Consider the following 72089-nt stretch of genomic DNA (forward strand, 5'->3'; position numbering starts at 1 on the left):
GTTGCATTATATCGAGTCTAATTTTAGGTTCACCTTTTGTCTGTGACTAAGCCGTCTGCTTTTTTACATTTCTAGAAGAACGATAAATGATCTTCGCCATACCTTTCGTGCCAAGATGCTGCAAACGCGAAAACAATAGTAAGAAATCAACCGAATCAGGACCGGGCCTGGCCGATGCGGCCACCTGATGCCACAAATGACGCTTTGAAGATTCCACGGCCTGCGAGTGCGTGGCCACCATTCCCAAATCATCGACCCGCGTCGTAAACACTCCGCCGCCGTTGTGTTCACTGCCTTAAAGGAGGAATGGACGAGATCCACTCTGCGTCTGAACAGACACATTGAGTGGATAGAAATTTTAAAACGACATATTGAATCTGCTGCTATTAATCCATACGAAAGAAGGAACAAATGACTGAGCGTAAAACGTGATTTATAATTAAGACTGTCAACTTGTTTACCCTAAACAAAATAAAACAGCAACGTAATTAATTCACGATAGGATGAATTAGAGCGGTGGACAAGAATAGGATGAACTTTTCATAAACACCACCCTCGCCGCAATGGCGAGATGTTAACTACCTCGCCTGGTATACAGAAGGTCGTGGGTTCAATCTCAATCCTGACACCTGTATATTTGGAGTTGCATGTTCTCCCCGTGGTTGTGTGGATTTTTCTCCGAGTCCTCTGGGTTTTCCCTCCACATTTATAAACATGCGTTTAGCGTATTTGCCTTATCTACATTTCTACATGATAAGTCACTTCTGAAAAGGATCCATATAACACAGTAAGGCCTTACCTGGTAAAATAAAAAATATATAACGATGTGCCTTAGAAGAGAGTTTTCAATCAGTGAGTATTGCCCACTCTGACAATACGGATCGGAAACATGGATATTAACAAAGTAGTCAAACAAATAAAAAGCTAATAAGGAGATTTGCATCATTAGGTTTGAGAGATAAGAAAGAGGAGATGTCATCTTGACTATTGAGAACAGAAATCGAATCTGTAAATGACGATTTAAAAAAACATATCATAACAGAAAAATGGTGCACACTGAAAAACTACAAGTTTTAAACAACCCACAGAAACGTGTACAAGTTTTAAACAACCCACAGAAACGTGTACAAAAGGCACTCGGCCTTTGGGCACTATGCAAAAAAAATTCGTCAGTTCCTATCAATGTGCTTGCACCTCTTCGGGAACTGCTAAATGGTGCTTTCATCCTGCATGAAATGCACGCGCGTGTGGGTTGTTTGAAGCACTCGGAGGTATACCTTGGTCTTTGGCAGGAACACATTTCCATGGGAGATGGAGGCCCCAAGGATGAGGCTGGTGATGAAATTCTAGATTTGAAGCTTTCGTGACTGCAAGGATTCATATTCTTAGGTTTTTTCGGTAAAGTCACGTAGGTAAAAAAATTTAATAAAAAAATTACAAAATGTATTTTATTTTCATTTTACTGTTATTATTTTTAAATTAATAAAAGTAAAAGTATTTTATTTTTATTTTACTTTTATACATTTTTATTTTTTACCTACGTGACTTTACCGAAAAAACCTAAGAATATGGTGATGAAATTGCAGCAGAATGAATGAACGACCCCGAGTGGATTTATGCGCCGTGGAGATGCGGCAATGACTTAAATTCAGTTTCTATGCAGCATGAGATGAATGGCAGCAGTCGCAGGCTCATTAGAAAAAGGCGACTTCATTCATGAGAGAGAGAGTATCAGCGAGCAGTGGATAGAACGCCTACAACAGTTTAATTCAGCCCTGGGAGTGACCGTGCCCACTATAAGGACTTCCCCTGACCATCATTCATTTTTATTGATGGGGTTTTAAGCAGGCACGAGGGTGGTTCGGTGGGAATGGGGTTCTTGACGAATTACTTATCACAAAGGGAGTAAGATGGATCGTAGTATTGCAGAACCGTGATAAATGTGTATTGCATACAACAACCTTCATCCAACAGGGGATAGACAATGGCTGAAAATCTCTCCGATGCATTATTGGGTTGTGCCGCAGATTTGCCGGTGTGACGTCCAACGTTTCACCCTGTGTGCTGGGAGCTTGTTCAATACATGAACACGAACGGACAATCATCATCATCATGATGAGTTCGATCCAGACCCTCGCGCCCACTGCTGTATATTTGGAGTTTGCATGTTCTCCCCGTGGTTGTGTGGATTTTCTCCGGGTCCTTCGAGTTTTCCCTCCACATTTATAAGCATGCTTTAGAGTATTTGGCTGCTATAAACTTTCACGTGATAAGCCACTTCGTTGAGCTATCTTTTGTGGTCAGGTCGCTTCTGAAAAAAAGAGATATACAATTCAGTCGGCCTTACCTGGTAACATTTACAAAAACTAGTTTAGTTTATTTTTTTTAGATTGTCCGTTAGAATTGCGATCTTCTTTATCTCAGCAGGAGAGTGTTCCTGTTACACGGTTCCGTAGCCGCGTAACAGGAATGTTTGTATATATATATACGCATGTCACTGATACACTGCAACAACAAATAGCACACAAACGTCACACCTGGATGGCTTTGGACAAGAAATGACAACCTTGCGCTGTGACGGATGAAGGGTGGGTGGGGGATATGTTGTAAGACAAGGCAAACGTTGCCCATCCCCATCCGAGAGCGTCACAAAGTTCAGACCCATTTTTTGTGATGATAAACTTCGCAATCTCTTACCCATCTAAAAGAAGAAAAACGCGTTTCTTCACAGTGACGGGTAGTCGGTAGGCAGATCGGTCGGTAAAGAATGCGTGCGCAAAAGCCCCCCGGGGATGAGTTGAAAAACACGTCGTCCATGCGTACGGGGCTTCGCGTTTACGAACCACACCCAGGAATACCACCACCCCTCTCCCCAGCACCGCCGCCCCTACCCCAGCCAAACCCATCTCCACCCCACCACTACCGGTGGCGAACCTTTTGTGTCTTCTCCTGTGTACTCCATTTCACTGGCAGAGGCCACGCGGTGATGCACTCCAACAGCCCCCCCTCCCCTTCCAATAAAGTCTAGCTTTTATTTGTTTTGTTGGTGGTTACCATGGGTGGGGGGAGGGGGTTTAACAATTCAAGAACCTGTCCAGATTTATTTTCGTGTCTATTATTCTTTTGTCTGGTAGCACATCTCAAGAGACGCAGCTGGTTAAATAAAAAAAGGACAGATTATAATCTATTTATAAATGCTGTGGCAGATATGGTGTTCTTCGTGCGTGCGACCCAGAGCAACTTGGTACGAATCCAAGGTTCGCCTCGCTTTATGCGGGTTCGGTCTGTGCGATTTGTCGTAAATGCGGCAAATATATTTCTCTTCTTGGTTCTTTCGGTAAAGTCACGTAGAAGGGAAGTAATAAAATAATAAAAATAAAACATAATAAAATAATTCTCACTAGAGAATTATTTTATTATGTTTTATTTTATTTTTATTATTTTATTACTTCCCTTCTACGTGACTTTACCGAAAGAACCAAGAAGATGAATCCCTGCAGTCACGAAAGCTTTAAATCGAAATATATTTCGACCCAAAATTATCTGTTATATGCGGTTCCAATTCACTCGGCTATGCGATGGGATGCCGGACAACATTGTTAGTGTATCGTATGCTCTCCTCTGCAGGCAGCCGTATCCCCCTGCGATTTCGCTTCGTGAGCCCTTGTTTTTCGTAACGCATCTGCCGCATAAAACGAGTGAAACGTCTATGAATTGGTAAAGCGGCGGGTGACACCTTCCACAAAACAGTATTTGCCGATAATGTATACAGCATTTAAATCAATTGCCACGCGGCCCCTTTGTCAAGCTACTGCTGGGTGAAGGGCACCTTGAACCGTGTCGGTCAAAGGGGTTGTTTAACATACTCTTAATTTTTTCGGTAAAGTCACGTAGGTAAAAAATGAAATTAAAATCAATAAAAATAAAATAATACATTAATTTTATTAATTTTAATTTCATATTTTACCTACGTGACTTTACCGAAAAAACTAAGAGTATGAATCCTTGCAGTCACGAAAGCTTCAAATCTAGGGTTGTTTAACCATATTTCACCACTGATCAGTGCTGGTTGGTGAATATAAGACTCGTCACCGATGATAGTTTAGGTCGCTAGTTTTATAGCAGTGCGCTAACCACTGTGCCACTGCTCCAGGCTTGAATTAGTCCACGCTTAAGTCCATCTTCTACAGTCACTGTTAAGATTGACATGATGAATCACTGTCACGTGTACCTTATTACAGTGCCGTATATAAATACACACACAAAACACAACCTTTATGTGTCAACATTCTTTTTTTAATACTCTGTAAATATGTACATTACATACTTGTGGACCATGCATTTCTGTATTTGTATACCTGCTTTACGATTATTTATTCCGTGATGAACCGGCATGTGTTTGCCACCACATCGAGAGAAAATTCCGAGGCATCACTTTGCTCCAAATCGAGCATCCAAACCAAACAGAGCACTCCCACCTCGGGGCGTTTCGCGGTTGTAAACGCGCGCGTCCATGCTCGGGGTATTTGACCATCTCTTCTTTCTCAGGAATTTCTTTTGTGTGGGGTAGATCACCGGGATTTCCCAGGGAAGGTTTCAAACGGGAACGACCAAAAAAAACGCTCACAAGACGAGACGAAACGGCTCACCCACAACCCGATTACGTTCAGTGCATTCGCATCCGGACGCCACCTTTTTTTCCCCAGTGAGTGTCTGACATGAAGTGAGTTTTTATGTATTACATAGATGCAAACAAAATAGCGGCACATGCTACTACTAGGACCATTGCCCGAGACATTTATCATATACATTTTTATGTTACTGTGTTTTTTTACGAGTGTGTTTAGGGTTGCTATTTGTGCTTGTGCATCAACGCAGCAACAGCGGCAGCAGCACAACATAACTCGTCTAAATAAATCAAACAACAGTATCCAATAAACACATGCAACGTTGGCTCAACATTGGTCCATAGGTTTCAACCACATAGAACGGTGCATGATTGCTGGGCAGTTTGAAAGTAGACAAATTATTTGGCCATAAATTAATTGCCACTTTAGAATTCACAGACCTGCGCTCAATCCGCCGCTGGACGAAGACTTCACCACCAGACGCCGTGTCAGTCGTGCTGGGTTGTCTGACCATACTTCACCACGCTGGTAGGTTGGGGATGTGGCGTTGATGCGGAGGGAATGGATGGGTAGGCCCAGAACCGGTTCAGGTATCACTCGCCACTGATGTTTGTTATACTTGGACGGCAATCTAACTATACAGGACTGACACAGTCAACCATCACAACGGCGTCAATGCAAAGGGGCTTCTCCACATGTTTGACGCTGTGAGCACGTGCACGAACTCATGTTGACTCAGCCTCAAATGAGTACCAGGCGGGATGTGTAAACATCGCCACGAGAGACAAAAGCGGCCGGGCGTTGATGCTGGTCACCCACCCACCTCGTGTGCAGTCCCGGTCTTCATCAGTGTTCTCTTACACCAACTTGCCCCCACAGGTATGTTAAGGCTATACGGGAGCACCTTTGTCCTTTGACGAACTCATGTCTTACAACACGCTGTCCAAACATATCGCCACAAACTACGTATGGCGTTCCATCCTCTTTGCCATGGGCGCTCCGAATGAAATTAGGGTTTATATTTGTGGAATGCAGGCAAACAGGTTGGTCTTACAATTAGCCACCGATGGCGCATGTGATAGTTGTTGGCGATGCACATTGTCTAACACCCCCCCCCCCCCCATCTGACGTACAAGGCAGGGTGCGGTGACTTGTTCTGGGTGAGGGTGGGGGTGAGATGGCTACAAAAGCAACAGCGGGCACAGGCTTGCTGTTGATATCTCACTGACTAGCTACCCGCAAAAAGGATCTCCAGCATCCGTTTTGATTTCGTGGGGAAGAGGCGTTGTTCGATTTAATATTTCTCTGCCCATCATCGCTCACGTCTCAAGCGCCCGGTGTTTCAAGTCGAGAAACTGCAGCAACGTCTGTTGCCCTGTAAGTTGAAGTTCCTACTTGATTAGGACGATCAGAGTTTCTGAGAAATGCATATATATTTGGTAATGATTGTATAAGCTTAGAGATCGAGAGTTTTTATTTGAATTTGTTATTTTATTTGCAGGTTCATTGCTGGTTGGGTGTTCCTAGAACTTTTACAATATTTAGTTTGCTTTTAAATGGTTTAAATGCCTCTTGTAAAAGCCGTCCGTCGTTTAAAATATATATGAATTGTTTCGCCTGTCTAGCCACTTTTTTATATACAGGCAATATTTTGTAAGTTGAATGCGTTTTTGAAGCTTGTAATTCATTGCGTTAGATTTTCTATTTGCTAGCCGAGCTTGTTATAAGGCCTGGGTTTGCTCAAGTAATTTTTTCATTACAAACTGTAAAGTTGCTTATCAGATTTGACAAGTTTAATGTTGAATTTGGGGGGTCCGCATACAACAGTTGTAGAAAGTGAAAAGTTACACTATAAAATGTATATAAACGTAAAAACTACTGCTATTTTTTTTATCTCGAGTGATTGTTATTTGATTTTGTTACACGGGTAAGATTCGGCCTTGGGCTGATTTTTACAAGCATGACTTGAGGAAGACCGAGGTTGAATAAATTTAAAGTTGCAGGAGCTTATAAATCATAACATTGCAGACGCCGAGTAGCAAATACAGTTTTAGGAAAATAGCATTCAAGTCGCGCAACATTTAAGTAATACTGGCAGGCAACGCAGAAATATAATCTACTAAACTCGCGTGGTGGGGTTCATTAACTATGCGCAAGGAAAGGGACATTCTAAATCAAGGAAGGAATTTTAAAAGGTATTTTAATGACTAAAACAAATTGACTTTATGTCAAGTGAAAGATTACTCCTTATGGATTACAATTTTTTTTGTGTTTAAACAGCGCGGCGGAATTTGCGTGGTTCACTCTTTGTGTTTTATCAATCACGCTCATGCGTGTTGGGAAAATTAAATAAAAGGTGTTACTGCAAATGCGCATGTGTGGGTAATTGAGCGATAATGTGGCGGTTAGCGCGCTGTGCGACGAACCCGGCGGTCCGAGTTCGATTCCCGCTCGGGGACGATTATCTGAACCGGTCCTTGGCCTCTCCCCTAGGTCTACTCGGCCGCAAATGAGTACCTGGTGCGGTGTGTAAACATCGCCATTGGGGAGACAAGGAGAGCCGGGCGTGGTGCAGGCCACCCACCCACCCTCTCGTGTGCCGTGCTCTCTGTTTGAGGCTATATGGGGAGGATTTTTGTCTTTGTAATTTACATTAAACAGTTACTTGTACACTACTGTGTAAACATTTATCTGGACAACTTGGTGTTTATATATTTTTCGAAAACATGAGACCACATTCCCATTGTGGGAATGATGCCCATGGTGTTTCTTGTTTAAATATATAAAGCATGCTTTGTAATCTGTACACGGTGTTTAAACGCTTATTATAAAATCGCGAACGTAAATGTGTGCAAACGATGGACATGCATCGCAGTTTGGAATTATTTTGTGGAAAAGAAAATCTGCATCGGGGATCTACATACAACCTGCGGCTCCGAAGCCGCATGCAGCTCTTTAAGGACCGTTTTGTAAGGTTGTTTATCTATTAAGGACCGTTTTGTAAGGTTGTTTATCTATCAAGGACCGTCCGAGATTCGCGTACATTATAAGCAACTCTTCCTGGGGTCTTTCGGTAAAGTCACGTAGATGGGGTCTTTGAACCTATCTACGTGAAAGACCCAAAGAATATGAATCCCTGCAGTCACTATATTGAAGGGGGGTTATTTTACACGCTTTTATTTAACTCTCTGTCTGATGTTGTTGTATCCTCAAATCTTGTAAATCAATTATTACCCACTTTCCAATGTGGTATCGACTCAAACTTGGTATACTTATGTCATACTGATGACAATACTATATTCTATCATAAAAAATGAAAAACATATTTTAAAACATTTTTTTTCCCGAATAAAAAAAAATTGGTTGCCGACCCATGATCCGGTCCGATCGTGACGACTAATGGCAGTTGTACGTAGAGTCAGTGTAAGCGAGATGAATTAAACATGTGCAATGCAGTTGGTGTAGTATATTGGCGTCTCCCCTTGGTTTTAAACGATTTAAATGCGTCACCCTAGCCAATTCTGTTGTAGCCCAGCGCCTTCGGCTTGTAGGTCGCGGTGCATTTGTTACCACCTGCACACGCTATGGTTATACACCAATGGTACAATGATTTAAGAAAATGAATCGTCGACAGAAAGTCTGTTACGGAGAGCAGATGTAGATTCCTCTTGAACAAACATGCACATCGGGCTTTAAGATCTTTTAATAGTTCTGTGGTGCCTATGCAAGCTTGTATGCAAATCCTTAATTGTGGGGCGTCTCTTAACACTGACTATTTGCATTGCACATAATAAAGGTGTGGCGTTTTCCTCTCTCAATGGCCTTTGGTTGAGGGTAAATGTTACTTTACGTTGTGTGCATCTATTCAGACCTACTGATCCCGCCTGAGATTAAACCCTTTGTTTAAGAGGGGGTAATGCTCGGAGAATAACAGGTCCGGGCAGTTTAGATCACTTTTGTGGGAATACTTATTGTGCGTTCCCAGGTGTGATATTTAAAACTATGTGCACGTGTTTAATTGTTGCTCGCTTATAAGAGCACTTGCCCCCCTAACGGTTTGTATAGTTTTAGGGGGAATAGCTGTCCCTGATTACGAGGCAGTTTGGTTTTTTTTATGAGCCTGGGATATTGTGCTTGTTTCTCCTGCGAAAGGATTGACTTAAACAATCTAATCCGTTACATATCCGGTCTACAAGAACATGAGACTGATAACACGGATTAACATTGATCCTGAAATATAAAAGTAACTACTGCTTTTAATCGACCATTAAAATGGACAAGTCAAGATATATATATATATTTTACAAGCATCGGGGAAGACTAAACTAATGGAACAATTCCAAGTCGCAAAGGGACAAATGTGAAAACTGGTGGGAGAAATAAAAAAACAAATGTTATAATTTCCCAAAATGTTTCATTGAAATATGAAGCTTATTTAGATAAATATGAACAATGGTTTTATTCCTTAACCTGGAAGAGCCAAATGATACCAGACACCTAAAAAAAGACCTGGTTTTAAATAAGTTGAGCAAACATTTACAAGGTCATCTAGATTGGTTTTTGCCAGATTACAAGGTTGTAACAAGGTTACTCGGCATTGCTATTAAACATTGAGCGTTGAAAGTACGTAGTGTTGTTAAATGTGTATCGTATTAATAATATTCAACCCTTGTGCCGTGTTATCGATGCTGTTTGACCATAGGGGACATCCATTTAGTAGGTACGCAAACATCTGTCAACTTGACCCCTCTCTGTACGCACGCGTACTTTTTACACCCCCCCCCCCAACCCCGAATGCTATAGAACGGCCGATATTTAATCCACGCAGAAACGATCACGGATTAATAATATTCACCTGTTTTAAGCAAACAGTCCACCGCCGACTGCATTAAAGAATTAAGTTGCGTACCCTGGCCACTTATTTTGCCGAGCTGCGTGATAGCTGCAGTCAGGTGCACGGTGGCACACGAAGTGACGCCTCTCCAACAGTCCCACTTCTCCCGGCAGGACTTGTTGTCTCACAGCTGAAGGAACTGAACTGTGGCTCATTTGAAGGCCAATGTAGATGAATTATTATCGAGGCTTCACCCCCCCCCCCCCCCCCATCTATTTTGCGTACGTACATTGTCCCCACACTGTTATGTGTGAGTTGGTGAATATGTGGTTGAGGTTGGTGTTGAGTGGCGGCACGGTGGCACAAGACCAGGTTGAATAACAGCCACTGATGTTTGCCATGGCCAGGAATCCGTCATGTTTGCTACGTAATTGTGAAGTGTGCTAACCACCGCTCCGCTCCATCACGGCTGTGTCCTGAAGCGGTTTATTTTTGTTCATGTCAGGGAGACGACTAACAATGTCCGTTTCACAAATACAAAGGAGGCATCCAATAATTTCCACACACGGTGCGTTCGTACACTTGGCTACTTCTGACGCAGTCATCTGGCTCCTTAACCACCTCAATTTAACATTCAGTTGCTCTACTTTCTACAACAGCCATACAAAGTAGACCGATGGAATGTCCTATGTAGTAGGCCTGCTTGAGATTGATTCGGCAGCCAGAAAGCTTGCGAAACCAAAGGTCCCTTTTTGGTCTATGAGCCCACTAATTTTCAGCTGTCTTTACCACCTTGCAGGTGGCATATAAACTTTAGTGGTTACAATATATTTACGTGGACCAATATTATGTTAACCACGTGAGATGATGAGTAACTTTTAAAGTATCTCGCACGTTTTCGCCGTATAAATTGATAACTACGAGAGAGTGAGAAAGACGCGTTATCTCAGTGGGTTACAAATTGTCTTCTCTGGCTCACCGGTAACTATTGTGCAGTGCAACAAACATGACAACAGAGGGCGCATGCCTCCCATTGTTTAGAGACCATTTGCCACCGGTGTTCATGTAGTCGTGAGAGATTTTAGTCAAGTCTTGAACGAATCGGCGACGACCAACCCAGAGAATGTTTGGTCAAGTGTCAGCCTGTGGACTTAATGGTACCCATTCCCCTTAGTTTATCCGTAATACAAAAAAACCTGTTTTGGATATTGGTCGCGAAAGAGGCCTACGTGTTAAACCTGTTTAAATTTCGATTTAAAGCTTTCGTGACTGCAGGGATTCATCTTCTTGGTTCTTTCGGTAAAGTCACGTAGAACCAAGAAGATGAACCTCTGTTTAGTTGACTAAAGTGGTAAAACCATCGAGTTCACGCTCGGTTATAAAATTATTGGGGCGAATAGCGTACCATTATCCCCCCCGCCCCCACCACTACCAATATCACGACGGCCATAAATTGAACACAATCTTTTGGCCACATTGTACGATTGTTGTACGATTGTACATTTGAAAAACAAAGATTCTTCGTGGCCGCAACTTTTAACAATTCCTTGGATTCCTGTCTGCCTGGCCGGCGCGCGAACGCGCATGCGCAGGAAGTGACGCCCCCGCGCACGTTTGCGTGATGACGTCACCACCATCTCACGTTGTGCTGCGTCCGTGCGTGGTGACGTCATGCCCCCCCCCCCCCATATAATTCCACCCTCAACTGCTGCATTGAATTTAGGCGCGTAAATTGGCGGGAAAGATTCTCCTCATACATTATACTATGATTGCACTGCGTAAAATTTTGACTTGCAACTTTCGTGACTGCAGGGAATTCGTATTCTATGGTTATTTCGGTAAAGTCGCGTAGATAGAAGAGAAAATAATAACAAAATAATACCAATAAAGTGAATACAAATATCACGTTTCTATCGCTTGTGTTGCGATCGAAACGTCGTGATATTTGTATCCACTTTATAATTGTATTGTCATTTTTTATATCGACGTGACTTTACCGAAATAACCATAGAATGTGCACTACGTTAGACACAAGTTTTTCTCGCTGGAGAGAGGCGGAGGGGAGTGGCAGTCTCGTCTAATGGACTGTGACGAGACGTTGACTACTTCGCGTTGTCTACAGGAGAGGGCCTCGGTTAGAACCCGACCCTGACGCCTGCTGCTGCTGTATATTTGAAGTTTGTGATGTATATTTCTCCCCGTGGTCGTGTGGGATGCATCTCCAGGTCATCTGTGGTTTTTTTGTTTTCCTCTACATTTAGAATGAACGCGCGTTTAGATGATTTGGCTGCTATACATTTCCACACGATAAGCCACTTCGTTGAGATGTCATTTGTGGCCAGGTCGCTTCTGAAAAAAAATCGATTTGTTTTATAGCTCGGTGGGCCTTGCCTGTTAAAAGAAAAGGAAACATTTGTTTTAGTTTAAAAAGGGAAATAATAAAATAAAACTCTAAAATTCTCACGACGTTTCGATTGCAACACAAGCAATCGTCATCAGGTGTGAAAAACGTCGTGAGAATTTTATTGTTTTATTTTATTACTTCCCTTCTACGTGACTTTACCGAAAGAACCAAGAATACGAATCCCTGCAGTCACGAAAGCTTTAAATCGAAATTTGGTTTTAAAAGTTTTAGTTTTTTATCATTATAATCGTTGACTTGCCTCAGAGTTCTGTCTGCTGTGTAAAGGCCGACACTGCCAAAGAACTAGCGTGCTTTTGGCCTACTCGTCCACGTTGACGAGATGTGTGATGTGCTCCTTGTACACATCTAGTTAATGTGCAGCGTTGTCGGATGCTGTCGGCGTGAATATAAAATGAATGTGTTACGTATTTTTGGAAGAGGTGGTCTTTACCCACACTTAACCCCACCACACGACCTGCCGATCGATATCGATTGTAAGAGGCGTTGGCTGTAGACTTCGCTGCTGAGTGGGGATTGGCATTTTAACTTTTCCACAATTTGTTTTCACTGCCGTGCCGGGAGATGGAATGGAACCTGGGCTCGATCTCTGGTTTTTCAAGGCAAATATGTCGGTGGTTAGGGTCATCAAGTGATCTTTGCTGATTATTGCCTTTGCCACTGATGTTAGCCGTGACCAGGAATCCCAATTCTGGTCACAACAGTTACACGAGTACTATGCATTTTTTTTTTACACGGTGTCCTTGTTTAAAAAAGCAAAGCATTCGACTTATATTTCATGAGGCAAATGTGTGGGGTTTTTATATGGTAAACACAGGGCACTCATTGCATATGCTTTTGTGAGCTACAATTTAGTCCCACAGTCCAGATTTTGATGGCCAGAGCTTAGCCATTTGCGAAGCTAAGTGGATGGGATCTTCAAACATTTTATTGCGCCTCCTTTCCCTAATTTAATTTGCACTTTTTGTAAAATTTGCGAGCGTTTTGTTTTACAACTGTTAAATACGCGGCGCAATATTCCTTAAGGGCACCCTGTTACGCCTTCTCGGCAATGTTGATGTTTGTTATGCTGCGCGCCACGGATCTCCCTTGTATAATAGCCACGCAACTGCCAAAATACATTTAACATTTTGTTGCCATAAAAAAGGGGAAAACCTATTCTCATATTTGGGTACTGGCAAACGAGGTCCCATGATGTAGCTGCTCTGCCCGAGCTCTCATTGTCTTTGTGCTGTCCGACTTTTGGCGTCCTCTGGTCTAACACCGTTTGAGACTACACTCTAAAGAAAGCTGTCTGGTGTGGACCAATCAGTTTCAAAGACGATGCATATATTATCAGTGTTTTTTGTTTGCATTCTGACCAACAAGCATTGTGGTTAATGCAGACATGATTCCTTGTAAAAGGTTTCAGTTTGGTGTTTTAACATCTTAACACAGCTGTTTTGTTTCCAGAAAAAAGGGGAAAACCTATTCTGATCCTTTAAAGTTGGTCACGAATTGGAATGTTCTGTTTACGTGACAAACCTGGCGGTGGCGGGTTTAACGACGCATGTATATTTACACGCTCAAACCCAACAAAAAAATTTAAGCTTCACTGCCTCGACTGGAATATCCCCGGTTTGCAGAGGTAGCCCTGCAGCGGGTCCGGTCAGCATCTTCGGCCCATGTGCTCACCCCACCCGGGATTTTTGATAACCTCAAAAATAGCAACGGTGACATTAAATGAAGCCTTATTCTCTCCCCAGTGTGTGGCATTGCAGATTCATCTGGTGTTGCTGCACAACGCGAATAAAGAAATATGAAGGCGATCGAAGTATTCGGGCTCTACATCGCGTTCATTATTTTGCCTCTTGGACACTGTAAGTACCTTGTACATGAAGGAGGGTGGGTCTTTCGATTGACCATTTTTGTTCAATTTGACAAGATTTTCTCTTCCTTCAAATTAGCTTTCACTGCACCAACCCCATAATGACCAGTAAAAGTCCTGTTAACCCCTATGACAATGTTGGCTTTGGGAGGGAAGGGCGCATATGCATTTGCCACTAGAGGCTACGACCGTACGTTCACTAAACAAAATAATAATCTGTTTTTCCATTGAAACCGTGACAATTCTTCACTGTGGGGGAGGGGTGATGTTTATTGCCCCAGGTAGTAAAATGTATTTAACCTTTTTTTTAAGCAAAGTGCTTGCGTTGTAAATTGCTCTTGTGACCATTTTCATTTGATTGAACCATCTTTATTATTTTTTTTTGTCATGCTTTTGAGGGTTTTCTTCACCTCGGTTCGTAGGTAAACTTATTTTACGCGTAAAAATGTTTTCCCATGTTTTAAACTATTCGGTTTTATTGCAATCCTAAGCTTTGATAAAAATATACTTTAAACTAAATTTTCAACATTGTGCCAATTGCATTAACATTCTCCCCTGATACACAATGGTCTCTAACCACGTTGAAATGAAGTAAATAATATACAATTCTTCCACATTGAACGACAGACTGCAGAAAAAGAAACAAGTATTAGAGAACAAACACAGAGCTGATATGATAAACTAAACTATAAACTAATTTTATTTTGCCAGGTAAGGCCCACAGCTATATAGCTCGTTTGTCAGGAGCAAGCTGGCCACAAAATGATAGCTCAATCAAGTAGCTAATGTGGAAATGTATAGCAGCCAATTACTCTAAAAGCATGTTTCTGAATGTAGAGGGAGAAACAGGCGCACCCAGCGAAAATGTATACGACTACAGGGAGAACGTGCAAACTCCAAATATACAACATCCATCAGGGTTGGATTCAAGTGGCTAGGCAATGAATAATGATGTACAATTCGAGCATGTCCGCATGTGTTTTACTCGTAGTTTTTAGCAAATGCTTCAGAAAAGGGCATGTAACAATTGCTTCAGAATTTTAATAGGTAACAAAAATGTGAATATTTCCAATTCAATGTTTATTCTAAGGCTCACAATTTGTGGTGTGAGCGATTGTCACAACAACAAAGTCTAAAACAAAAATTTGTACTGTTCCTGATTTTGTGACGGATCGTCTCGTCACTTGGGCAAGTTATCACACCCCAAGTATTTAGCATATAGCATTTAGCACAGTATTTTGTTGAGTAATGCCTTTTTTGATCAATGTTTTCTAAATTCAATTGCCATTTTTTGTTCCAGTGCAAAACACAACAATTTCTCCATCTGCAAATGTAACTAATAGCAACTCCACCGAAGCATCAACACAGTTCAATACATCCTTATCATTTCTTCCAAACAATGAAACTTTGAATGCTACATCTGCCGCACCTGTAAATGGTTCAGCAGTAGCCATCACAACGTCGCCAGCGACATCTTTACAACCCAACGGAACGGTGACATCAAATATTTCAGCTGTGAACAGTTCTATAGAAACATCCACATCATTAAATGCAACTTCTGCACCATCAAGCCCGTCTCCCAATGGAATTGTGAACGAGACCTCCCCTACTCCTCCATCAGCACCGGCTCCCAACGGAACGGTGAACGAGACCTCCCCTACTCCTACATTAGCACTGGCTCCCAATGGAACAGTGAACGAGACCTCCCCTGCTCCTCCATCAGCACCAGCTCCCAATGGAACAGTGAACGAGACCTCCCCTGCCCCTCCATCAGCACCAGCTCCCAATGGAACAGTGAATGAGACCTCCCCTGCCCCTCCATCAGCACCAGCTCCCAATGGAACAGTGAATGAGACCTCCCCTGCTCCTCCATCAGCACTGGCTCCCAATGGAACAATGAACGAGACCTCCCCTGCCCCTCCATCAGCACCAGCTCCCAATGGAACAGTGAATGAGACCTCCCCTGCCCCTCCATCAGCACCAGCTCCCAATGGAACAATGAACGAGACCTCCCCTGCCCCTCCATCAGCACTGGCTCCCAATGGAACAGTGAACGAGACCTCCCCTACTCCTCCATCAGCACCAGCTCCCAATGGAACAGTGAATGAGACCTCCCCTGCCCCTCCATCAGCACCAGCTCCCAATGGAACAGTGAATGAGACCTCCCCTGCCCCTCCATCAGCACCAGCTCCCAATGGAACAGTGAATGAGACCTCCCCTGCCCCTCCATCAGCACCAGCTCCCAATGGAACAGTGAATGAGACCTCCCCTGCCCCTCCATCAGCACCAGCTCCCAATGGAACAATGAACGAGACCTCCCCTGCCCCTCCATCAGCACCAGCTCCCAATGGAACAGTGAATGAGACCTCCCCTGCCCCTCCATCAGCACCAGCTCCCAATGGAACAGTGAATGAGACCTCCCCTGCCCCTCCATCAGCACCAGCTCCCAATGGAACAGTGAACGAGACCTCCCCTGCCCCTCCATCAGCACCAGCTCCCAATGGAACAGTCAACGAGACCTCCCCTGCCCCTCCATCAGCACCAGCTCCCAATGGAACAGTCAACGAGACCTCCCCTGCCCCTCCATCAGCACCAGCTCCCAATGGAACAGTGAACGAGACCTCCCCTACTCCTCCATCAGCACCAGCTCCCAATGGAACAATGAACGAGACCTCCCCTGCTCCTCCATCGGCACCAGCTCCGAATGGAACAGTGAATGAGACCTCCCCTGCCCCTCCATCAGCACCGGCTCCCAACGGAACAGTGAACGAGACCTCCCCTGCTCCTCCATCAGCACCGGCTCCCAATGGAACGGTGAACGCGACATCTGCCCCTCCATCAGCACCAGCTCCCAATGGAACAGTGAATGGTACATCCCCTGCCCCTCCATCAGCACCAGCTCCCAATGGAACAATGAACGAGACCTCCCCTGCTCCTCCATCGGCACCAGCTCCGAATGGAACAGTGAATGAGACCTCCCCTGCCCCTCCATCAGCACCGGCTCCCAACGGAACAGTGAACGAGACCTCCCCTGCTCCTCCATCAGCACCGGCTCCCAATGGAACGGTGAACGGGACATCTGCCCCTCCATCAGCACCAGCTCCCAATGGAACAGTGAATGGTACATCGTCTGCCCCTCCATCAGCACCAGCTCCCAATGGAACAGTGAATGAGACCTCCCCTGCCCCTCCATCAGCACCAGCTCCCAATGGAACAGTGAACGAGACCTCCCCTGCTCCTCCATCAGCACCGGCTCCCAATGGAACGGTGAACGGGACCTCCCCTACTCCTCCATCAGCACCGTCTCCCAATGGAACAGTGAACGAGACCTCCCCTGCTCCTCCATCAGCACCGGCTCCAAATGGAACGGTGAACGGGACATCTGCCCCTCCATCAGCACCAGCTCCCAATGGAACAGTGAACGAGACCTCCCCTGCCCCTCCATCAGCACCAGCTCCCAATGGAACAGTGAACGGTACATCCCCTGCCCCTCCATCAGCACCAGCTCCCAATGGAACAGTGAACGAGACCTCCCCTACTCCATCAGCACCGGCTCCCAATGGAACGGTGAATGGTACCTCCCCTGCCCCTCCATCAGCACCAGCTCCCAATGGAACATTGAATGGTACATCCCCTGCCCCTCCATCAACACTGGCTCCCAATGGAACAGTGAACGAGACCTCCCCTACTCCATCAGCACCAGCTCCCAATGGAACGGTGAATGGTACATCCCCTGCCCCTCCATCAGCACCACCAAGCCTGGCTCCCAATGCAATCGTGAACGGTACCTCGGCACCTGCAATATCTGCATCAACGGTGCCAGTCTCAAACAGCACATCTACACCAACGGTGTCCAGCACGACCACCACGACCACCACAGCTACCCCTGTTGTACCAATCAAAGAGTACCCTATTTTCTTTAAAATTGTCAATCAAAAATTTGACACTGCTCTGAATGACAAAACAAGTCCTGCTTACAACGATCTTGTGAACATTATCGTACCACAGGTAAGCGGCACAACTTCACACGGGATTGCGACCATGTTTGCATCACCTTATTTGCTGGGGGCTTAATATCTATATATTAATTGACCCCTGACATTCATGTAGTAGAACACCTCTAGTCTATGGCCTTAGACTCCGCCATTCATTATCCATTAACTCCTATCCCATGTTGTGGAAGGGGTTGCTGCTTGTCCACAAATTATTCACGGAGAAGAAAACATTTTTGGAAATTCATGCGATTTAAAATTAATTTGGAGATGAGTAGATTAACTTCGTAGGTAACATTGTGGATAATAGAATCTACAAAATTCGTCGCGGATATCACTGCAGATAAGGTGAATTCTACAGTATTTAGCAATTTACTTGCCTCCGCCACCCAACAGAAACCCACGTGGGTGTATTATTCGTATATGTAATCACTTTCTGCTCGTGTATCATATCCACTGATAGATTGCTTTGATAGGACCGCTATGAAAGTAAATGAAACACTTTCAACACCTGGGGATTGTGGGGTCATTTGCCTCATTTTGCTATCTTTAATTCGTTAATTAGTGTTTTTGTTATTTAAAATATCTATTAAGATTACACTTGTATCTCCCACATTTTGCATCATTGATCACTTTGAAGGCCCACGGCCTGTTTTATACATAGCCAAATGTAAACTCGTGGATTTGACAAATTACAATTATTTTGTTTTCTATATACTGCATGAAGTAACCATTAACTGCATTGACATGTTAATCCTTTCCTGCGTTTGCCTTTCCCTTAGCTTGATGTGGTGTTCAGGAACGCCTATGGAAAAAAATTCTCCAGAACCCGAGTTAATCATTTCAGGTATGAATTGCTTATTTTACGCTATATAATTAATGTTAATCTGGTATTGTTACAAAAGGTACCATCACTTTGTCAAGTAAAAGGTTCAATCCACTGCATGTTCGATGTTTTTTTAATTAATGCTGACATTTAATTGGTCTCTTCTCCTATGTAAAATGGGTTTCTACACTGGTTTTGAAGCAAATACATTAACGATACTGTCATTTAAATTTGAGAATTATTTTTCTTTACCTAACTTAATTCCTGGTTGCACTTTTGATATCCATGAGACAAAAAATACGAAATCTCAAGAGCAACGTGATGCCATGTGTCCATAAACCACTGCAAGAAGTGTCACCATTCCCAAAATATCCTTGGTGGCCTTTCACACTTTCCCATATGCTGATATGTGATTGTCACCATGGGAGTTAAACTGATATTTTTATTTTTAGAGCCGCAATTTAAAGTAGATTAAAAATTTTGGATTTTTTTTACTGAATTTATTGGTGACTTGGCTGAGATCAGCAAGCTCTACACTTGAACCTACCTTGATTATGGATAGTTGAAACCTAAATTTGGACCCAGGTTCTCTCTGCAGTGCTAACGTGGTACTTTAGCCTCTAAGCCACCTGGCCACCTCCATGAAACACAATTCCGAATGGTTAATCTGCGTGTGCGTACTGTATTGTGTTTGTGATTTTTAAAATGTTTTTAAACTGGGCGGTTTGCGTACGTGATCAAAATTAACCTCAAACTGTATTTTGTTCCTGCAGTAATGGTTCGGTTAACGTGGATGCTGTAGCAGAGTTTACCAATCAAAGCGCACCAAACCAGGACAATATACTGAGGACACTTGTGACTTCCTTGGAAAACTCTTCAATTCCAAATTCAACACTGCAGCTGGAACCCACATCTATAAATGTGTCAGGTAACAAATCAACACTGATAATGATACATGTGTAAAAATGTATATTATGCAGCAAAACATAACAGGATAACTGCTTTCATCCTTGTTAAGACGTCCTTGTCTTATCCTGACATTTGTGCATTTTTCTGACAATTTTATTATTGGCAAAAGAAAGTGCTATAATGTGCAGTGTTGCTCCATTGCCCAAAGTATTTTTTATAAATCTGGTTGTGGGCAATATGTAATAATACAATATTTAACGCTAACAATGATATATCAAATACACGTGTAAAAAAAATTCTAAATTAACCTAGGCACTTGCCAAAGTGAGCACACATAAGTGAAACATGAAATGAAAAAATATGGTAAAAATGTTATTCTAAGATTTGAAACCAAATTGCAACATCCGGCGCATGAAGTCATGGACAAGGGTGTCAGACATCAAAATGTGAAATGATTATAGTATGGGCCCAAAAGACTAATTGGGCCTTTTTGTACAAATGTTCTCCAAATATTTGAGGTAGCAAAGTCAACTTCAACCTTGTCAGTCGTGGTAAATTTGTTTAATCAAATCACAGGGATAAATTGTGCAAATGAAGTGAGCGTGGCTAAATATAAAATGGCTGAAACATTCTGAATGCATTTTCAGACGTAGTAATGTAGATCCTTGAAATAATTTCAACGCTTTGTTATAATTAATTGTACAAACGATATTTTCCTGCTTCACTGCTGGATATGGGGCTCCCCATGACGTGGGCTGTCAGGGTTATTTGCCCATACTTCACCATGCTGGTCAGTCCAAATTTGTGAAGAGTGCATTGTACTGTCTTGTTAGGGCGAGCAAGAAGATCATGAAGGTATAAAATGGAGTTGTGCAAGTGCATTTTGTCATTGCACAATACCAATGGGTTGTTGTTTTTTGCCAAAGGCTGATTTTAAAATTTGCCTTCCAGATGTCACGCTCGCCACTCTGCCGCTGCTCAAAGTAAACATTGCCTTCCTCGCATTGAACAAGGTCTACAGCAGTGCCATGAACGACACCACCTCGGCTGAATATGCTGCCCTCAACACTACGATCACACAAGAGGTGAAAGCACCCACAAACGCACTACACTAAAACTTACTCAAGTGCTTTCTTGAGGCAACCAGTGTGCTTTGTTCCATGCAGAACAAAAAGCCTTTTTTGGCCTTCCCCAAAAAATCGAGTGTCCACCAACAGGCCTGCCCCCCCCCCCCCCCCCCCATGTCTGCAAACAATACGACATTGGCTCGAATCCATAATTTGGCTCCCAATTCAGTTGCACACAAGTGACTCGATCACAGTGGCCTGTTTCGAGATACTCTTTGGGCTTGTCCCAGCCACCATTCCCCACTCATCTCACTCTCCATCTACCCTGTCAAAATAACATGTGTCGTTGTGGAGACTATAAGTAACAAAATAAATAATTGCACTACCTGCTTTTATATTTGTCTGTCCACAAAATATTACGTTCTTCTTTGTACAGCCGAGCCTTCTGGGAATGCATAATTCCATTCCCTCATCTCACGCTTCTCATTCGCGTACTCTCTGCTGCAATAATTGAGGCCTATATACAAATTTTCCGAGTCAACTTTCACTTGATGGGAAGACTCTGCCTCTGGCCATCTGCACCTTTTGGGCACCTCCCCCAATTCTAGTCCTGAATCAAGACGGTCTTCTCCTCTCTCTCTACGAAACTTCTTCATTCTTTCACCACAATGTCATCTTCCATTCTCTTTCTGGCTTTGTGCTATTTTACCCTTTCCCTGGTATGTGAAAATACCTCTCTTACGCTTTCGAGATGGGCATGTTTCCAATATTTAGTAAATCGTTTTGAGATGTGGTTACATTTTATGTTTTGTAAATCCAGAATGTATTGCAAGAAATGGAGATGACGACTGAAATTCTCTCTCAGTTTCTTAATCTAAATGCCTTTTCCCCAACAGGTGCAGAATATGTTCATCGGTTATTCAAAGCAACCAGTTTCAGTGGTGACCACATTTTCGTGAGTTTTTTTTATATTCCTTGATCTGAAATGTAACTTGGTAAATAATAAAAAAAAAGTGCATTTTAAGCATTTGTATATATTCACAGGCAGACCTCTCTTAACGTTCAAGATGCATTCCTGGAGAAGTGCGCAAATCGAATTGTCGCTTAAAGGGGTCCGCGTACCATTTGTGTAATATATCAGGATGAGTTTTCGACGGCAGTTTTTGTTATTTTTTCTGAGCAATATGAGGGCCTCATTGGGATGTCGTGAATAGAGCTCCTAATAATACGCATGGCAAGCATTTTATAACTAAAGAGAATAATTTATTATAATAACAACAATTATGTACTATACTAAGGAGTACATTCTACTGTACTACAATATATATTGGAGGGAAACCAAGGTTTGAGCTGCTGCAATCCCAATCTGGGTTTTAGTGATGCCCTCAGTCCAACATTTCAGTGGTGAGGTTTCTTTTTAAGTGGAGCCGGAGACTATCCTGGTCACGTGAGTTTCACCTGGCTAAACACGCTGTAAATAACATTGAGAATAAAAGTAGTAAAGTTATCGTAACCATGAGTTGTGATAGTTTAATCACGGTGGGTGGGGTTCTGGTTGGCTCTGCGTATGTCGCCCATATTAGCTGAGCGAATGATGGGGTGGAGTGCCTTTCCTCGGCCGGCGCTGCTATGTTCCCACTCCTAAGCACTTTTAACAAAAACATTTTAAAGTACATTTTCTCTCAGGACAAAGAGCACTATAATTAAGCTGCATTCTTGCAGGGTCACGCTAAGGTCTGCCTGTATAGAGATACATTAGCAAATCCATTCTTTAAATGTTTAAATTGCTGTGGCCATCGATTGTGAATATGAAACGGATTTCTCTTGCAGGGATTCTTCCGGTGTGGTCGGCGTGACCTCCATAGCATCATTCAACACCACGAGCGTCGTCCCGCCTGTAGACGTCTTCGACCTTCTGCGCGCCAAGATTAGCAACAACTCTCAGTTGGCGAGCACTGATGTCTACGTTAAAGAGTCGTCCATAGCCATCGATGGTAAAGACTTTCATTCTCCAGCAGTAGAACACACAGCCAGTCGCATGGCTACATAGTGCCAGAATTGTTTTGCCTGTGGTTGTGCAAAGGCATTTGTGGAGGGGATTGGACACCAAAAACCAAACCTAATAAAATGTATTTGGCAACTCAAGCTGCTGTAGATAGCATGTAGATGCACAAGGATAACGCTCAACCTTGCATATCTGTAGGATCTTGCTTTAATTGAATCGCTAATAGGATTGATTAGCAGAAAACTCGTGCTCAAAGTAGATGTAATAATAATAATCTGTCTTCTCCCCGTATCTCTTCTTCAGGTACCAAGCCCTACAATGTGGTCCCATTGGTGATGAAGATCAACACCCCGTTTGTGGCCAATCTGGCTACCAGATCAACCGCTGAATACAGCGCCCTGAATAGCAAATATGCAGGAGAGGTTAGTGATCTACTGAACATTTTATGATGCATTTCTTTATTTGTCTGCGTGCCTCCACTCAATGATCCTTTTTAGATAAGGGTCCTGTATTATGTTTGGCCAACTCCAGAACAACCCACCATGTGGGGTGGTGGGGGAGGGCTAATGCTCAAGCTCTACATGAATTTGAGTATTGTTGTACAGGTATCCCTTGATTTTACAAACGTTCACTTTATGGCATTTTGCGTTTGTGCCATTTTTAATTATGGATACTTTTCAATGAACGAAATCGAATTTTCACATGGCATGCGCCATTTTAAATTTTACAAGCACCTGGGAGGCACTGTTATCCGTCGTCGGAGGCTGGTGTAACGGTATCCCGACAGTGCAACAGTAATTCCTCCATCAATTTTCCATTCATTCTAATGTGCAAATCTGTTGAGTATACTGAAAAGGTTATTTTTTAAATTAATTGTTATTCGATCGTGTTATTATTTATGTTCTTTATATTTTTGTATCGTGAAAGTAATCGGTGTTGTTTTTAGGTTAGGAATAGGAATTATTGTCCGTAACACATCCATAATTAGAAGTTTTAAATGAATGGGAAAAGTCATTCCAACAAAATCCTGTTTTATGCATATTTTTTTTTATGACTGGATCACTTTTATAAATCTACGGATACCTGTACCGCCATCCGCTAATCCCCTTGCAGCATAATCCTACACCTGATAATCTCATGCAGTCTCCCATCAAGTACTAATCAGATTCAAAGCTTTGTTAGTGTCTGAGATTTGAGAAGAAAAATAAGTATGAAACCTGTCCAAGGAGTTGCGAAGCAAGGATATACTGTAAGATTCGTAAAGTTAATTTGTCTTCATTATTTAAAAGGGTTGTTAAAAAAAAACAATTAAGGCAATGATAAGCCCACTGATATGAGGTTTCAGAATGATTTCCCAGACAGAATCAAGTAGATTGAGTTGCTTCGCACCTAAAACGTGCATTGTAAAATGGAGAGTGCAGTATACATTGCTGTGTCCATTGCAGCAACGGGAGTTTGTACTGTGGAGTGTAAAATGCCCACTAATTTGTATTTTTTTTTGCAGCTGAAAAATGTTCTTCTTAAGAAGTATGGGCCCAACAACCCACTGTTACTGGACACAACATTCAGGTTGGCTTGTGTGATGTGCTTTAATGCCTACTGGGTGGTTAGCTGCTCGTACTCGTAGAGACGGTCCTACCACATTGTAGAGAAATGGTATACCAATTGTCAACACCTGTGGGGTGGGGCTTCTAGTATACCAGAGTGGGTGACCCAACTGGGGTTTACACAATGCCATACATCTCAAACGAACCATTACAATTGTGTTTTTATACAGCTTATAATTGCTATGCTGTAAAATAAAACTAGCACATCTGGAGAAAATGAAATGGTGGGGGAGCAGGGGTGGTTTGCTGATAGTTATTTTTAGAGTAGGAATTACTACAATGGTGTAATGGTTAAACACTGGACTTGCAGTCCAGACGTCACCGATTCATTCTCTCAGAACGGCAGTTGAAATTATGGTGCGAATTTTAAATCGTCCACCCCACAGTATAAATGGGTGCAACAATCTTTTACCACTCCCACTGCTTGCAAGACCATCTGGCCAGTCTGCAATAGTAGGCCAAAATACCCTCCTAGATGGTATTGCTCCCATTTCTTCTGCTAGCAGTGGTGTGACCAAGCACTTGTAGGGCCGCACATTCTGCATAAAAAGAGACATTTGGTCCTATACTGAATATAAAAGTGTTTTTAACCTGGATTGGATGAGACGATGATCTCAGCAGTGTGGATGGCCACGATAAGAAATTCCAGACTCTGCATATCAGCACAAAATGAGTGACATCCCAAAACACTGAGCTGTTAAAATATAACTTAACTTTTTGTCTTTCCAGTGACACCCCACCATCAGTGCAGTCTTTGACCAACATTATCTTCAGTTCCGACATCGTCACTAACGCCACAGAACTTCGCTCCCTCGTTGAAAGTGAAATCGCATTCCCAATGCAGACCTTTGGAGGGTCTGGTCTTACAGTGGATGCACAGACACTTTCTGTCGACGGTGAGCAGCTGCACTTTTCAAGTTCTCCTTTTTTTTTGCCTTTGTCGCCAGCATCACAGTCATCGTCAGCCATATCTGCCCATTGCTGGATGAATGCCTCTCCATGCCTTGTGGGCCTACGACGCGACAATGTATCTGACCTTTTGCATAGAAGCTGATCTCATTGACAAAATAATCCATCTCTTCAGTGGTTGTCTCTCCTCTCCGTTGCGCTGATTCCCTTTTGGCTGCAATTTCCTTCAAAAGTCTTGTCCATCTGCCACCTTTTTTGACTCTACCCAGGCCCACTTGCTTATCTTATGTCGGTGACGTCTTCAATTTGTCTTCCTTAAGCCATCTGTTCTTTCTGTGTCCTCAATTCCATTCCAAGCTGCTTTTGTTTACTTTTCAGCTTTTCAATTGTCATTGCCCATGTTTCTGATCCATATATCATAGCTGGCAATGTGCATTTATTGAAAACCACATTCTTTAGGCACATTGGTATGCTGCTTTTTCATCATATAAGTTAGCTTTATAACATACTCTATTCTGCTGGCCATTAATATCTTTATTTCATTGCATTTAATTGACCTAAGATATACACGGTTTCCTAGTTGTGTATAATTGGTATATAAGATATGTAATAAGTGGCATACAATGCTGGATGAATGGCATAATATGCAAAACACCTAGATAATCTGTGCATATTTTTTTGCGATTTCAGGTTTTATGTCCTCCTACGTCTACCAGGCAATTCATCTCCGCATCACCAACAGACAATTTGTCAGCGACTTAAATAATGTCAACACCGACGCATACAAAAACCTCTCCAGTGAAGTTCAGCAAGGGGTGAGCAGAGTTAAAGCACCATTGCCACATCCGGTTAATGCAGTGTTGAGGTGCCCTGTTACAGAAACAGATCCACCTCCGTGTTGTGGGTGTCTACTGTGAAGAGACGTTCACGACATGTGCGACCAAAAAATAATTTGAGTTTACGATTTTTCTCGCTTCAGCAATGTAACTGATTTACACTGACAACGAAATCTTTAAATACAAATAGCACAGAAAAACGGTTGGCTCGGCACTGAGACTAGCCCAAAAGTTACGGAGATTAAATATATATTGTTTCCCTTCTACGTGACTTTACCGAAAGAACCAAGAATATGAATCCCTGCAGTCATGAAAGCTTTAAATCAAAAGATTAAATATAGTTGGAGTACAGTAGGGCTCCTTCATATCTGTGATGAATTTGGTGGTAAACTTCTTCATGGATCCTATCTCTAAATAACCAATAATAACCTTGAGCCATTTGCAAAAAAAGACTCCTCCAGCTTTCCAAGTGTTCCTCCTGGCTCTTGCCAAAACCCAAGTGTTTGCTATTTGTAATTGTAGAATGAACAATCTAATGCTATATACGTTGCATTGTTCAGCACCAAACGGAGGGCTGCCTGGCATGTGTTTTCCATGCACCGGGGAGATGCAACTAACAACAGTTAAACATTTTATGACTTCTTCTTGGTTCTTTCGGTAAAGTCACGTAGAAGGGAGATAATAAAATAATAAAAATACTAAATAATAAAATAATTCTCACGACGTTTCGGCCACAACGCAAGCAGCTGTCCTCAGGTGAAGAACAGGTCTGTCGGGAAGACAGCGTCTGAATGGGCACGACCAGGATTGGCAGTGTATATTTAAGGGGGGAAGGGGTGCCTTGACAAATGAATTTGCATATCAAGAGTAATTTAGCATATTTATGGGAATTCTTATGTTTTTATTTTATTATTTCCCTTCTACGTGACTTTACCGAAAGAACCAAGAAGATGAATCCCTGCAGTCACGAAAGCTTTAAATCGAAATTTTATGACTTGTCAAAAAAAATTCAAGAAAATCTGCGAACCCAGGCAAGTGAAAGCAGCGATCAGTCGCCAAGAACAATACTGATACATCAATGACTTTGTTTCGCAGATGTATGCTGTAATCCATGGATTGCACAGCAACCTTCGATTGGTCACGATCAACAGTTTCAGGTACGTTGACCTTAAGTTGTCATCCTGCTCTTAGCGGCACAACCTTGAAATAAATTTGTTTTTGGAGTATTCCAATGGTATATTTTAACCAAAGATTGGAAAGTTTGCTAGTCTTTCACGTGAAGTTATTTTCAAAGTAAGTAATTCACAATCATTAAAACATGAACACATTGCAAACATACGAAATCTTCAACATCATATTGCTTCCATATATTAATTTGCCCATGACTAGTCAAATGATGCGGTCGTTTGGGCATATCTCTCCACCTTGCTGCCCTTACCAAAAAACAGCATATATCGTGGGAAGCATCTTTAGTGGTACATTATTACACAACTGGTAAAACCTAGGACTTCTAATATTCTGGGAGGACTTAAAGATTTCCTGGGACGGCTAGGACGGAGGTTATATTTGTCAGATCGGTTTTTATAACCCATAATTGCATATGCAGATTCTGTGAAGCAGAGCGAGAGAGGCTACCATTTTTGAGTTTTCACATTTTTATTGTTTCCCGTTCTAGCTCTGGCTCTGTGCTAGTCGAGTCGACGGCCACGTTTGCGGACGCCGCACCACTCGCACAGACGGTTCTAAACGACCTGGTCGCCAACGCAACCTTTCCCAATGGCTTGCAGCTCGATCCCACAAACATCAGTGTCAACAGCGCCACACGTAAGTCCCTCGCCAAGCATTGCAGCTCCCACTGGTTGCGAATGTCCGCGTTTCGGGGTCTTCGATTGTTATTCAGGGTGTGCTGATTATACTCTGGGTTTCTCATCAGTCTTGCATCGCTACTAACATAGTTTTCCGTTCCCGTGGACTTCCCTCGCTGTTTCCTTCACACGTGTCGAAGAAATCTTGCTCTACCAGACTTTTTGGCTCCATATTGTGTTCGACCACCATGTTGCAGGTCAAAACACTGCACTACTTCTTCCCGCTCAATTCTTGACCTTTGGAATTGGAAAGTTCTTGCAACCTTGCCCAATAAAAAAAAAATGCATCGACTCTGATTACAATTTTAATCGTGCTGTCACTGCATTAATGTACTCCTGCAAACTGTCCACAAAGTAATCTACTTCCAAGAGTTAAAATACTGTAATACAAAGTGCGCGTGGTATAAATATATACATACACACGTATATATATACATTTTTTGGCATGTTAAAATGTAAATGTGTTTTTTTATAATTCATATTTCGTGTTGTGTTCTTTTTCCAGCAACAACTGCGCCTACCACTGTTGCAACGGTAAATGCAACGACTAACGCCACGGCCGTCCCGCTGGTGAACGCCACGGCGAACGCCACGGCCGTCCCGCTGGTGAACGCCACGGCGAACGCCACGGCCGTTCCGCTGGTGAACGCCACGGCGAACGCCACGGCCGTTCCGCTGGTGAACGCCACGGCGAACGTCACGGCCGTCCCCCTGGTGAACGCCACGGCGAACGCCACGGCCGTCCCCCTGGTGAACGCCACGGCGAACGCCACGGCCGTCCCCCTGGTGAACGCCACGGCGAACGCCACGGCCGTCCCCCTGGTGAACGCCACGGCGAACGCCACGGCCGTCCCCCTGGTGAACGCCACGGCGAACGCCACGGCCGTCCCCCTGGTGAACGCCACGGCGAACGCCACGGCCGTCCCCCTGGTGAACGCCACGGCGAACGCCACGGCCGTCCCCCTGGTGAACGCCACGGCGAACGCCACGGCCGTCCCCCTGGTGAACGCCACGGCGAACGCCACGGCCGTCCCCCTGGTGAACGCCACGGCGAACGCCACGGCCGTCCCCCTGGTGAACGCCACGGCGAACGCCACGGCCGTCCCCCTGGTGAACGCCACGGCGAACGCCACGGCCGTCCCCCTGGTGAACGCCACGGCGAACGCCACGGCCGTCCCCCTGGTGAACGCCACGGCGAACGCCACGGCCGTCCCCCTGGTGAACGCCACGGCGAACGCCACGGCCATCCCCCTGGTGAACGCCACGGCGAACGCCACGGCCGTCCCCCTGGTGAACGCCACGGCGAACGCCACGGCCGTCCCCCTGGTGAACGCCACGGCGAACGCCACGGCCGTCCCCCTGGTGAACGCCACGGCGAACGCCACGGCCGTCCCCCTGGTGAACGCCACGGCGAACGCCACGGCCGTCCCCCTGGTGAACGCCACGGCGAACGCCACGGCCGTCCCCCTGGTGAACGCCACGGCGAACGCCACGGCCGTCCCCCTGGTGAACGCCACGGCGAACGCCACGGCCGTCCCCCTGGTGAACGCCACGGCGAACGCCACGGCCGTCCCCCTGGTGAACGCCACGGCGAACGCCACGGCCGTCCCCCTGGTGAACGCCACGGCGAACGCCACGGCCGTTCCCCTGGTGAACGCCACGGCGAACGCCACGGCCGTCCCCCTGGTGAACGCCACGGCGAACGCCACGGCCGTCCCCCTGGTGAACGCCACGGCGAACGCCACGGCCGTCCCCCTGGTGAACGCCACGACGAACGCCACGGCCGTCCCCCTGGTGAACGCCACGGCGAACGCCACGGCCGTCCCCCTGGTGAACGCCACGGCGAACGCCACGGCCGTCCCCCTGGTGAACGCCACGGCGAACGCCACGGCCGTCCCCCTGGTGAACGCCACGGCGAACGCCACGGCCGTCCCGCTGGTGAACGCCACGGCGAACGCCACGGCCGTCCCCCTGGTGAACGGCACGGCAGTTCCGCCAACAAACGCCACGGTGAACGGCACGGCAGTTCCGCCAACAAACGCCACGGTCAACGGCACGGCAGTTCCGCCAGCAAACGCCACGGTCAACGGCACGGCAGTTCCGCCAGCAAACGCCACGGTCAACGGCACGGCAGTTCCGCCAGCAAACGCCACGGTCAACGGCACGGCAGTTCCGCCAGCAAACGCCACGGTCAACGGCACGGCAGTTCCGCCAGCAAACGCCACGGTCAACGGCACGGCAGTTCCGCCAGCAAACGCCACGGTCAACGGCACGGCAGTTCCGCCAGCAAACGCCACGGTCAACGGCACGGCAGTTCCGCCAGCAAACGCCACGGTCAACGGCACGGCAGTTCCGCCAGCAAACGCCACGGTCAACGGCACGGCAGTTCCGCCAGCAAACGCCACGGTCAACGGCACGGCAGTTCCGCCAGCAAACGCCACGGTCAACGGCACGGCAGTTCCGCCAGCAAACGCCACGGTCAACGGCACGGCAGTTCCGCCAGCAAACGCCACGGTCAACGGCACGGCAGTTCCGCCAGCAAACGCCACGGTCAACGGCACGGCAGTTCCGCCAGCAAACGCCACGGTCAACGGCACGGCAGTTCCGCCAGCAAACGCCACGGTGAACGGCACGGCAGTTCCGCCAGCAAACGCCACGGTCAACGGCACGGCAGTTCCGCCAGCAAACGCCACGGTCAACGGCACGGCAGTTCCGCCAGCAAACGCCACGGTCAACGGCACGGCAGTTCCGCCAGCAAACGCCACGGTCAACGGCACGGCAGTTCCGCCAGCAAACGCCACGGTCAACGGCACGGCAGTTCCGCCAGCAAACGCCACGGTCAACGGCACGGCAGTTCCGCCAGCAAACGCCACGGTCAACGGCACGGCAGTTCCGCCAGCAAACGCCACGGTCAACGGCACGGCAGTTCCGCCAGCAAACGCCACGGTCAACGGCACGGCAGTTCCGCCAGCAAACGCCACGGTCAACGGCACGGCAGTTCCGCCAGCAAACGCCACGGTCAACGGCACGGCAGTTCCGCCAGCAAACGCCACGGTCAACGGCACGGCAGTTCCGCCAGCAAACGCCACGGCCGCTCCAACGAACGCCACTGCGAACGCCACGGTCGTTCCGCCAACAGACAGTACAAGCACGGCGACCACAGTAAAAACATCAACTCCAACCGCCGTGCCAAACGTAGCATACTCTGTATTTTTTAAGATTGTCAATGAAGGCTTTACAGCCGAGCTGGCCAACAACACAAGTCCAGCTTACAAAAGCCTTGAAGACAACATTGTGCTACAGGTAAACGAAAAGAAAAAACTTTTGACCATTTATACTATGTAGCTTTTCACTCGTGTGCCATAGCTCCCTGTTTCGTGGTTATACCACATGTTCAAGATGTCAGAAGTTGTCTGCTCCACTTGCTTGGAAATTGGAGGAACCGAATTCGGTTGAACTAAATTGGGTTGAGTTCCTGAAGCTCCCAGCACGTGGTCTAAAACAATGCACATCATCACTATGGGGACCTCATTTGCCAGTAAAAATATGATAATTGGTTCTTTACCCTTCTATCTGGCAACAAAACTGACATCTTTTGCAAGGAGTCATGTTTGCATAGACCGCAATACCTGCAGTCATAAATACAAACAAAAGACATAACTCTGATAGTGCACATTATCAGAGTTATGTCTTTTGTTTGTATTTATGACTGCAGGTATTGCGGTCTATGCAAACATGACTCCTTGCAAAAAGGTGTCAGTTTTGTTGCCAGATAGAAGGGTAAAGAACCAATTATCAATGCACATCATGCCGAACACACCGGTACTTACATTTTATTTATGATAAAGATTTTTGGACTGGGTTGCATGAATGTATATCTGTCATACAGCCACTTCCACCTAATGCAGCTAATAAGTTTTCTTCACGCGAACAAAATGTGCCAATTAGTTACTACTTCAGCACACTGGTGCGTTAGAGACCAAACCCACAACATTAGCAATTGAGTGGTGTTTTGCTGTAAATTACAACCATCATCAGACAAATGTTGAAGTCGATGGACAGCCTTACTTAACTGGCTGTCGGATGAAGGTGGATGTACGACACATTTACATGATCAAACCCAAAAAACATGTTTTTTGAATGATTTAATTTTACCTGAACTTGTTTAGACTACTGCCAGATAATTAGAAAATTATAACCATGACACTGTCATATTTTGTCTTTTTGTGTATGTTTAGCTTGATCAAATTTTCAGAAAAAAGTACGGATCAAAGTTCAGCAAGACCCATGTCTTGCGCTTCCGGTAAGATTTTTATTTCGTAGACTTTTTGCAATTTATTTTTCACTTGTGTTGTCCATGCAAAAGTTGAGCCATATTTAAGAAAACAAAAAATGTCCAGAGGCTTTCCAGGCCAAATATTATCAGAAACATCTTTAACCAAAGCAACCAGTAGGCCAATTTTGCCCCACAGTCTCATCAGCAGACTCGAGCTTGTTTTTTTAAGTACGGCTGGGTTGCCAGGTGTTTATTAGCAAGAGCATTCCGTATAAACTACGGCTTTCGTCAACGCATGAAGAATAATGGATAACTTCTGCTGATGAGCCACCGAAGGTCAAAGATGTTACGCGCTTATGCAAGCAAGTTTTGTTGGATAATACTTTTGTCTGGAAAGGTCATAGGCTAGTGTACAATCTTATTTTATTGCTGTGGAGATGCATTTAGGGTTGGGGTTCATATTTAATTAACCATGATGCCCAACTATATAATGGGATTTTTTTATTTTGTACTGAAGCCTTTTAGGGACTATTCTCATTTGTAATATATCAGAATCGGTTATCCGATTTTTTTTTTATTAAAGAAAATCTCTCTTCGAAAGCTTCACAACATCAGATTTCACTGAAACGGTTGTTCATCGGCAATAATTGCCTAAGGGTGGGCACCCTGTCTGCCAACCAAGATTTCGACTGAACTTTCCAATGGCGAGAGCCATTCTGTCTGCCACGGAGCTACCATGTGTTTTAATGTAAGCAACACCTCAAACCTCAACCTGCTTGATTTTGCTTTCTCCACAGGAGTGGTTCAGTCAACGTTGATGCCGAAGCAATATTTGTGAACGACAGCCCACCAGTGAAGGAAAATGTGCTGAGGGCCTTTGTGAGCGGCTTGGATCCAAATGCTACAATTCCAAATACATTACTGCAGCTGGCAACTAGCTCTATTAACGTGTCTGGTAAATACTCAACTTCTCTTTTATCATACATACAAACATTTCTCCATCTCAAATATTCCACCAGTTCTACTGTTTTGAAAAATGGCCTATCCAAATGATCTCTCTCAAGCTATGGTCCTTTCTTTTCGGTGGTTAATCATGTTGTTTATGTTTTGGATCCATGTGTAAAATTACTGCGCCGTTGCTGGTCCACCTGTAGTAGAGCCAGCCATGAAATTCCAAAAGGCCATTTTTCCATAAGTTTCTTGGTGGTGACTTTCCTTTACGTACATTTTTAAAATGCGTGGAACCTGAAAGCGGATTGAGTTAATAATATATGAAGGCGAGGGTAATGTACACTTTTATACATAGGAATTAAACCTATAATTGTTCCACCCAGTTGAGTTTAAACCACATTTAAAAGAAGCGCAAAGGGCAATAGAGAAGCCAATTTTTAAGAGTCTGTGTAAATATGTAAAAATGCAAGTGCCAGAGGGGACATTTCAGATTGGAACGTGCCTTGTTGGTAGACATTTAGAAAATTCCCCAACTGGCTCCAATCCCCCCCCCCCCCCCACTTTTTCCACCTTCAACCATCATCCTGACCCATGAGACCACACCCATCGCAAGCTTTCTCAATCTTGGCTATCCACCGTGTCATGTAAGACATTGCTGTAGAATCTTTGTCCGAAATAATTTCGGCAGACATGCATTTTTTTAACGCACTTTTGAATCGAGCACTTTGTGCAGCTAAAGTTGAAACCCGTGATATGTTGGCCACATTTTGTTTGCGTTCAGTTTTTTCATTGCTCGCTCAAATTGACTACCGAATGTGTGGAACATTGGTGATATCATCTTGGCATGCAATTTGTTGCATATATTGTTTAAGTTTTGTTGCAATTGGGGGGGGGGGGTAAATGCTGCCAATTTTTTGTTCCACATTCCTTAGAAATATTTCCCCTTTTGATCATTGTCATCAGATATTGTCTATCCCCACTGGACAAACCCTCCCTGAAATCCCACATGTTTATGCAATTACTGCACATGCGCTCATCTCATCACCGCAATGGTCCTCCTCCCCTTGTCAATGAGCCATCATCCCTTCTTGCCATGGCCTGCTCAAGCCCATTTTCTGGCTACGTCGGGCAAATGTCTACTATAATGTGCTGTCAATTTTTAAAAATAATGATTTGTACAGCTGTTTGAAAAATGAGCTCCTTTTTAAGATTGCAATATTAATTAAATATCATGTGCATAACTTTCAGAAATTATCATTCTTGTAACTTTTATTTTAATCAACAGCATTAAGTAAACTCCAAGCTGAGAAATGATTCTTTATAGAATTGTATAATTGAATATTGCACGTAATTATTCAGAACGCATTTACACTTGGATTTTAACACTTTGAAATTTTCTTGCAGATGCCACGCTTGCCACTCTGCCACTACTCAACGTAAACACTACCTTCCTCGCGATAAACAAGGTCTACACCAATGTCATGAACGACACCACCTCGCCTGAATACCTTGACCTCAGCAATCGGATCAACCAAGAGGTAAAGGCGCACCCACAAACGAACTTGCGCTAAAACGCACTCCAGTGCTTTTTCTTTGGACGCGCAGTGTGCTTTGTTGCCCGCAGAACAGTAGGCCTTTTTGGGCCATTGTAAAATATCCATAATGCCCGCACAGTAAATGAGACTATATCGCCCCAGATCTATTCACTTGCTCACATACAAAAATATTGCAGTGGCCTTTTTTTAAGATTCTGCATGGGCTTGCCCCCAGCAACCTTTCCTCTCTCTTGCTCTACTCTGACACACTTTCCGCCACAATAATCAAGGTCTTCGCTGAACAAATTTACTTGTCAACATTCCCCCGATGGAAGGACTCTACCTTGGGCCATTTTGTACTCTGTGACCTTCCCCAGTTCAAGTCCATTCCTTGAGACTTTCGTCATCTGCATATGACTTTCGCTGTCTATTGCAGCATCTTCATCCTCATGTCTACCACCACAACATCGTCTCCATTCTCCTTTCTGCCTTGTAGCTTTTCAACTCCTCTTCCTCTGGTCTGTCAAAAATACCTCAACCTTCTAGGTGTGTGTGTGCCCCCCATATATTTTGTCAAATACAAAATTATATTGTAAATAATGACGACGATGACTAAAATGCACCCCATCTCGTTTTGTTGTGAATCTCAATCCCTTTCCCAACAGGTGCAGAGTATGTTCAGCAGTTATTCAGTGCAACCAGTTTCGGTGATGACAACCTTCTCGTGAGTTTTATATTCTTTGACTAAAACGTAAATTTTAGTGAAAGAGAAAAAAAACTAAATGCTGTTTAAAGTATTTTACTTATGTGTGAGTGTATATAGATTGAGAGAGAAATTAACAAATCCATTTAAACATAAGAGTTGCTGGAGCCATCGTTCTGAAATGTGAAACGGATTTCTCCTGCAGGAACGTTTCCGGTGTGGTCGGCGTGACCTCCATAGCGTCATTCAACACCACGAGCCTCATCCCACCTGTAGACGTCTTCAACCTTCTACGCTCCAAGATTGACAACAACTCTCAGTTAGCAAGCACTGGTGTCTACGTTAAAGAGTCGTCCATAGCCATCGATGGTAAAGACTTTCATTCTCCAGCAGTAGATCACACGGGCAGTCCCGCGGCTACATAGTGCCAGAATTGTTTTGCCAACTGTGTGCAAAGGCATTGTGGAGGCGATTGGACCCCCAAAAACCAAACCTAATAAAATGTGTTTAGCATCTCCAAGCTGCTGTAGATATCCTGTAGATGCACAAGGATAACGCTCAACCTCGCGTATCTGCAGGATCTTACTTTAATTTAATTCAGCAAACTCTTGCTCCAAAGCAGATGTCATAATGATTTGTGTCTTCCCGTGTCTCTTTTCCAGGTACCAAGCCCTACAATGTTGTCCTATTGGCGATGAATATCAACACCCCGTTCAATGCCGCTCTGGCCGACCGATCCAGCGCCGGCTACAGTGCCCTGAACAGCAAATATGCAGGAGAGGTTGGTAGCTCGCTCCATAGTGCACCCCTAAAATTGATTGGTATAGTTAATAAAATGTGCCAAGTTATTGGGATGCTGCTGCAGTGTAATGGTGTGAGCATACTGGATTTGTAATCTCGGCATGGCAGTTGATATGACGGGTAAGTTTCCAAAATCCCCACGCCTGTCGTCCACCGAAAAATATAAATGCCAGTTGATCAGCAGGTGATTTGTATGGTGGAGTAAAGTGTGGGTATCCCCCACCTCCTTTTCCACGCTGTTCATAGGTCTTGAGAGTAGGCCAAATGCACTCTCGACTGAATCTGAGGAACAATTTTGTCGTTTGGCCAACAGTGGTGTGAGGTCGGAAAATGAATGCTTTCAATTATAAGATAACTGATTTATCAAATAATACATTTGCTGCCATTTATCAAGCTGCTGCGAGATAAAGGCCTCCATACACGTTATTGGTCATGGGGGTTGTTTGGCCATACTTCACCATGCTGGTCAATGCAGAAGGTGGTGAGATGAGGTTCATATATCGCTCGTCACCAATTATGACACTGCTGCAGAGTGACCATGAGTTGTCTTTTTCATTGTCTTGTTTCAGTTGAAAAATATTCTGCAATCAAAGTATGGACCCAACGTGCTCTTACTGGACACAACATTCAGGTAGGTTCCTGTTGTCAATGCTACCAATGTAAATAATGTGAGCGGGTAGATGTTGTTACAGCACAGGAATATGGTATCGTATACCTTGAATCATTTACGGAGGTGTGAGCAGAACACAGGAAAGCTAAATACATCCAAGTAGTTTGGGGGGGGGGGGGGCTCGGGCCCCTTTGCTTGGGCTCTGCCCATTTTCTCACTTCTCCTAATCAATTCCTATGTTCTTGGTAACGCCTTTCCCTTCTATATATGGCGTGGGAACTATAACGGATGCATGACAAAGCAGATACTCATTCCGTTTTAGGGTTTATAATGATCGTGTAACTGTTTTTTAAATAAATTCTTATACTTTTGATATATTTTTTTGTTATGCTTGTAAACACGGATTATTGATTTATGCATAATCACAGTTGGGTTCGTGGCGTGAGACCATAGACAAAACCAATAAAAAGGTGATAGAAACCTAGATGTAAAAAAATATATTACATCTTTCAATAGTTCATGATGAAGAGGGATAATCGTTAATGCCTAATTTTAATGAAATGTGAAAAAAAAATTGTCCCAAATTATAAAGTTGCGGCTTTTTTTGTTTCTCCAGTGACAGCCCACCGGGAGTGCTGTCTTCGACTGATGTGATCTTCAGTTCAGACACCATCGTGAGCAATACAGTACTTCGTTCCCTCATTGAAAACGCCACCACCTTCCCAGAACAGACCTTTGGAGTGTCTGGTCTCACAGTGGATGTAACGACGCTCTCTGTTGCCGGTGAGCTGCTATGCTTTTCGTAGTTCTTGTTTTATTCCCCCTTCACACTTTAATTTAAGAGTTGCTGCCATGGTGTTTGATTGGATGACACACTTGATTTGCGATCCAGAGGCGGAAGTTGAAATAATTGACACAGTTTTTTTTAAAACGTGCCCCCAATCCGCCACTGTTCACCCAGCAATAGGATTGGATGTACCACAGTTCATCGCACAGTGTGCAAACTGCTTCTCCTTAAATAAGAGTACATTTAAGTCTTAACACTGGGGTAAACGTGCATCCTTGTGTTTTGTTGCCCGCACCACTGCTGGTGGGAAGGGCTTTCATGAGAGGCCTTTTATAAGAAGAGGGTATTTTGGCCTACTCTTCCACAATGGCCAGACCTTGTAAAAGGTGAATACGCACACTTGACAAACACATGTGACCAGCTGATCGACTAACTGGGGCTTTTGCCTTAACTGCCCTGTGAGATCAAATCGAACTGGTGGTCTCTGGATTACAAATCCCAGTGTGCGAACAATTGCACCACAGCAGCATTCCTTCACCACTGTTCCCTTTTATTTTGACACTCGGTAAATGCTGCACTTATATATATAATGTAAAATATTGAGACCATAATTCATTTACATTTTAAAGACAAGCATTTTGTTTGTGTACGGATTTCCACCAACCTTTCCCTAACACTTGCTATTTTTTTCCCTTGCGGTTTTCAGGCAACCTATCCAACTATTTCTCACAGTTTATTACACTCCGCATCCTTAACAGGGATTTCACTTCCGACCTAAACAACGTCAACAGCGATGCCTACAAAAACCTCACCAAAGACGTTTGGAAAGGGGTGAGCAAATTCAAAAATGCATACTGGTACTTTTTTTCTTTCAAATAATAACAGGCCTTCAGAAATGCCTTGCCAAGATTTAAGTGTCGGGGAGGTGTCCTGCATTGGAAAACGATGAATACTTTTCTTAAACCTCCCCAGCAGTACAACTCCACAGTTGGTTGCTTGTGGGGCAAAGTGTGAGTATCCAAACCTCGTCTAAGAGGTCTGGCCAGAGTGGAAGAGTAGGCTAAAATTCATTCAAAGGGAGGGTCATAGTTTCTACTAGTTGAAAGTCTGCCGGTAGTGGTAAGCAAAGCAGTTAAAAATCGGAGGCAAATATTTCCTCCAAGCATCAGGATGTTGATACTCTGTATTGTAGCTGAAACTACAGTAATGTAATGAGCCTGGAAGGTTTATGATAGTTTAAAATATTAAGTACCCTGTACTCGATTTGTGTAATTTTTGTTAACCAATCAGATCTTTGTGAAGCCCTTGGTACTAAAACACTGGTATTCAACCTTAAGCAGCCATCTCAAACATAGGCGATGGGAGTAGTTGGATGCCACAATCTGCTATTGAACCTAATGGCGGGACCCCGGGGTCCCATAAGCCCCCGGCTCTCGCATAAACTGCTTTGCAACATCATTTTAGGTCCGTTAAAGGCGTACGATACGGCAATCCATTCCTCGCGACAAGCTCTACATGATGCACCAATCAAAGTTTTGTTCATGACTACGGCAATTTTGGTAACGACGGGTGCTTGGTGAAGAACGAGAGGATTGGTTTCTGGTGGGTCGCGGCGTTTGTGTGCGATGGGACGGAGTCGCCAAAAATACATTGATTAAATAAGCTTTTTACTTCCGTTTATTCGGGGCCCCAGGGTCCTGCCATGAGGTTCAATTGCTGACCCATCCGTTCTTGATGTTTTGCAGATTAATGATGTGCTGAAACCAAAGCACAACAACCTGCAGTACATCCTCATCAAAAAATTCAGGTATGTTGAAATAACCTATTAGACCCTTGGAGGAGGGGCACAACCATAACATTTATTTACGGCACATGTCCCATTCGCTGGAGACTGATGTAGATGGATGTGAAAAGACCAGGTTTTTAAACAGCGGTTGCATTATCCATGAACAGGCGACCTGTGGTTTACAATGTACGACGAATCCTTTTCCAAACAACTGGTTAAAATAATCAAACAAAGGCTACTAAATGGACAGTACAATGTTATGCCTTCATTGAGAATAGTTCTGCATTTTAAATTTCTACAAGGGGGTGCCACGGTGGCGAGATGCCAACTACTTTGCCTTGTAAACAGGAAGTTGTGGGTTCGATGCCAACCCTGACACCTATATATTTGGAGTTTGCATGTTCTCCCTGTTGTGACGTAGATTTTTTTCCGGGGCCTCCGTAATTTTTCCCATCCACATTTTAGAAGCATCTAATTGGATTATTTGGCTGCTATTAATTTCCACATGATTAGCCACTGAGTTGAGCTATCATTTGTGGCCAGGTCGCTTTTGAAAAAACATATAGTTCAGTGGGCCTTGCCTGGTAAAATTAAAAAAACATTTGAGTTATTTTTTAAGAGTGCACTTCAACAATGGATGCCGAGCACAACGCTAATAAATTGCAATATGGTCATCTCCATAAGTGATGTACACGGTGGACAAAGGGCACAATGGTTAGCCACTTGCAATGGGACCCGAGTTTTTCTCATCCACGGATGGCATCCGTGACGAAGTGGCATATCAACCGTTCTTGGGGCCTCACCTTTATAAAATCAACTTGCGCAAATATGTTTAAGCAACCTCCATGTCGCATGTCTTGCCAATTAACTGGCCACACCCAGCATAGCATTTGATGTACTTTATATTTCAATGCATGTTCACATCAGCTTATGACTTGGCCCCTAGCCACTGGGGATATGTAACGTACTGTGTACTGAATCTCCTGAAGCAAAGAGGCTGCCGTTCTTGATTATTTACGCTCGTGTGTTCCCTGTTGCAGGCCTGGCTCCGTGATAGTCGAGTCAACAGCTGCGTATGCAAACACGGCACCCGACGCAAATATTGCTCTGTCCGAGCTGACCTCCAACATATTCTTGCCTGGTGGTGGTAACCTGCAGCTCGACCCTGCAGCAAGCAGCGTGGATGGCGTTACACGTGAGTCCTCGCCGAGCCCCATCTCTCGCTGCCCCCCCCCCGTCCAGGCCCCTTTTTATGAAAGTTAAATGTTTTTTATATCTTACCTATGAAATAATTGTATTGTAATTATATAATGGATGAATAATCGGTCAATTGTTATGATTAGTAATGAATTGTCAATTAGTAATTAGTTGTAATGTGTGTTATTTAATAACTAAACCCAATTACTATAACCACTCAAGTGCAGAACTTAAAGGTGAGGGGGGGGGGAGGTTATATAATAGATTAGTAATCGGTTAATTATTATGATTAGTAATAAGCTGTGATTAGTAATTAGTTGTAATGTGTGTTATTGTGATTATATACTTTGTTAGTAATCAGTCACTTAGTATGTTTCCCCAATAAGGAATTGAAATATGTATTTAATAATATGCTTCCAGGCTGCACGAAGCCTGTAGCTGTCGGAGCGATTAAAGTTATTTCTATTTCTCTAAATTTCAATTAATTCTCTAATTAGTCTTTGCCAGTAATTAGTTTTACACAACACTTCAACGTTATCAAAATCAATTGAGTGTCCTTGTTGGCAAGCATGTTCTGCCACTGCCGACAGTTGTGTTTGAGGTAATTTAATATTTATTTGTTCTTTTAGTCTTGGGCTGATGTTACATCCTGTCTGTCCAATATAGCATCTGCCACATAAACAATCAATCCGATATAGCGTAAGACTAAAATAACACAAAGTATATACTGCTGCAGAGTGCGTAGTAACGACTATAGTGAGTAGATACTACTGCAGGGTCAGTAGTTACTACTATATACAGTTGGTAGCTACGACTGGTCTCCGTAAATACTACTGTACAGTCAATAGATAAAACTACAGAGTCTAGAGATACTACTATAGTCCCTAGATTCTACTCACTCTATGGTATATAGGGTATTTAGGTATATATGCGTAATTGTGGGGTAAAAATATTTTTTGAGGGGTGGGGAGGGTCGACAATTTTCGGAAACCTTTAAGATCATCTATTTACACCCCACTTTCTATAGCTTTTTGGACTTCTTGTTGATTGACAGACAAACGGCATGCCGGGCTTTCACAATAGCTTAGTATTTGTATATGTTATGTTTTTTTAGAAATATATTTTCCTCCCGGGTACTTCCCGCTAGTTATTAATATTTCGTGTTTATGTTATTATTCCAGCAACAACTGCCCCTACCACTGTAGCAATGGCAAATACGACAGCCACTTCTCCATCGGCAAACGCAACGGCGAACGCCACAGCCATTCCTCTAACATCAACAAACGCCACGGCTGCTCCGCCAACAAATGCCACTGCGAACGCCACGGCCGCTCCGCCAATAAACGCCACGGTGAACGCCACGGCCGTCCCGCCAACAAACGCCACGGTGAATGCCACGGCCGTCCCGCCAACAAACGCCACGGTGAACGCCACGGCTGTCCCGCCAACAAACGCCACGGTGAACGGCACGGTCGCTCCTTCAACAAACGCCACGGTGAACGCCACGGCCGTCCCGCCAACAAACGCCACGGTGAACGCCACGGCCGCTCCTTCAACAAACGCCACGGTGAACGCCACGGCCATCCCGCCAACAAACGCCACGGTGAACGGCACGGCCGCTCCGCCAACAAACGCCACGGTGAACGGCACGGCCACTCTGCCAACAAACGCCACGGTGAACGGCACGGCAGTTCCGCCAACAAATGCCACGTTGAACGGCACGGCAGTTCCGCCAACAAACGCCACGGTGAACGCCACGGCAGTTCCGCCAACAAATGCCACGTTGAACGGCACGGCCGCTCCGCCAACAAACGCCACGGTGAACGGCACGGCAGTTCCGCCAACAAATGCCACGGTGGTGAACGGCACGGCAGTTCCGCCAACAAATGCCACGGTGAACGGCACGGCAGTTCCGCCAACAAATGCCACGGTGAACGGCACGGCAGTTCCACCAACAAACGCCACGGTGAACGGCACGGCAGTTCCGCCAACAAACGCCACGGTGAACGGCACGGCAGTTCCGCCAACAAACGCCACGGTGAACGGCACGGCAGTTCCGCCAACAAACGCCACGGTGAACGGCACGGCAGTTCCACCAACAACGCCACGGTGAACGGCACGGCAGTTCCACCAACAAACGCCACGGTGAACGGCACTGCAGTTCCACCAACAAACGCCACGGTGAACGGCACTGCAGTTCCGCCAACAAACGCCACGGTGAACGGCACTGCAGTTCCGCCAACAAACGCCACGGTGAACGGCACGGCAGTTCCGCCAACAAACGCCACGGTGAACGGCACGGCAGTTCCGCCAACAAACGCCACGGTGAACGGCACGGCAGTTCCGCCAACAAACGCCACGGTGAACGGCACGGCAGTTCCGCCAACAAACGCCACGGTGAACGGCACGGCAGTTCCGCCAACAAACGCCACGGTGAACGGCACGGCAGTTCCGCCAACAAACGCCACGGTGAACGGCACGGCAGTTCCGCCAACAAACGCCACGGTGAACGGCACGGCAGTTCCGCCAACAAACGCCACGGTGAACGGCACGGCAGTTCCGCCAACAAACGCCACGGTGAACGCCACGGCAGTTCCGCCAACAAACGCCACGGTGAACGCCACGGCAGTTCCGCCAACAAACGCCACGGTGAACGCCACGGCAGTTCCGCCAACACGCCGGAACGCCACGGGTTCGAACGCCACGGGGCGGCAGTTCCGCCAACAAACGCCACGGTGAACGCCACGGCAGTTCCGCCAACAAACGCCACGGTGAACGCCACGGCAGTTCCGCCAACAAACGCCACGGTGAACGCCACGGCAGTTCCGCCAACAAACGCCACGGTGAACGCCACGGCAGTTCCGCCAACAAACGCCACGGTGAACGCCACGGCAGTTCCGCCAACAAACGCCACGGTGAACGCCACGGCAGTTCCGCCAACAAACAGTACAAGCACGGCGACCACAGTAAAAACTCCAACCGTCGGGCCAAACGTAGCATACTCTGTATTTTTTAAGATTGTCAATAAAGACTTTACAGCCGAGCTGGCCAACAACACAAGTCCAGCTTACAAAAGCCTTGAAGACGACATTGTGCTACAGGTAAACCAAAAGGAAAAAAAACTTTTGACTGTTTATACTACGTAGCTTTTCAGTCGTGTGCCATCGCGCTCCCTCTTTTGTGGTTATACCACATGTTCAGGATGTCAGAAGTTGTCTGCTCCACATGCTTGGAAATTGGAGGAACCGAATTCGGTTGAACTAAATTGGGTTGAGTTCCTGAAGCTCCCAGAACGTGGTCTAAAACAATGCACATCATGCCGAACACACCGGTACTTGCATTTTATTTATGAAAAAGATTTTTGGACTGGGTTGCATAAATGTATATCTGTCATACAGCCACCTAATGCAGCTAATACGTTTTTTCACACGAACAAAATGTGCCAATTAGTTACTACTTCAGCACACTGGTGTGTTAGAGACCAAACCCACAACATTTGCAATTGAGTGGTGTTTTGCTGTAAATTACAACCATCATCAGGCAAATGTTGAAGTCGATGGACAGCCTTACTTAACTGGCTGTCGGATGAAGGTGGATGTGTGACACATTTTCATGATCAAACCCAAAAAACGTGGGTTTTTTTCAATGATTTAATTTTACCTGAACTTGTTTAGACTACTGCCAGATAATAAGAAAATTATAACCATGACACTGTCATATTTTGTCTTTTTGTGTATGTTTAGCTTGATCAAATTTTCAGAAAAAAGTACGGATCAAAGTTCAGCAAGACCCATATCTTGCGCTTCTGGTAAGATTTTTGTTCCGTAGACTTGTTGCAATTTATTTTTCACTTATGTTGTCTGCAAAGTTGAGCCATATTTAAGAAAACAAAATGTCCAGAGGCTTTCCAGGCCAAATATTATCAGAAACATCTGTTTAACCAAAGCAACCAGTATGGCCAATTTTGCCCCACAGTCTCATCAGCAGACTCGAGCTTGTTTTTTAAGTACGGATAGGTTGCCAGGTGTTTATTAGCAAAGAGCATTCCATATAAACTACGGCCTTAGTCAACGCATGAAGAATAATGGATAACTTCTGCTGATGAGCCACCGAAGGTCAAAGATGTTACGTGCTTATGCAAGCAAGTTTTGGTGGATAATACTTTTGTCTGGAAAGGTCATAGGCTATTGTACAATCTTATTTTATTGCTGTGGAGATGCATTTAGGGTTGGGGTTCATATTTAATTAACCATGATGCCCAACTATATAATGGGATTTTTTTTTTATTTTGTACTGAAGCCTTTTAGGGGCTATTTTCATTCGTAATATATCAGAATCGGTTATCCGATTTTGTTTTTTGTTTTTTTTTGTTTATGAAGAAAATCTCTCCTCAAACTTCAACATCAGATTTCACTGAAACGGTCGTTCATCGGTAATAATTGCCTAAGGGTCGGCACCCTGTCTGCCAACCAAGATTTTGACTGAACTTTCCAATGGCGAGAGCCATTCTGTCTGCCACGGAGCTACCATGGGTTTTAATGTAAGCAACACATCAAACCTTCAACCTGCTTGATTTTGCTTTCTCCACAGGACTGGTTCAGTCAACGTTGATGCTGAAGCAATATTTGTGAACGACAGCCCACCAGTGAAGGAAAATGTGCTGAGGGCCTTTGTGAGCGGTTTGGCTCCAAATGATACAATTCCAAATACACCACTGCAGCTATCAGCCAGCTCAATTAACGTGTCTGGTAAAGACTCAACTTTTCTTTTATCATACAAACATTTCTCCATCCCAAATATTCCACCATTCCGACCGTTTTCAAAAATGGCTAATTCAAATGATCTCTCTCAAACTATGGTCCTCTCTCTTTTCGGTGGTTAAGCGTGTATTTTATGTTTTGGATCCATGTGTAAAATTACTGTGCCGTTGCTGGTCCACCTGTAGTAGAGCCAGCCATGAAATTCCAAAAGGCCATTTTTTTCCATAAGTTTCTTGGTGGTAACTTTCCTTTACGTACATTTTTATAATGCGTGGAACCTGAAAGCAGATTTAGTTAATATATAAAGGTGAGGGTAATGTACACTTTTATACGTAGGAATTAAACCTATAATTGTTCCACCCAGTTGAGTTTAAACCACATTTTAAAAGAAGCGCAAAGGGCAATAGAGAAGCCCATTTTTAAGAGTCTGTGCCAGAGGGGACATTTGACATTGGAACGTGCCTTGTTGGTAGAGATTTCGAAAATTCCACAACTCCCCCCCCCCCCCCCCCCCCCCCCCCCCCACTTTTTCCACCTTGAACCATCATCCTGACCCATGTGACCACACCCATCGCAAGCTTTCTCCATCTTGGCTATCTACCCTGTCTTGTAAGACATTGCTGTAGAATCTTTGTCCTAATAATTTCTGCAAAAGTAAGGCAGACATGCATTTTTTTATTCGAGCACTTTGTGCAGCTAAAGTTGAAACCCGTGATATGTTGGCCACATTTTGTTTGCATTCAGTTTTTTCATTGCTCGCTCAAATTGACTGCCGAATGTGTGGAACATTGGTGATATCATCTTGGCATGCAATTTGTTGCATATATTGTTTAAGTTTTGTTGCAATTGGGGGGGGGGGGGGTAAATGCTGCCAATTTTTTGTTCCACATTCCTTAGAAATATTTCCTCATTTATGTACATTGTCATCAGCTATTGTCTATCCCGTACTGGACAAACCCTCCCTGCAATCCCACATGTTTATGCAATTACTGCACATGCGCTGATCTCATCACCACAATGGTCCTCCTCCCCTTGTCAATGAGCCATCATCCCTTCTTGCTATGGCCTGCTCAAGCCCATTTTCTTGCTACGTCGGGCACATGTCTACTATAATGTGCTGTACATTTTTAAAATAATGATTTGTACAGCTGTTTTGAAAAATGAGCTCCTTTTTAAGATTGCAATAGTAAATAAATATATCATGTGCATAACTTTCAGAAATTATCATTCTTGTAACTTTTATTTTAATCAACAGCATTAAGTAAACTCCAAGCTGAGAAATGATTCTGTATAGAATTGTATAATTGAATCTTGCACGTAATTATTCAGAACGCATTTACACTTGGATTTTAACACTTTGAAATTTTCTTGCAGATGCCACGCTTGCCACTCTGCCACTACTCAACGTAAACACTACCTTCCTCGCGATAAACAAGGTCTACACCAATGTCCATGAACGACACCACCTCGCCTGAATACCTTGACCTCAGCAATCGGATCAACCAAGAGGTAAAGGCGCACCCACAAACTAACTTGCGCTAAAACGCACTCCAGTGCTTTTTCTTTGGACGCGCAGTGTGCTTTGTTGCCCGCAGAACAGTAGGCCTTTTTGGGCCATTGTAAAATATCCATAATTCCCGCACAGTAAATGAAACTATATCGCCCCAGATCTATTCACTTGCTCACAAACAAAAATATTGCATTGGCCTTTTTTTAAGATCTGCATGGGCTTGCCCCCAGCAACCTTTCCTCTCTCTTGCTCTACTCTGACGCACTTTCCGCCACAATAATCAAGGTCTTCGCTGAACAAATTTACTTGTCAACATTCCCCCGATGGAAGGACTCTACCTTGAGCCATTTTGTACTCTGTGACCTTCCCCAGTTCAAGTCCATTCCTTGAGACTTTCCTCATCTGCACATGACTTTCGCTGTCTATTGCAGCATCTTCATCCTCATGTCTACCACCACAACATCGTCTCCATTCTCCTTTCTGCCATGTAGCTTTTCAACTCCTCTTCCTCTGGTCTGTTAAAAATTTAACCCGTAAAAAAAAAGTTATATGTGTGGCATCGGTTTTATTTTATTATTCATTTCTGTTTTTCTTGAGTGAGTTTCATTTTTATCACATTGGTATTTTAAATTAAATATGAAAAAAAAAATCCTTAAAAGTGGAAAATTGTGGGAAAAAAATTTCACGAAAATAAATTGTCGCGCACGAGTCTGTGCAAAATGTCAGCTCGATTGGATCACGGGAAGTGGGTTAAAAAACGACCGAAAGATTTGCACGGTCGTAAGCGCGCAAGCAAACTTAATATAAAGGATTTAAAAATACCTCAACCTTCTAGGTGCGTGTGTGTGTCCCCTATATATTTTGTCAAATACAAAATTGTATTGTAAATAATGACGATGATGACTAAAATGCACCCCCTCTCGTTTTGTTGTGAACCTCAATCTTTTTCCCAACAGGTGCAGAGTATGTTCAGCAGTTATTCGGTGAAACCAGTTTCGGTGATGACAACCTTCTCGTGAGTTTTATATTCTTTGACCTAAAACGTACATTTTTTAGTGAAAGAGAAAAGAAACTAAATGCTGTTTAAAGTATTTTACTTATGTGTGAGTGTATATAGATTGAGAGAGAAATTAACAAATCCATTTAAACATAAGAGTTGCTGGAGCCATCGTTCTGAAATGTGAAACGGATTTCTCCTGCAGGAACGTTTCCGGTGTGGTCGGCGTGACCTCCATAGCGTCATTCAACACCACGAGCCTCATCCCACCTGTAGACGTCTTCAACCTTCTGCGTGCCAAGATTGATAACAACTCTCAGTTGGCGAGCACCGGTGTCTACGTTAAAGATTCATCCATAGCCATCGATGGTAAAGACTTTCATTCTCCAGCAGTAGAACACACGGGCAGTCACGCGGCTACATAGTGCCAGAATTGTTTTGCCAGCAGTGTGCAAAGACATTTGTGGAGGCGATTGGACCCCAAAAACCAAACCTAATCAAATGTATTTAGCATCTCCAAGCTGCTGTAGATATCCTGTAGATGCACAAGGATAACGCTCAACCTCGCGTATCTGCAGGATCTTGCTTTAATTGAATCGCAAGTAGAATTTAATTCAGCAAACTCTTGCTCAAAGCAAATGACATAATGATTTGTGTCTTCCCGTGTCTCTTCTCCAGGTACCAAGCCCTACAATGTTGTCCCATTGGCAATGAATATCAACACCCCGTTCAATGCCGCTCTGGCCAACCGATCCAGCGCCGACTACAGTGCCCTGAACAGCAAATATGCAGGAGAGGTTGGTGGCTCGCTCCATAGTGCACCCCTAAAATTGATTGGTATAGTTAATAAAATGTGCCAAGTTATTGGGATGCTGCTGCAGTGTAATGGTGTGAGCATACTGGATTTGTAATCTCAGCATGGCAGTTGATATAACGGGTAAGTTTCCAAAATCCGCACGCCTGTCGTCCACCCAAAAAATATAAATGCCAGTTGATCAGCAGGTGATTTGTATTGTGGAGTAAAGTGTGGGTATCCCCCACCTCCTTTTCCACGCTGTTCATAGGTCTTGAGAGTAGGCCAAATGCACTCTCGACTGAATCTGAGGAGCAATTTTGTCTTTTGGCCAACAGTGGTGTGAGGTCGGAAAATGAATGCTATGTCAATTATAAGATAACTAATTTATCAAATAATACATTTGCTGCCATTTTATCAAGCCGTTATTGGTCATGGGGGTTGTTTGGCATACTTCACCATGCTGGTCAATGGAGAAGGTGGTGAGATGATGAGGTTCATATATCGCTCGTCACCAATTATGACACTGCTGCAGAGTGACCATGAGTTGTCTTTTTCATTGTCTTGTTTCAGTTGAAAAATATTCTGCAATCAAAGTATGGACCCAACGTGCTCTTACTGGACACAACATTCAGGTAGGTTCCTGTTGTCAATGCTACCAATGTAAATAATGTGAGCGGGTAGACGTTATTACAACAGGAATATGGTATCGTATACCTTTAATCATTTACGGAGGTGTGAGCAGAACACAGGAAAGCTAAATACATCCAAGTAGTTTGGGGGGGGGGGGGCTCGGGCCCCTTTGCTTGGGTTCTGCCCATTTTCTCACTTCTCCTAATCAATTCCAAGTTCTTGGTAAGGCCTTTCCCTTCTACATATGGCATGGGAACTATAACGGATGCATGACAAAGCAGATACTCATTCCGTTTTAGGGTTTATATTGTTCGTGTAGCTGTTTTTTAAATCAATTCTTATACTTTTGATATATTTTTTTGAATTATGCTTGTAAACAAGGATTATTGATTTATGCATGATCACAGTTGGGTTCGTGGCATGAGACCATAGACAAAACCAATAAAAGATGGTAGAAACCTAGATGTTAAAAAATATATAACATCTTGAATAGTTCATGATGAAGAGGGCTAATCATTAATGCCTACTTTAAATGAAATGTGAAAAAAAAAATTCGTCCCAAATTATAAAGTTGCGGCTTTTTTTTGTTTCTCCAGTGACAGCCCACCGGGGGTGCTGTCTTCGACTGATGTGATCTTCAGTTCAGACACCATCGTGAGCAATACAGAACTTCGTTCCCTCATTGAAAACGCCACCACCTTCCCAGAACAGACCTTTGGAGGGTCTGGTCTCACAGTGGATGTAACGACGCTCTCTGTTGCCGGTGAGCAGCTATGCTTTTCATAGTTGTTGTTTTCTTCCTCTTCACTTTTATATACGAGTTGCTGCCATAGTGTTTGATTTGTTGACACACTTGACTTGCGTTCCAGAGGCCACCGGTTTGAATTTCTGGTGCGAAAGTTAAAATAATTGACACGTTTTTTTAAAACCTGCCCCCAATCTGCCGCTGTTCACCCAGCAATAGGATTGGATGTACCACAGTTCATCGCACAGTGCGCAAACTGCTTCTCCTTAAATAAGAGTACATTTAAGTCTTAACACTGGGGTGAACGTGCATCCTTGTAATTTGTTGCCCGCACCACTGCTGGTGAGAAGGGATTTCATGAGAGGCCTTTTATAAGAAAACGGTATTTTTGGCCTACTCTTCCACAATGGCCAGACTTTTGTAAAAGGTGAATACGCACACTTGACCCAGCTCATCGACTAACTGGGGTTTTTGCCTTAACTGCCCTGTCAGATGATCAAATCTAACTGGTGGTCTCTGGATTACAAATCCCAGTGTGCGAACAATTGCACCACAGTAGCATTCCTTCACCACTGTTCCCTTTTTTTTATCCATTGATACTCAGTAAATGCTGCATATAAATATATATAATGTAAAATGCTGAGACCATAATTCATTTACATTTTAAAGACAAGCATTTTGTATGTGTACGGATTTCCACCAACCTTTCCCTAACACTTGCTATTTTTTTCCCTTGCGGTTTTCAGGCAACCCATCCAACTATATCACACAGTTTATTACACTCCGCATCCTTAACAGGAATTTCACTTCCGACCTAACCAACATCAGCAGCGATGCCTACAAAAACCTCACCAAAGACGTTTGGAAAGGGGTGAGCAGATTCAAAAATGCATACTGGTACTTTTTTTCTTTCAAATAATAACAGGCCTTCAGAAATGCCTTGCCAAGATTTAAGTGTCGGGGAGGTGTCCTGCATTGGAAAACGCTGAATACTTTTCTTAAACCTCCCCAGCAGTACAACTCCACAGTTGGTTGCTTGTAGTGGGGCAAAGTGTGAGTATCCAAACCTCGTCTAAGAGGTCTGGCCAGAGTGGAAGAGTAGGCTAAAATTCATTCAAAAGGAGGGTCATAGTTTCTACTAGTTGAAAGTCTGCCAGTAGTGGTAAGCAAAGCAGTTAAAAATCGGAGGCAAATATTTCCTCCAAGCATCAGGATGTTGATACTCTGTATTGTAGATGAAACTACAGTAATGTAATGAGCCTGGAAGGTTTATGATAGTTTAAAATATTATGTACCCTGTACTCGATTTGTGTAATTTTTGTTAACCAATCGGATCTTTGTGAAGCCCTTGGTACTAAAACACTGGTATTCAACCTTAAGCAGCCATCTCAAACGTAGGCGATGGGAGTAGTTGGATGCCACAAACTGCTATTGAACCTAATGGCGGAACCCCGGGGTCCCATAAGCCCCCGGCTCTCGCATAAATAGTGTTGCAACATCATTTTAGGTCCGTTGAAGGCGTACGATACGGCAATCTATTTCTCGCGACAAGCTCTACATGATGCACTAATCAAAGTTTTGTTCATGACTACGGAAATTTTGGTAACGACGGGTGCTTGGTGAAGAACGAGAGGATTGGTTTCTGGTGGGTCGCGGCGTTTGTGCGCGATGGGACGGAGTCGCCAAAAATACATTGCTTAATTACGCTTTTTACTTCCGTTTATTCGGGGCCCCAGGGTCCTGCCATGAGGTTCAATTGCTGACCCATCCAGTTCTTGATGTTTTACAGATTAATGATGTGCTGAAACCAAAGCACAACAACCTGCAGTACATCCTCATCAAAAAATTCAGGTATGTTGAAATAACCTATTAGACCCTTGGAGGAGGGGCACAACCATAGCATATATGGCGCATGTCTCATTCACTGGAGACTGATGTGAAAAGACCAGGTTTTTTAACAGCGGTTGCATTATCCATGAACAGGCGACCTGCGGTTTACAATGTAAGACGAATCATTTTCCAAACAACTGTTAATATAAATAATCAAACAAGGGCTACTAAATGGACAGTACAATGTTATGCCTTTTTTTTTAACTACTTTACCTGGTATACAGGAGGTCGTGGGTTCGATGCCGACCCTAACACCTATATATTTGGAGTTTGCATGTTCTCCCTGTGGTGACGTGGATTTTTCTCCCGGGACCTCCGTTTTTTCCGTCCACATTTAGAAGCATCCAATTAGATTATTTGGCTGCTATAAATTTCCACATGATTAGCCACTTGAGCTAGCATTTGTGGCCAGGGCACTTATGAAAAAGACCTATATAGTTAAGTGGGCCTTGCCTGGTTAAATAAAACAAACATTTTGAGTTGTTTTTAAGAGTGCAGTTCACCAATGGCTGCCGAGCACAACGTTAATATATTGCAATATGGCCATCTCCATAAGTGATGTACACGGTGGACAAAGGGCACGATGGTTAGCCACCTGCACTGTGAATGCAATCGGACCCGAGTTATTCTCATCCACGAATGGCATCCGTGACGAAGTGGCATATCAACTGTTCTTGGGTCCTCGCCTTTATAAAATTAACTTGCGCAAGTATGGTTTAGCAACCTCCATGTCACGTGCCTTACCAATTAACTGGCCACACCCAGCATTGCATTTGGCGTTTCTCATTTTTAAATCCTTTATATTAAGTTCACTTGCTTGCGCGCTTACGACCGTGCAAATCTTTCGGTCGTTTTTTAACCCACTTCCTATGATTCAATCGAGCTGACATTTTGCACACAGACTCGTTGTGCGTGACAATTTATTTTTGTGAAAAAAAATTTCCAAAATTTTCCAATTTTTGGGAAAAAAAATTTCACTAACACAATCCGATATATTTTTCGGAAACACAGAAAATTTTTCAAGAAAACAACAAAAATGTACAATATAAACAATCATACAAAAACTGAAAACCTTATAATCCTTATATACGACTTTCCTTATATTTCATTTAAAATACCAATGTGATAAAAATGAAACTCTTACTCAAGAAAAACAGAAATGAATAATAAAATAAAACCGATGCCATGCATATAAAGGATTTATAATGAAAAACTTTGTTTTTACGGGTTAATTTTTTCATGCATAGTCCTGATGGGATGTTGGCTACCAACAACAAGGCAACTCCTATGACTAATTGGGAATGGGACGCAAGCGTAGGATTGATCACCCTGTCGCTGGCCGCCTTTGGGGAGGGTGTATAGTATGAAAGACCGAAACACCCTAGGAACCAAAGGGTCACTACTGACGATGCGCTCCCCAAATTTCACCAGGCTCACTGTTCATGAACTCTTGGAAGTGCTTGCACAAAGGATAGTAACATCTCATCCTGTGTTCTTTGGAATCTGAAATTTGGTCCCCATCTACTGGGGATATATAACAAACTGTGTATTGAATCTCCTGAAGCAAAGAGACTGCCGTTGTTGATTATTCACGCTCGTGTGTTCCCTGTTGCAGGCCTGGCTCTGTGTTAGTCGACTCAACAGCTGCGTATGCAAACACGGCACCCGACGCAAAGATTGCGTTGTCCGAGCTGACCTCCAACATATTCTTGCCTGGTGATAGTAAACTGCAGCTCGACCCTACAGCAAGCAGCGTGGATGGCGTTACACGTGAGTCCTTGCCGAGCCCCATCTCTCGCTGCCCCCCCCCCCCCCCCCCCCCCCGTCCAGGCCCCTTCTTTATGAAGGTTGCTGGGCCTTCACCGTGTATGGGTGCATCCGTCTTTTCATTTCACGGCCTCGTCCTCTTACCTTCAACTGACGTTGCCAAGGCTTTACTGGGATTCCCGGTTTTTACTTTTCTTAAGTTTTTAGTTTGCAGGTTTGAGCCAAGCCACCCAGGGACTTTGCACATGCAAATACCCTTCCCGTTTAAAAAAAAAAAGATCTGGACCTTGTTCAGATTCCAGGTCTGAGAATGAATCGAGGTTGTACTTTCACGTGACAAACATTACTTTAATTTGCGAAGCGGATAACAAGTTTCTGCCATTCTACTTTGGGACTAGAAGTCAATTGTAGGGCTTTTGGAGAGCCTACAATATCAGCTTCTGATATCAATCTCCTAAATTGATAGCACAGTTGAGATTCTAAATTTAGAAATGGCAAACAAAATGTAAGTGCATATAATGAATTGCATGACACAAAACAAACAGTAACAATGAGCAGGGGTTTTTTTCCCCGAGTCAAGTGTAACTTGAAAGAGTTGCTTGTGCGTGCATTATTCGAGTTAAATCTGGCAGAAAGGTAAACACAGTGCTTGGCATACTGCTCTACGAGCCTGGTGACCCACCTTCGATTTGCAGCCACGCCTAACATCATTGGAAAGTGATATCGGATCCAGGCCTCCCCTTCTCTGCCCTATTCTTCACCAACATTCACTGATCAGTGTTAAGTGTTAGCAACAAAAAAAGCTGCGCAGAACCACCCACATGGTGTGTCGAGCATGGTTGAAATGTTTTATGTATGTGTGCATGTGCCGTTTGGTTTTTCTTCAGCAACGACCACCACAACGGCCACCACAACGGCCATCTCAACGGCCACAACCATCAGCAAGCCGTCTACTGCCTCCCCAACGACCGCACAGTCGTGCAACCCCCAACTCCAGCGTTGCCAGTCTGTACCGGCGTGGGGAATCGCCATCATCATCCTCGGCATCGTCGGCATTCCGGCTCTGATCCTGCTGAGCGTTCTGGTGAGAGCCACATGTGTTGATCCAGCACTCGCTAAAATTTGCTTCAGTGAATTGGCTCACCAGCAATCTGTTGCCTCCTCCTCACATTCTCACCGACTTCCACGGAGGTTGCTGTCCCCATGGTCCTTAACTCGTTGATTTCTCCACCTACAGACTATTAATTTAAAGGAGATCCACGTATCTTCTTGAGGCAGTTTGTCCAGCAACTCCGCTCTCTGCCGCACGTGCTCTTTCCCGTGCCCGCCGCACATTTAATCAGTTATCTACACACAAGCTCCTGTGTTTGCGTCACGCCCCATTTTTTTATATCCTCCTCTGCCCTCCCTCTCAAACCTTCCCGAACATCCTGCAAACTCCACCCAAGTTCTATATTTACACCCTGCTGCCTTTTCTCCCTTTCTCCAATCCTCTTCGGTCTCTTCGCACCTTTTTTATCCCCGGCACTTGCCGAGTGGCTGCCCGAGTGGCTGATTTGGGGGGCTTCTGGCTTGCATGCTGCTGGAACAGCCCCCCACCTGGTCCGCTATCCACCGACGGCTCCATTGGTCGTCCTCTGGCCCATTTTGGACTAGAATTCGTGAGGACTGCAGGTCACATGCGAGCCATGGGTTCTTGCACACACACGAGAATGTGGCCATGCAGTAGTTTTAACCCCGCCGCCTGAGTTTGAGTCCCAGCCACGGCTAATCGATGGCGGGTAATATCTATATTGGTGCGCTCTGCCTTGTTTCACCCAACCCGCACTGACCACCGTGGTGAAGTATGGTCAAACTACCCCCTCCGATGATACGACATGGGAGAGCCTTTAATCCAGCAGTTGGATTTCCCAGGTCTACAACGTTTGAAAACAACGGACCAGGAAAGCAGTCGGTTCCCATGTCTTTTTTTATCAAGAGAACTCCCTTCTAAGGACTTTGTCATATACCAGCTTCTGAGAGAACATAATAAGATCTTAAGAGCTTACAAAGCCAGGCATGTGTGCATGCATTCACCATGCCATTCAGACTAGACTTGGGGCTTAGTGGTTCTTGCTGATTCGTTAGCCATTACGTGTGATGTGCAAGTGCGGGACAGAACAATGAATGTGTTCTGCCCTAACCTTGCAGTGACGGTGTCCTCCAGTGTTGCAGTAATCTCACATTTGCAAACTGCACGCATGAACTGTACACACACAATGCACTCCCAACCCATCAAGCTGTAGTTCAGCTGTGGGCGTTCGTCCCAACGTATGCTTTATTTTTTTAGTCGCGAGGTATTAGAGGAAATGAAATGTAGAAACCCGGTGTTTGTACAGAGCTCGGAGTGAACTTCAATGTTTGCTATCAATACACCCGGAGTGAGTGGCCGTTGGTCAGCTTTAAGCTTTTATGTTGGGAGTCGGGCATTAAATGATAATTGCTGCTGAGATAATAACTGTTGTTGACACGGCCTCGAATCTGATAATTGCTGAAAAAATAAGAGCCACCACTTGGTGAAGTGGGGTATAATAAATAAATGAATCCCATTCTCGATCCACAGTGGATGAAAGCATATACCCCCCCCCCCCCACCATGTTGCTCATGGAGTTGACCATACTTCACCATCCTGGTCAATGCGGTTTGATGTAGAGGGTAGGACCAGTTGTGATGTAATTTGCGACAGATTTAGAAAGTGCTTGCCAGCAGTGGAATGAGCAAGCAATTGCAGAACTGAAAAACTTTACTTATTAATCTTGCGTGCTGTGCGGATTGTCCTAACTTATTACGATCTTGTGTTTTTTTTCTCAGGGTGCAAAAGGTCACCTAAAATTACCAAAGCTGACTTCCTACGACTTCAAGCCAAACCAATTTAAATTCGGGGAAGGATATGATGTAAGTGGTTGACCACACAAGGACACATGCTCATGTGCCGTCACATCAAAATACTCTACATGCTTATGCAATAGTATAAGTCACCTGTCCAGATATCAAAAGTTGGCTATAAAAAATGCTACTACAGTCTGGCCCAAAGGGATCTGTGGTGGCTTAACACGAGGAATTTAATCGTGCATCAATTCGTCGTTATGATATATATTTTTACACTCTCAATACATGTATTGAAAATGTCCCTGTGTGGATCTATTTGCAATTTATGTGCAGACGTGTGAGCTACTATATTTAGGCTAATGGTGCAAACGACTGTACAAATGTGGGAGAAAAATTAAACGATACAAATACAACTGAAAACAATACTGATTTGCCTATGGAGTGAATTGTCACATGCCTACTAATAACACGGGCATTTATACTTGGAAAAGGTTCTGAATGATATTTTTTTTAAAATATGCTTAAACTAAAATATGGATGTTGTGAAATATCACTTTTATGGATTGTTTAAATTTGCGCTAATTTTGTGCGCCCTGCTGCTCCATGCTGTTGTTTTGACAGGCTGTAGGAACGCGCTATAACTACCAAGGCGGGCCTTGAAGATGATGGGCCCCTTTCAGACACGAGGAACCATCGCGTGTGGACAATGAATGCAATATGTATTTAAGGGGCATGTTTGTAAAAAAAAATATATCTTTTCGTTTTTAAGTTATAATGGCATCGAGTGGTGTGCAACATGAACAGCCATGAGTTGTCAGAATGAAAAGTTGGCAAAGTCTGGCTTGGACTGAATAGATGTAAATTTGAAATACAGTTAACCTTTCAAGCAAGAGGCATTTTGGAACTGGAGAAACGGTCGAGAATTATTGTAACTTGTACTGTTCTTAATGAAGGAACTTGATTTTATTAAATAAATTTTCACCAGGGTGTGTATGCTATTAAAAATAAGCGCTGCAGCAACTGCCCATAAACTTTGTTTTTAATTATTGGGAATTCCACGTTGCAAAATAGTTTAATAGATATACAATGTGTGGTTTTGAAATTTTTCATCGCTTTTCAAGGTAAAGTTTTAACCAGATGATGAGGTTTTTTTTTATTTTAACTTATAACAGCTGACAATTTTAGAGTGCGCAAAATGTATTTTTTGTAATGCATCCAAAAGAAATGCCATGCCAGAAAAGCATTAGCATTATTAATTCGCTGAAAAAAAAGTTCACCTAACGTGTGGATAAAACCCAATGTGCGTTTTTAAATATTGTATAAATTGTACAACATTTCCCTTCCTCTCACATGCAGAGCAGTCGCTCTATGTAATATAGCCTCTAAAACGAAACGGCCTAAGACTTGGACGACCAAGCAACTGGAGTCCAATGAGGCATATGGATAAGTCGACAGGCACAATATTCCCAGCATCTTATTCCACCTAACGACAGACCCATTCGGTACATCGAAATCAGCTCAAGCCTCCTGTGAATCACCCGACTTCTCTGTGTGGCTACCCTTCCACTTAGAATCTCTCCCCCCTTTCCCCATCCCCTGTGGAAACAGAAACTGCTCCGTGCAACATTGAGTTCCTCTATCCTGTATGCATGTTGAACTTCGTTTGCACAGTACGTAGCCAACCGTGCTCATCGGAGGTGTAAGGGAAGGACTACAAACTAAACACCAAGCAGTTCTAAAATAAATGCGGTTTTTTTCAATCTAGATTTAAAAGTGCATAGCTCTAATGGCTTACTAATAATATAATTTCTTGGCCTATTGGTCCCATTTGAATATGTTATCCCTTCTCTTATTTCCCATGGCCTCTCTTCTCCCATTCATGTTCCTTTTTTATTTAACCATATATTACATCGCTTGGATCCACTTCCCTTTTCAGTAGTGAGCCACAGGTAAAAAGTTGCAAGTCAACCACAACCAGCTCTCACGTCACTTATGAAAAACCGGTAGCCTAAAAGAATAGTCGTGCCACATCGACGAGCATTTAAGAAAAAGTCGAATGACAACACAGGAGAGGTGACTTGAAGGAATGGCGCAAATGGATCATCTCTACCCGGTCAGGAGCCAGTAGATATTTAAATTGACATAATTGTTGAACCGTACAGCTCTTACCCTTGACATAGTTGGGGGGGAAACTTGGCAGAGCTTACCTGTAGTCTAAACATCTGGAACCATTCGCTGTCGAGACATGCCTAACTTCCACAATGTATGCCATTTGGTGTTGAATTGTTTGGATGTGTGGTTTTTGTTGTTGCTGCCACGCCGTTTGACAGAACCGCGTGGGTAAAACGCCATTTTCGGATGCCTTTTTTCTGCCTTTGGCCATTCATTGCAAAGGGTCACGTTTAGATTCTCTTTCCTAAATGAATAATTGTTAATTTTAACGAGCTTCCAAAATTCAAGCAACCGATGTAATCTCTTCATGTTCAATTATGTATTAATATAAGAATATTATAGTGTGCAGTATTAAAATAATTGTGGGTAATGAGAGTTGATGAAAACATTTATTTTTATATAATGGCGATCTGTGGCGACTTCTTTGAGTAGATATACTGTGGTATGTATAAACATGTTTTAAAACTCATTCATTTTTTTTATTGGTGTATTTCACAATGGTATCAATACATTGTTATAACTGATATTTAAATTGCTTAGTTCAACTTATTAAATGTACCTGAAGTGTTTTGGGATGAAAGCATGTATGGATTGAGACGAAAACAATACTTCTGTGTATACTGCATTGTACAAATAAAGATATTTTTAATTGTCGGTCGTTTTATTGTGTTTTTATTGTAATTTTAATTCTTAAACTATACATTACTATAGCTGGATGAAGGCCTCCCCCACTGCCCCCCACTGCCCGTCATGCTATCTGTTTTGATCATACTTCACCATCCTGGTCAGTGATTGCAAGTAAAGTGAAGCCCAGGACCGATTTGGATATCACACTACTGATATCCATGGCTGGTTGCCGGGTTGAGAACAGTGCTGGCCACTTACCACTCCATCCCTATATTTACCGTTTACTCAAACTATCTCATTGGAATCAAACCTAGATTCCTCACCCTTCACCAACCTGCCTTGTCCATCGTGGTGATGATGGATGCTCGTCAAACTCCTGACGTACATAATGTGGGGAGGGCGTCGTCGGTGGGAGCGATTTAAAGGGTCCTAAATTAAATAAACGGATTGTGCCAGATTCCAAACTTGGTAAAATAAAATGGATTAAGATTTACCCTGCTGTTGGCAATGGAGACGTGGCACATTTTCGCCGTAATATGCCAAACACTTGTCATGAGAATGGATCCGTCAGGTGTTTATAATTTAGGCATAATTTAGAAGCCCTATTTTAGCAGACCTGGGTAAACGCAAGACAGACTTGTCTCCGTGCTCTCACCTGTTATCACTTGGCCCACTGGTGTCTGCTATGTAAAAAAAAGCAGCAGTGAATAGAAGTGTCACAGTGAAACGTGTCTTCAAAGCTAAGTGCTTTAACCCTCGTGAAAGGGTTTCCTAGGTTAAAAAAAATGTAAATGCCACAGCTGTTGAGAAACGCAGAACATTTCTGAAACTTCTTGGTTCTTTCGGTAAAGCCACGCCATCCGTCTGCTTGCGTTGTGGCCGAAACGTCGTGAGAATGATTTTATTGTTTTATTTGTATTTTATTATTTCCCTTCTACGTGACTTTACCGAAAGAACCAAGAAGATGAATCCCTGCAGTCACGAAAGCTTTAAATCGAAATTTAACATTTCTGAAGTTTGGTGTAAAAAAAATGTAAACTGGACCTAGCAGGGATATTTTTTTTGTCATCCCAAGTATTTTTTTGACTGTGTATTGTATTAGAGATACCTGTTAGTGAGCTGCAAAAACCAACAGCTTCAGTAAATTGTTCGAAGCAAGTCTGGCTTGTTTTTTAGTGGCGCGCAACCCGAGGCAAACATTATTTTGGGCTGAATGTTGTGCGATGTTGAATCGCATCGCCATAGCAGCCTGCCCTTGTTTCGGTGTTGGATATACATTGGGTAGCAACGATAACTCAAGATCGAGGGTTGTTGGCTTCCGGGCACGAGGTAATCCCACTCCTGCCCTTGGAGAATGCCCGGAGCAGACATCGGTTCACACACACTGACCCATAGGGTCACGCAGAGGCCCACAGGCTCCCGATGTGTTCCCACTGCCTGTTCGGGCAATTATTTTATTTTCAGATTCGCGGAGGTGGTGATTGCAACCTGGTAATTGCCAGTTTGGAATACAATGTAAGGCAACTTCATTGCTTGCAGGGCAGTGAGCTGCCTCGTGGCTTGGCTTGACCACATCGCTGATGAGGCGATGTCAGCTCGCCCTATAACAGAAAGAAAACCCGAGCCCCAAACAGCTAAAGTGGCTCTAAATTATGAGATCTTCTTTAACAGTGGCAAAATATAATAATAGGTTTTTACCCTTTTTTGGCGTCATCTGGTCCAACACCAATGGAGACTAGGCTCTAAAGAAAGCTGTCTCGTGTGTGGACCAATCAACTTCAAGGACAGTGCATATCATTATCATCATCAGAGTTGTTTCTTTTTGTTTGCATTTTGGACTTCTTGTGTTGAGGTTCTTGCAAACATGATGCCTTGAATAAAGGTGTCAGATTTTGTACCAGTTAAAAGGGTAAAAACCTATTACTACTACTGGCTCTAAATTCATAAAAAAAAGTGCACCAACTATCAACTCGAATTCAAATCCTAATATATGTACGTATGTTGAACTTATTTCGCACCGTACGGAGCCAACCGTGCGAATCTGAGGTGTGGGGGGTAGGTCAAACCAAACACACACAAAAAAACAGTTCTAACCAAATTAGTTTTCAATCTTAATCTAATCAACACAACGAGGTAATTAAGATTAAACAGCCAATTAACCTCATCTTGTCTGCATCTCTCCGTGCTGTCATTTCAGAACATGAAAGGGGATAGGGTGGAATGGTGGGGGGGGGGGCATCCCTCAAATATAATTTCTACTCAGGGCCCCCAACTACGGCCCACCAGGGCCACAAAACACCCGTCATGTTAATTTCGATTTAAAGCTTTCGTGACTGCAGGGATTCATCTTCTTGGTTCTTTCGGTAAAGTCACGTAGAATGGAAACAATAAAAATAATAAAATAAAACATTCAATAATTCTCACGACGTTTCGGCCACAACGCAAGCAGCCGTCATCAGGTGAAGACCAGGTCTGTCGGGGAGAATTATTTTATTGTTTTATTTTATTATTTTTATTGTTTCCATTCTACGTGCCTTTACCGAAAGAACCAAGAAGATGCACCCGTCATGTTGTTGAACGCTGTTCGAAAATGCGTCGCTCAAAAAGGTGCCACGTGTTTGCTCTCTGACGCGCGCGCCCGCTGTCCGGCATTAGCTGCGTCGTCAGTGGTGGGCATCGCGTGGAATTTTAATCACGTGTTTTTTTTTGCGTGGACAGCTCTTGCTGGTGGTGACACGCCTTGGGAGGGGTGGGGAGGAGAGGGGAGTGATGGCTCGAGAGCCACGGAGTAACTGCGGGGGGGGGGGGGTGCACGCGGGGCACAACCACGGAACGTTCTGGAGTAGCTGCGGCTGTCGCCCTCTTGCGCAATGCGTCCATGGGTGCCGCTAAGGTTACCGAAAGTGTTGACGGGTGCGTTGGCGTGGATGCACGACACCCATATTGCGACACCCATATTGTTTTTGTTTGTTGTTGTTGTTGTTGCGAGGACGTTTTCTGTCGTTGCGCCGTTGGAATAAAAAAAGAACAGGTGACGGCGGTCGAGAAGTCCAACACGCGGGCCAATGCTGCTTCATTTCCACCGCTCTTCGACATCGCTTCATTTCAAACTTTTTTAAACAGTCTGCCTCAGCAGCAGACCATGCTTTCCCACCTGATGACGGACGCTTGTGTTGCACCCGAAACGTCGTGATTTATTTTATTTTATACCTACGTGACTTTACCGAAATAACCAAAGAGTATGGATCCCATATGTTGCAAGGGGGCAACATCTGACCTTCCAACGGTGGCGAGATGTTATCGCGCTCGCATGGCATGCACGAAGGGTCGTGAGTTCGAGCCCGACCCCGACGCCTCAACATTTGAAGTGTCTCTCTCTCTCCGTGAGTGCGTGGATTTCTCTCCGGGTCCTCATGTTTTGTTCCCTCCACATTCAGAATCAACCCCTCGTTTAGATATTCTTGGGTTTTTTCGGTAAAGTCACGTAGGTAAAAAATTTAAATTAATAAAAGTAAAATAAAATAAAAATCACGACGTTTCGGAGGCAACACAGGCTTCCGTCTTCAGGTGGAACTGTCAGCACGATAGTTGTATCAAGTGAGAGAAATTCCAAAAACACAGTATTTGTACATATACTGGTTGAGGGTGGGAAGAGCCAAGGTAGGCCCTGAATATTATTTTTGTGAGGTTCGGTGCGGCTGAAGCACGCTGTCGTTTAGAGTTATGTGGCTGCCATGCATTGCCACGTGATCTGCCACTTCGTTGGGCTCACATTTGTGGCCAGGTCGCTTGTGAAAAAGAGAGCTTCATAGCTCAGTGGGCCTTACTTAGCTTAAATATACGCTCCAAGCCTGGTGGTGTTTCATTCAGACGCTGTCTTTTCGACAGACCTGTTCTTCACCTGAGGACGGCTGCTTGTGTTGTGGCCGAAACGTCGTGAGAATTATTTTATTATGTTTTCTTTTTATTATTTTATTATTTCCCTTCTACGTGACTTTATCGAAAGAACCAAGAAGATGAATCCCTGCAGTCACGAAAGCTTTAAATCGAAAATAAAAAAATAGCTTCGTTTTTCGTTTTTTAACCTATGCCCTTCCCTCCTCATCGCCACCACCGTCTTGGCCTTTAGACTCATCCCCTTTGGTCGACGGCGCCGAAGTGCCACTCCCAAAGGTGTTTTAGTGACCTACTCTCTCCTCCGACCGACAAAGACAAAGACCCCCCGTGTAGCCTCTAACAGACTTTTTGGGTCAAGTGCTGGTGAGCGAACACCGATGAAGGAGGCCGCCAAGTCACGTGAGGGGGTGGGTGTGCTGATGTTTTGCACACAGCACAACATGAACTCATTTCAGGTTGAGTAGACCTAGGGGAGGCCCAGGACCAATTTAGATATTCGCTGCAACTGTTGTTGGCGGTGAGCAGGAATCGAGCTCGGATGGCCGGGTTCGTAGTGCGGCGCGCTAACCACTGCGCCACCGCTCCCCAAAACGGGGTGACCACCCCCAAGTCAAGCGCCTCTTCGTGGAGACATCGGCAAGGGTTTCCTTGCCATTTTACAAACTACTAAGTTTCTTCCCCGATACTTCCATTGCATCCCTATTGTGGCCCTGAACGAATCAGTGTGCACACGCCAGGGAGACTTTTATTTTGTGTCTCCAGTTTTTTTGTCAAAGTCACTGACCCGCACAATAACAAGCATTGATCTTAACGAAACACCTATTTTTGACACTAAAGCGGGCGTCTCGTCTTCCAAAGGTTGTGAAGGTTTGAAGATCGAGCGGTCGCGCGCGCCCGTCCAGTGAAGGTTAAGTGGCCCTCCCCTGCTACACTACACTCACTTTGTCCCCATATGACTGACAACTGTGATTAAAGTGCCCATGACCGCCCCCCCCACCCTCCACCATCCGAGGCGTAACCACTGCCTTCGTGCAACCTGGCGTTTGGGAAGCAAAGCAGATCTCAACGGATCAGTCGATCGCACCCCCCCCCACCACTCCCCAAACGCAGGTTTCGCCAACCCCCCCCCCCCCCCCACAACGAGTAGTGGTTTCGTAATTAATAAATTATAAAAATCGTCATCTGAATCGTCAGCGGTGACAAGTTCAAGTTCATTTATTAGGTATAGTCCTGTGAGCCATTCGGCTCTTGAATCGGGTGCAACCGCAATAAACAAAAACATGAACAAAAAACATCTTAAAGTGAACATGTGACTGAGTGCAAACAGAAAATCCAAAAAAAGATGACAATTCCATCTCTCGCAGTCCTGCGATGTTGATAATCCCATCGGAGAGCCCCCCAGCCGAGCCAATTTCATTGCTCCATCTCCACCGTCTAGACGTCCTCACAGACGCGTTCCTTTACGTGTCTGGCAAACAAAGACAAAGATCCCCGTATAGCCTTAACAGACTGTTGGGAGCAAGTGCTGTTAGCGAAGCATCTTCGAAGGCTGGCACGGCACACGAGGGGGTGGGTGGCCAGCACCAAGCCCGGCCAGCCTTTGTCCCCCCAGTGGCGATGTTTACACACCGCACCAGGTACTCATTTGAGGCTGAGTCGACCTAGGGGAGGACCCAGGACCAGTTCAGATAATCGTAGCGCAGCGCGCTAACCACTACACCACCGCTCCCCACATACACACGCGCACGTCCTTATATTTGTAACCGTAGCCCATCATCATCATCATCCCTTCTGTTGATGCCAGAATCAGAATCTTTATTTTGTCCTGGAGGAATCCGATGAGCTATAAAGCTCTTCCCCCCCCCCCCCCACGAGATGTCCCCCCAAGTGCACCACGCGTCCTGCCCAAGGGCCCGCTTTCAATGATCCGTCGCAGAGTCGCGGCACCCGTGCTGCGCCGCCGAAAAGCGATCCGTGTGACTTGAGGACTTCGCGTCGAGAAGTCCGTGCGGCCCCCCTAACCTGCAGAGCACGTTGCCACGGGGTAAACAAAACGTTTAGAATGAACAAACGTTTAAACAACAACAACAACAACAAAAATCCGTGGAAACCACGGAGAGTCAGTTTCATTTGTGCCTCGACCCGGCAATGTTCTTGACCTCGGCGACCGCAAACGAGTCGCTTACAAACCCCGTGAGAGAAAAGCGATGCTGTAATATTTTGTGTTTGAACGACTGTCAAGAAACCAACCGACAGAAAAATAACGAGCTCGGTCAGTTTTTGAAGTCTTACATAAACTAAACTGCATACGCTCGCAGGCACGGTCTTGCAGTGTGCGCAAGGAGGTTTATTTGAACATCTCTTCAGGAGAAAAGAGGCGGAGAGCTGCTGAATGGAGACTATTTTTAATAGGGTGTAGGGCTACACCCGCGGACTACACCCTCTAAAAAACAGTCTGCATTTCAGCAGCTTTCCTCCTCTTTCCTACGGATGACGACCGCTTGTGTTGTGATCGAAACGTTGTTTTTTTGTCATCTTCTGTGAACCTATCTCCGTGACTTTACCAAAAGACCCAACGAATACGGCTACACTTCTATATCCTTATTTTTAAAAAATATATATTCCATTATGTACCATTGTCAATATTTAATGAGACAAAGAATCCGTTTGAAAATCTCACGGAACATACTCTTTGGTTCTTTCGGTAAAGTCACGTAGGTATCATATCAAATAAATAGTGATTTCTTTAAATGAAATAAATAGTGATTCATTTTATTTTCTACCTACGTGACTTTACCGAAAGAACCAACGAGTATGGATTCTGCAGTCACGAAAGCTTCAAATCAAGATCTCACAGAACAGTTTTTTCCCACGTGTCTACGAAAGAGTTTTTGCACAGAATGTCCCTCTATCGATTCTTAATGACCCACTTCTGGGTAGAAATGCACATGTATATACGAATGAGAAAGTGTATTAAATAACGCCACCATTACCCTGATGTGCGACATTGGATACATTATCCCAGCAGCCGCCCAGGAAAAGATAACAAAAAACAGCGGTAGTTTTTTTCCCCATTCTGTGTATTGTTGCATGTCAAGAGAATAAACAGGCCAAGAGGTAAGAGCTTCTTGCTGAAATACAAACAAAAAAACTCTCCCAACACGTGCAACGAAACACCGTACATCATGCTTGAACAACATGAATAAGAGCTGTCAAACGCAGTGTCCAAATGTATAGCTGTGTACACAGATGCATTGGGCCCGGCATTATTCGCTGAGCTAAGTACTTGTAAATTGAGTACAAACACCGGCTCTTTCGGCGCGGTGAATGGAGGCCACATTACTGCCACGGGTCGGGTTCTGGCTGAGGATTATCAACCAGGAAATGTTTTTCCCGAGTATTACAAAAAATAAATACTCAGAGATGACACCGCCACGTATAGCCACTTAAGCTCTGTAGATACCTACAAAGGTTGCGCTTGTTTGCCTAAGTTATATAGACCCGCACACACACACGCTCCCTTTGTAACATTACACATTACATTATTTAACGACGCTTTTTTGTGCATAGGTCAAAGCGCTCAACAAATACCAGGGCACCGCGATGTACCCACCACCACTCCCCACACCGCTTCGCCGTAGATTCGAGGGTAAATAAAAGGGTGGTGCTGACGCAAACTCCCAAATCGCGTGACGACTCTTTGCAAAACCGCCGCTACGTGTCCGCGAACAGCGTCGCATCTGGAGCGAGGCGTCCCTTCGTGACCCGCTTGGGTGTAAGTCGCGAAATCCGACAGGCGGGCATGACCTTCGTCGTGTCGAGCGGCACAGGTTCGAAGGTGATTAATCCGTTGAAATAGAATCGCGTAGCTGTCAATCCGTTACTAGCGACCTACCTTGTCACAGAACAATTCAGACCCTATTGATCACCCCGTGCCCCTTATTAATCTCAACGTTCATCATACAAAGTCCCATCACGAGGGAGAACACACAAACAAATAGACACTCACCACTAGTACACTCACCACGAGTACACTCACCACTACATGCCTGTCCACCCATTATCAGTGCCCTACCTTATTACAGACGAATTCAGACCTTAGTGGTCAACCCGTGCCCTTATACATCTCAACGTTCATCATACAAAGTCCCATCACGAGGGAGATCACACGAACAAATAGACACTCACCACTAGTACACTCACCACAAGTACACTCACCACTACATGCCTGTCCACCCCTCATCAGTGCCCTACCTTATTACACACGAATTCAGACCTTAGTGGTCAACCCGTGCCCTTATACATCTCAACGTTCATCATACAAAGTCCCATCACGAGGGAGAACACACAAACAAATAGACACTCACCACTAGTACACTCACCACGAGTACACTCACCACTACATGCCTGTCAACCCCTTATCAGTGCCCTACCTTATTACACACGAATTCAGACCTTAGTGGTCAACCCGTGCCCTTATACATCTCAACGTTCATCATACAAAGTCCCATCACAAGGGAGAACACACAAACAAATAGACACTCACCACTAGTACACTCACCACGAGTACACTCACCACTACATACCTGTCAACCCCTCATCAGTGCCCTACCTTATAACAGACCAATTCAGACCTTAGTGGTCACCCCGTGCCCCTTATACATTTCCACGTTCATCATACAAAGTCCCATCACAAGGGAGAACACACAAACAAATAGACACTCACCACTAGTACACTCACCACAAGTACACTCACCACTACATACCTGTTAACCCCTTATCAGTGCCCTACCTTATTACAGACCAATTCAGACCTTAGTGGTCACCCCGTGCCCTTATATATCTCAACGTTCATCATACAAAGTCCCATCACAAGGGAGAAACACAAACAAATAGGCCAAAACATGTTTATATATATTGCCCGTATTGAAACGGCTGTACGCTGTATACACCTGAAAACTCAATTTCCCTGTATACAAGAATACGGGGCAAACCGTTATGGGTTGACAGCTATGGAATCATGTAGGTCAGGGTCATTCGGCTGCAGTGTTTTCTTTAATATTAATATATTTATTTCATTCTCACGTCCTCCGATTGTTTCCCGCATTGTGCCATCCGCGTCGCATCCATTTGGAAACTCTCGCCGAGGCAGCGGCGATCCTCCGTGTGAGAGAACGACCCACGGAAGGGAATATCGCAGAGCCACTTCTGAGCACCCTTCAAGAGAGGCCTCTGATCCACACGGTAGGGGGGGGGGGCTCTCGTCCCCCGCTCTGCCACACGAGAGCAATGTTCATCACGCGACATTTCAATGTTTGTAGTGCTCCGGAGAAAACGCCTGATATTTGAAGAGAACCCACGTGGGAAAATGTTTCCTTCATCCACACGTCCGATGTTGGAAGCTTATTCAGCCTACTGCTAACCAATTTCTTGAATAGACTATACAATAAATACTAAACTATTTTGTTATACTGGTAGGAACCACCTGGTTCCACCAGCCCACAGGGTATTATTGTATCCGTCCGTCCGTCGTGCATCCAAAAATGGGAGGGGTGGGGCTGGGTGGAGAGGGGAGGGTGGGGAGGGGCTGGGTGGGGAGGGTGGGGAGGGGCTTGGTGGGGAGGGTGGGGCTGGGTGGGGGTGGGAGGTGTGGGGCTGGGTGGGGAGGGGCTGGTCACCCCGTGGTGCCCTTATAAAACTCAACGTTTAACCTACTCACGCCGGCTTGTGCCCGCCCTCACAGTCGGCCATATTTGCAGAATACACCACGCCGCCGTTGACCCTGGCCATTGACCGAACAACCCAACGTTCCTACCAGCTCCCTCCGCAGGAATGTGTTTTTACCGGGTAAGGCCCCACTGAGATCTATAGCTATTTTTCAGAAGCGACCTGGCCACAAATGAGTTCAAGCTCATCGTGTGGAAATGTACAGCCGCCAAAGACGCTAAAGACGCGTTTCTAAATGTGGAGGCGAAACCGGAGGATCCGCAGAAAAATCCACGTGACCACGGGCGGCGAGAAATACAAACTCCAAAAATACAGCAGGCGTCAGGGTGACGCCTAAACAACTCCCCGTGTCTCTTGGACATGGGAGCTTTAACCGTAAACACATTCCTGCGGAGGGAGCTGGTAGGAACGTTGGGTTGCTCGGGCAATGGCCAGGGTCAACGGCGGCGTGGTGTATTCCGCAAATATGCCCGACTGTGAGGGCGGGCACAAGCCGGCGTGAGTAGGTTAAACGTTGAGTTTTATAAGGGCACCACGGGGTGACCAGCCCCTCCCCACCCAGCCCCACCCCTCCCACCCCCCACTCAGCCCCACCCTCCCCACCCAGCCCCTCCCTAACCCTCCCCTCCCCACCCAGCCCCTCCCCTCCCTCCCCACCCAGCCCCACCACTCCCACCACCACCCCGCTCCACCCTCACCACCCAGCTCCTCCCCTCCCTCCCCACCTCGCCCCTCCCCACCCTCTCCACCCAGCCCCTCCCTCCCCACCCAGCCCCTCCCTGCACGACGGACGGACGGACACAATAATCCCCTGTGGGCTGGTGTAACCAGGAGGTTCCTACCAGTATTCACCATGCTGGCGAGTGCGGGTTTGGTGAAGGAAGCCCCCTTGGCATGTATAGTGCCATCTCGCACATGATGCCAACCAACACGCGGTAACAAACCCAAAAACACACGGAGAGCGACAGGGGATGAGGATTAGGAATCACACTCATTGGGTGCTTAAATCATCACATCACATCTCAACTAAATCAATTCCAATTCCTAGCTGGAGTATCCTTTTCATTTTGATTTGGCCGAGGGAACGATGCATCGAAACTCCCATGACTGTGGACGATGGCACGCAAGTGTTGTTTTTAAATCCTTTATATTAAGTTCGCTTGCTTGCTTGCTTGCGTGCTTGCGTGCTTGCGTGCTTGCTTGCTTACGACCGTGCAAATCTTTCGGTCGTTTTTTAACCCACTTCCCGTGATCCAATCGAGCTGACATTTTGCACACAGACTCGTTGTGCGAGACAATTAATGTTCGTAAAAAAAAATTCCAAAATTTTACACTGTTTAGGAAAAACAAATTAAATATTTAATTACCAATTGCTTAATACTGGCAGACAATCATCTGACCCACAGGTGGCAGCCATCTCAAACCAGAGGACGAGAGGGCTCTAGCCGCCACGCATATAAAGGATTTAGAGTGAAAAACTTTGTTTTTACGGGTTATACTTATTTCAGCTGCGAACTCAGTGCTGCTTTTCAGTTTGTTGTCCTTCCCCCGCATCTCCGATTAGCGCGGCTGGCTATGTACGGTGCGAAAGAAGTCCATCATATTGCACCTGCAGAGTTAAGGAACAATGCATCCACGGATACAGATTCTTACGCTCAAGACGCATGCATCCAGCCGCACGTGTACGGACTGACGCGTCTCAATTTGTTTGGGTTTAAGGCGCAGCCCTTCAATTTCTATCTCGCGACACTGCTGGCGGAAGGGAATTCCGTGGGAAGGAACTTCAGAGAGCCCCCTCCAAACTGTATTTGGCCTACTCTTCCACACTGGCAAGAAGTCGTGGCAGAGGTATGGGGTACCCACGCTTTACCCCACCACTACTGATCGACTTCTTGGGTGGATGCAGGTTGGGGGGGGAGGAGATTGACAACACTGGCCCCATTGCTTCGTCGAGAAGTCGGGTGATCGAATTGGTGACCTTTCGATTTGCAAGGTCCACACATGGATTCGTTTGGCCGCTACCGTCCACCGCCCATTAAACGCGGCCGGCAAACGCGCGCAGTCTACCGCGGCGCAAAGGCAGCAGGGTGGTGCATCGTCTGGTCTTAGGTTTTGGAGAGAATTTTAAAAATGACGACCAAATTGTGCAGGCCACTGTGTGCCTACCTCAACGAGCCGAGCCTTTCGACGCGCGCGTCAAATTACGGCACTAACGGGGAATGTTGTCGTAATAGCGCTGAAGAATTCGACTGACGCCGCCGCGGCATACCACTTGCAACAAAAAATATGAAAAAATAAAAAAATAGTAACCCACGTTACTGACATTGTCCGTGGCAGTGGTGACGCAGAGGTGAACGCCTTGCGCCCAGACGCACCTGCCAAATCTGCGTGAGATTACCAGCAGGAGATTTTTTTTTTACTTCGGCTACGACTTTTGGATGGACAGTGTTGATTGTGTTGTCTTTCGCCCGCACCTCAGATTTAGCACGGACTGCTACGTACGGCGCGAAAGAAGTTCAACGTACAATACATGCGTGCCATGATAACTATTTCAGCAGAACTTCGCTCACCGATTCCGCCACCAAATACTCACTGCTCCATCTCATCCACCACACTGTGGTAATCCACCCTCCACACTGCAGGTCACATCAACACACTCACCAACTCACTCACTCACCTACCCACTCACTCACCAACTCACCCACTCGATCACCACTCAACCACATACTCACCAACTCACTCACCCATTCACCAACTCACTCACCCACTCAACCACATACTCACCCACTCACCAACTCACTAACCCACCCACTCACTCACCAACTCACTCACCAACTCACCCACTCACCAACTCGCTCACCAACTCACTCACTCACCCACTCACTCACCAACTCACTCACTCACCACTCAACCACATACTCACCAACTCACTCACCCATTCACCAACTCACTCACCCACTCAACCGCATACTCACCAACTCACTCACTTACCCACCCACTCACTCACCAACTCACTCACCCACTCACCACTCAACCACATACTCACCAACTCACTCACTCACCCACTCACTCACCAACTCACTCACTCACCCACTCACTCACCCATTCACCAACTCACTCACCCACTCAACCGCATACTCACCAATTCACTCACTCACCCACTCACCAACTCACTCACCCACTCAACCACATAGTCACCAACTCACTCACTCACCCACTCACCAACTCGCTCACCAACTCACTCACCAACTCACTCACCCACTCACCAACTCACTCACCCACTCAACCAC

General features: G+C 44.8%; 2 protein-coding genes across 2 annotated transcripts; both read left to right on the forward strand.

Moving 5' to 3' along the window:
- Positions 1-5836: 5836 nt before the first annotated feature.
- LOC133354054 (mucin-2-like) lies at positions 5837-43152 on the forward strand. The gene is made up of 28 exons (XM_061570601.1): positions 5837-6005; positions 13630-13743; positions 15052-17759; positions 18526-18590; positions 19343-19497; positions 20430-20563; positions 21442-21500; positions 22376-22539; positions 22854-22972; positions 24055-24119; positions 24887-25053; positions 25757-25881; positions 26998-27059; positions 27578-27726; positions 28273-31070; positions 32006-32070; positions 32841-32998; positions 34399-34532; positions 35195-35253; positions 35438-35601; positions 35895-36013; positions 36603-36664; positions 37260-37426; positions 38137-38261; positions 39176-39237; positions 40257-40411; positions 41595-42494; positions 42611-43152. Exons 2-28 carry the CDS (start codon positions 13683-13685, stop codon positions 43150-43152), a joined length of 9543 nt encoding a protein of 3180 aa, XP_061426585.1. The 5' UTR covers positions 5837-6005; positions 13630-13682.
- A 53-nt stretch (positions 43153-43205) lies between these two features.
- On the forward strand, positions 43206-59202 carry LOC133354090 (uncharacterized). The gene is made up of 15 exons (XM_061570662.1): positions 43206-43514; positions 44157-44221; positions 45004-45161; positions 46548-46682; positions 47640-47698; positions 47886-48049; positions 48359-48477; positions 49047-49108; positions 49703-49869; positions 50598-50722; positions 51641-51702; positions 53357-53511; positions 54396-54592; positions 56359-56442; positions 56998-59202. Exons 4-15 carry the CDS (start codon positions 46620-46622, stop codon positions 57034-57036), a joined length of 1296 nt encoding a protein of 431 aa, XP_061426646.1. The 5' UTR covers positions 43206-43514; positions 44157-44221; positions 45004-45161; positions 46548-46619; the 3' UTR covers positions 57037-59202.
- The last annotated feature ends 12887 nt before the right edge of the window (positions 59203-72089 follow it).

Source organism: Lethenteron reissneri, chromosome 46, assembly GCF_015708825.2.
Source record: "Lethenteron reissneri isolate LAM-NWPU_2019-01 chromosome 46, ASM1570882v1, whole genome shotgun sequence".
NCBI classification, from domain to species: Eukaryota; Metazoa; Chordata; class Hyperoartia; order Petromyzontiformes; family Petromyzontidae; genus Lethenteron; species Lethenteron reissneri.

Bases quoted from the DNA above. Each gene is read 5' to 3' on its own strand.
- LOC133354090 (XM_061570662.1), top strand. From the start codon at position 46,620: ATGTCCATGAACGACACCACCTCGCCTGAATACCTTGACCTCAGCAAT. The intron at 46,683-47,639 runs GTAAAGGCGCAC...TTTTCCCAACAG, and splicing joins GCAATCGGATCAACCAAGAG to GTGCAGAGTATGTTCAGCAG. The intron at 53,512-54,395 runs GTGAGTCCTTGC...GTTTTTCTTCAG, and splicing joins CAGCGTGGATGGCGTTACAC to CAACGACCACCACAACGGCC.
- LOC133354054 (XM_061570601.1), top strand. From the start codon at position 13,683: ATGAAGGCGATCGAAGTATTCGGGCTCTACATCGCGTTCATTATTTTG. The intron at 32,071-32,840 runs GTAAGATTTTTA...CTTTCTCCACAG, and splicing joins ACCCATGTCTTGCGCTTCCG to GAGTGGTTCAGTCAACGTTG. The intron at 36,014-36,602 runs GTTGGTAGCTCG...GTCTTGTTTCAG, and splicing joins ACAGCAAATATGCAGGAGAG to TTGAAAAATATTCTGCAATC.